General features: G+C 36.6%; 1 protein-coding gene across 2 annotated transcripts; it reads left to right on the forward strand.

Annotated features, from left to right (window-relative positions):
• Positions 1–1,892: 1,892 nt before the first annotated feature.
• On the forward strand, positions 1,893–56,561 carry LOC131058352 (F-box/kelch-repeat protein At1g55270). Of its 2 annotated transcripts, XM_057992222.2 has the most exons (4): positions 2,316–2,451; positions 54,442–54,500; positions 54,576–55,086; positions 55,554–56,561. In XM_057992222.2, exons 3-4 carry the CDS (start codon positions 54,578–54,580, stop codon positions 56,266–56,268), a joined length of 1,224 nt encoding a protein of 407 aa, XP_057848205.2. In that variant the 5' UTR covers positions 2,316–2,451; positions 54,442–54,500; positions 54,576–54,577; the 3' UTR covers positions 56,269–56,561. The 2 variants fall into 2 exon arrangements, with proteins under 2 accessions (XP_057848204.2, XP_057848205.2); XM_057992221.2 differs by lacking the exon at positions 54,442–54,500 and having other exon boundaries at positions 1,893–2,451.
• Positions 56,562–72,089: the final 15,528 nt, after the last annotated feature.

Consider the following 72,089-nt stretch of genomic DNA (forward strand, 5'->3'; position numbering starts at 1 on the left):
TTAAAACATATGCAGAAAGCATTGCTAATGATATTTGATGCTCTATCTACAGATGAAGTGCTTATAAATATCGATTTTGACAGTTTGAATAATAATGATTACTTTTTCTTGGCCAATAAGCCCGATCCTTCCAAAATGAGCTCTATCCAAATGCAAATCACTGTGATCAGCTCTTATTGTTCTTTTTACCAACAATATTCTACCAACATAATGATGATAATAATGATCTCAAGAATAATAATGTTCTACTACCAATACCCCATCCTAAAGGTCAGATTTCCTCCTCATACTGCTCGATTGAGCAATACAAGAAAACATTTTGATCTTGCAACGTTCTTTCTCTTTCAACACCGTGCATTCTTTATTACTTATCAAATACCATTACTACCACCACCAATGGTGGTTATGAAATAAGGCAATGTCTCCTTCAATATGCTTGTCCATTGCTTATACGAGCATGGATACTCGACTATGAAAGTCGTTACCAACATGTCTCCAAAGATTCGAATAGAATTCATAGATAATCAATTACTCTGATACGAATAAATATAATTATGCATGCATATGATTGTATGTGTGTTAAATTGGCTGAGTATTAAATTACTCCCAAACTTAAAAGATCTTTATTCAGTATCATTAAAATTATGTCCATTTCAAAATGTTATAATAGATGCTATAGTAAAGATGATTAACTTAAGGAAGGCAACCTTAACCAAATCAATTAGTTGACAAGGACTTGACAGCTTAATGACATAATACTGATTCGACCCTAGCAACTCTAAGATTGCCAGTCAACCCCTAAAAGGTTACTTAGTTCAAGAATTTGGTAGTGATGGCAACTTTGACCTCTTCCCATGTTTGTGTCCCTCTCCTTGATGATACTTTCCCTCCCTTTTCTGAAGGTGATAGAATCTCTTGCATTCACTTAGACACATGAAGGTAGTTAGATATAACCATTACCATACACAATATCTATATATCAAAACATTAATTGCTCAAATTAACATCATTCATTTCATAAATTCATTAAATAGAAGTTCTCAGTAATCCTCAATCATTCAACATCATAGCTCTAATGATGTAATTAAGCCAAAAATGAAAATGTTCATGAGAGAGGGATGTAACAGTATTTATTTTAATTTTTAATTATAGATGTGAAATGATTATCCTATTAGTGGGGGATTTGACTAAAATTTGAATATTTAGGTTAATTAATCAAATAGTTATATTATTTAATTTATTAGAGCTATGGATGTAAGATGTTAGTTTAATTAAATAAATATGACTAATTTAATTAATTTGACAATTGTAAAAATATTAGAGGATGAATTCAAATTAATAAAAAAAATGCAATTTATCTAATTAATTATTGTTCATATGATGAGAATGTGGCTACAACTAAGATGTTAAATATGCTAAATGTGACAATTTTAAGTGCATTATTAAATATATGATCAGTTTTAGATGTTGATATATCTTCTTCTTATAACTTTTTATACAAAATATTTTTTTTTTCATATAATCTCCTTAACTTATTTAAGTTACTTTTGAACATTAATATATAAATTTTAAATTTCAATTTTTATTCTCATAATAAAATTATTAAATATCTTGAAAGTGACTTCAAACAAATATCATGATTATCAAACATAAAAGTTGTCCTACCTATTTATGAGTAAAAACCAATTTTATTCTGGCAAACACGATACTTTCTTTCCTTTTAAATACTTTCCTAGTGTTTTACAATTTATAACAATGATCGAAAATACTTTTATATGTATAATAATTTTTAGTATCATAACATTTCAAATTATAGTACCTTATAATCCAAAAGGAAGATGATGAAAAAATTTCCAATTTCGATCAGAAGCACACTCAATTATGTAGGTTTTGGGATGAGCACTATCATAGGCGATCCTTACCAAGTTAACACCTAGTCTTTGTCCAGTGCAATTGGAGAACCCAATGCCATTTGTGGAAGCATGCTCTATTCATCGTCAGCATAAGTCACATCTGTTGAGGAACTCAGAATCAAATGCGTCATCACACCCTTTCTTTTCGTTTGTCAGCCGAAAGTGAGGGAGGATAAGTGATGAGATTTTTCAGTAGTTTGGGAAACGACGAACAAGAACCGACATGGCATTCACAGACAATGACGAGCCAGCAGACTCGCTGGCTGTTCTAATTTCCAGTCATCTCACCGAAGCCCCTTAATTGCATTTTCAGAGGCACAGTAGTGCATTTTTCACAATCTGATTGGAAGTCGAAAGGCGGAACCCAACAAATTATTCATTTCTATTAAGATGGGAACCGTACCTTCATGCTGCAGAGCATCTGAGTCCTCGAGGTCTCGGGTACGAACCAGGCAGCTGCGTTTTTTGGCCACAGACCAATTTGTGAAGTCTTTAAGGCGACTACGGCTGCGAAAAAGACTTAAGATCGTAGGAGCAGGTGAGTTAAAGGATGTTGGTTGATTCAAGTTAAATTTCTCTACAGTGTGGAATGGGAATTGCGAATAGAGCTGATAAATTACTAACTGGGAATTGTGTAAAAAGTGTTTCTTTGATTTAAAATGTGACTGTTTTGTGATGTCTATTCGACAATTTCACGCAAAAGAGTTCTGTGATAAATATGTAGTCAAGAAACATCTGAATACTTTGTTCCTGAAAACTAAGAGCCAGCAAAACCAAGATACGAGCCTTTTCTTCTTGAGACAATTATTCAGCATATTGATTGATGGAAGTTTTGCCTGAATGCCTTCAACTTTCCTGAGGCAAGCTAGGCCTCCTTGAAACGTTGACTTACGTTTTGATGTCCATAATTACATAAGCCATCAGTTTCTGGCTATTCTTGATCATCCAAGTTCTTAATGCGTGGAGGAGGACATTACGAAATATGTATCTCCGGCTATGGTATTATTCGAAAATTGATCCAAGAAAAATGGTTCAAGATCGATTCTTTATGCCCAAAAAGCTAGAATAGGTTCTTTTTGTAAGAAAAAGGATTAAAGATTGTATTTTTTGCATGAATTTATGCCTTCGTAAGCCATTTCTTGATTTCATATGCTTCCAAGACTTATGGCCTCTAAAAAGGGTATATAAACAAATGAAGGCAAGGTAGTTTCACAATTGAAATTGGTGTTGGCACAGCTGGTGGCTTTTGTTTAATTTCCTCCTCTTCTGTTCCTTTAATTGTTCTTTATTAGGTTTATTTTTGAGTTCCTGTTTTTCCTTGGTGGGGATGAAGCATCTTGGCTTAGTTGCCAGAAGTGACAACTGTTCACAGTAGCAGCATATTAGAGGTCTATAGACACTAAGTTTAAACCTAGGTTTTTTTTCCAGTGCAACACTTCATCTTAATGACTCAATTATAGCTTATAGACTCTTCTTTCTGAGGTTTATTTTAATGGAAGCTGGTAAAATAAAGGTGGACTCGATCATTGCCAGAAATGTCTGCTAAACTTTGTGCTAAGTATATGCGAGTTCTGTATTGTTTGAGTGATAGTGTAAGAAGAATCGCTAAAGGTGGACTCTTTGGTAAGAAGAACGATCAATGATATGTTCCTTTTTAGGAAATACAGTTAATTATTGGTTTGGATGCATGAATTTACGCCATGTTTGCTAGTTTTGTGAGTTATTTCTTGATTTCATAAGCTGGCAATATGTATGCTACTCTGTTCCTTGAAACTGGATACTGGCTTAGTTGACAACTTTTGTTTAAATTTTTCCAATTCTGTTCTTTCAGTTGGTTACTCTTTTCTATTTCGGTGTATCTGTGACTTAGTTGTCAAATTTTGTGTTATAACTTGTTACACGAGAAATCATGTCTTTGCCAATCCATGTCCTGTATTAATAATTTAATAGTATCTATACGGTGTCATGGCAGTAATGAGGGGAATCAGTACCTAAGTGGGAAATATTTACGAGTATATGGGATTATCTAAAATTCTAAGTAGATCGTAACTGTTATGGGTACAAGAACTTGTAGATTAATCTTCTGTCAAATGGGTAATTCAATGCAGCAAATCAGAATATAGCCCAATACAGAGATATTGAATTGAAAAACGATATAATGAAGCATTATGAATTTGCAATAGCTGATTCTACTATTATAGGCTATAGCAATAGTAAATTTCGTGGATTTAAAATTGTAAATATGATGAGGGCAAAACCCGAGACACAAAAAACTACAACAAAAGAGACACAAAAGATCTATTGTATTATTATCTGAAAACTATTTTCAATACATGCAATTACAAATAAGAGGAATCAATCCTCATAGGCTGCAATACAACAACTTACAGAGTTTTCTAGAAAACCCTTACAATGCAATTTTCCAACCCAAATCTCCACTCCCAAAACTTAAAACAAGTTTCCTCAAATGAGTCCTAAATAGCTTCTCTTTCGTTTGGAGCCAAAATTACAATTTAGAAATTACCATTTGACGGACAAATGCCAAAACATGAAATTGGAAATTCGAAAATTTAGCCAGGTTCGAAAACTGGAAACTTTCCGAAAAATTGTCCAACTTCCGGCAGCCATAACTTTTGATCCGGGAATTAGATTGATGCACCATTTGAACCATCGGAAAGCTCTCTGAGTGAAGAATATGCTAAGAATCCGCTCCGCCGATTCTCGCCGTTTGAAGCCGTTTAATACCTGAAATCTGACTTGAAAGAATTTTTTTTCAGTTTTTTGGGAAACTGAAACTTGAATAACTTTCAAACCATAAATGATTTTAACTTGATTCTTTTTCCAAAGTGCTTATTTTTCCATTCTCCAGCTTCTTGCAAAATTCGGGCTCCATCTGTCTTTAAATAAAAACTTTCTATTTTGGGTAGTTGGCTAGAAAAAGCAACTTGTCAATTCTAAAAGTTGGAATCTATTATTCATCCAAATGGGTATCCAGAAATGCAAAAAAATTAAAAGAAAACTTAAACAAAAAGGAAATATTTTTGGGTGATGCTGGATTGCTCTTACAACATCGGATGCTCCTGCATCAGACACCCGGGGTAGTGTTGACGTGTATTTTGTACACCATCATACACAAAATAAAATACCTAAAGGCATCTTATCCTCTCTTGAGAAAATAGTCTCTAACTGCTGAAGATTCGCGTAAAGGATCAGTTAGGTAGACTCCAAGGTTCTTTGATGTAGGGTCTCTACGTGTGGACAAGCTCCAGTGGTATGATGTGATTTGTTGGGATCACAAGGGGACTTACATGTGATGATTGAACTTCCGATCTGCTTTGCTGGACACAGGGTCTTACTGACTTAGATTTAAAAAAAATGAAAAAAGGATAAGGGCGAAGAGAGGATCTAATCCTAATACTAAGAATGTAGGAGCAATGACTTGATTTTTGATGAAACTCTAACTAGATCTTGTTTTGACATCAATGGAACATCTACACAAGACTAGTGCGATCTTCTAAGGGAATCTTTATGATGTTCAAATCATCACCGCAGGCATAGATACCATCCAAGTTGATGCATATCAATGAAGAGGCAACAAATTGAAATTGAGCTTAGGCTGAATGATCCAGTTGACTACGCAAGGCAAGTCTGCAATCAACAAACTGCTAGTAGTATGGATGTACGAATTCCACCATTAATCAATCACATTTCCTCCATTCATCTAATCATTTACCATCTAGGATTGAAGACTCAACAAGAAACCATGCAAATTGCAAGAAACGACATATTTCACCATTACTTCAATGAAAATGGAGTTTGTTTACAATCAATGGCAACAATTTTTTGCCTTGTCCTCCTATTCTACTCTAATTGCTTCCAACTATTCTCTAACTATTCTAACTATTTACAAACTATCTCTAACAATTGCCAATTATTGCTAAATTAGCCTTTACAAATGAAATGCCTGGGCTTATATAGTGCCCACAATACAATTTGATGGCTTAGATCAATTCGAGATCAATGGCCAAGATTTTACAATGAAAACCCTAATTAGGGTTTGTTACAACCATTACATAACATTTAATGCTTGACCAATGACAAAATTGTATTGCTTGGACACATGTCCCTTCTAGAAAAATCGACCAATGGATAGCCGGGGTAGGTACATCGGAGTTTGTGCCACCTTCCATGAGTTAGGTACATTGAATCTGGACATGCTGAGGTGGACCACACTGACTGGAGGAGTGATGACTGGGATGCCACCTCATCTGACACTCGTAGGTTGCTAGATATTCAATTTGATGTCATTGAGAGGCTATCTTTAATTAACTCTTGTTCTAACTCCTTTTGTCCTTGATGTGCAGGAAGATGATGTACCTCGCCTTGGAACGCTGGATTGAAAGAGGTTGCCCATGTCCTTACTTGATCGTCCTGGCGAAGACCGTCCTGGATCCGGCTTGATTTTCCTTGAAGAGATCTCCATTTGATGCCTACACAACATTTCAAAATTAGTACCATGATTTTGCAATACATAACATAAATTAGAGAGAAAATTTTAGGAAACTTAATGATAAGTCCTTTATTAATCATTTCCTAAAAAAGATTATTGAGCTATGAATTCAAAATTTAAGCTATGACGATCAACGTTCAAAATCAAAACAATAAATCCATATCGCCATACCTCTCTTGAGAGCTAACTCTAGAATGCAAAAACAAGGAAATCGCCTAGGCAAAATCAAAATTAGATGGCTTCAATGTGATCTCCTTTAAATGAACAATCCCTTTATCAATTCATCACCCTTGAGGATATCTTTGACGTGGTCTTTGGCAAGTTCGCCCAACTTGAGACTAAGCTCGCACTCCTTTGATGATGTCTGTGCCCTCCTCTTGGATGACAATTTCGCACCTCCTTGTCTTCTCCAAATCGCATGCTAATGAAGGATGTTAAATGATGATTTGAAATGAATAAACCACCTTCCCTTTATAGGCACTTACCTTCATATTGATCTTAGGCCGACTTTGGTAAATAAGACAAATTTAAAATAAACTTAAAAGGCCGACCCTTGTAAAATGAAACAAATTTTAAATCAAGCGCCCCATTTTTATTTATAATTAATTAATTTAATGCCTATAATTTTAAATAAACTCGATTTTTAAAAGGCAAAAATTAATTAATAAAGGCCCATGCGCTAATTTTAAATGCTATTTTAATTGGATTTTTCAAACCTTATCGATTTTTAGCATTTAAATAAATTCAAAAATGTTTGAGCGCCAAAACTTGAAAACGGAAGATACGTACCTCATCGCCCTGGTCCCTTGGAGAGGGACAGGAGCGATCCATCAACTTTGTCATGATTCTTGCAATTTCGACGTCCAAAGTCCTCATTTCCACGTTCAAATCGACATTTTAGCTGGGTCCTTTGAGTTTGATTGACTTGTTTGTGCGAAGGAATGCCCTTGGATGTAATATCGCCCTGGTCCCTTGGAGAGGGACAGGAGCGATCCTAATGTTTTCACTTGAAATTCTCCATTTGGATATCAACTTTTCCTCGTATGGTGAATAATAACCTTGCTTGTTCATTCCATGCTTGTTCCACTTGATTTTCACAAGGCATTTTGATGTTTAAAGGATCATCGCCCTTGTCCCTTGGAGAGGGACAGGAGCGATTCTTATCTTTTCTCCATTTTAAGCTCAAACTGGTAATATTTAACGTCTATCTCCCTTTGTATCGCCTTCCAAATGATGTTTAAAACCTTGTGCAACCTTATTTCAACGTGATCTTTAAAGGATATCATGTGTTTTGGCAAATATCGCCCTGGTCCCTTGGAGAGGGACAGGAGCGATCCTAATGTTTTGGCTCAAATTTGCAAACATTTGATCTTCGTTCTTCGTTCATTGCCTTCCAAAGGACGTCCTTTACTTCGCCAATCCTTGCATTGTCTTGATTTTGAAGGAGCATAAGTGTTTTTGTAAAAATCGCCTTGGTCCTTGTCCAAAGGACAGGAGCGATATGAGTTCCTTGCACAAATTGGTAACACTTTGACGTTCAAAACTCTTGCATATCATCTTCAAATGACACCTTATACCTTGTGTAATCCCGAAAAACCTTGACTTGGCATGAATTTGAAGAAAAATGAAGGATCCTAAGCAAATCGCCCTGGTCCCTTGGAGAGGGACAGGAGCGATATAGCCTCTGTGTTCACTTTGATGATCATTTTACGTTTGAAGTCTTTGTATATCACCTTCTAATCATGCCTTGGACCTCTTACGACCTTGGAAAACCTTGACCTCACGTGATTTTTGCATGAATTGGCCAATATAATAAACATCGCTCTGGTCCCTTGGAGAGGGACAGGAGCGATCCTCAAGGTTTTGAGTTTGTTCTTGCGTTCTTCAACTTGCCATTACCTTCAATGCGTGAAATGACGTCCCTTGATTCCTCTTGGTGGCTTGATGCTTGTTTAACTTTCGAAATCTATGCCTTTATGCAATTTTCGCTCTGGTCCCTTCCTAAGGGACAGGAGCGAATTAGGATATTTTAGAGAAAATCCCTCAATGTGGCGATCCTTGTAACTTTGTGCTTGATTGAAATGTCTTGAAATGTCCTTGCCACCTTGTTCTCCGTCTTGGAATGATTTGAATTTGAAGAATAGGCAATATAATCATCATATCGCCCTGGTCCCTTGGAGAGGGACAGGAGCGATCCTGATCTTGTGGGCTTCATCTCACTTTATCATCTTCGCAAATTATCTTCAACGGATCCGTTGTACCTCCTTTCATTCATCCATGCCCTGGGATTGATTGTAACTTGGCAAGAAAATCATCTAAAGTAAAAATCGCTCTGGTCCCTTCCTGAGGGACAGGAGCGAACTTAAGCATTTTGGTCCTTTGATGGCATTTGGTAATCTTCAATTTATCTTCAATGAGTTCATTTCACCTCCTTCCTTGCCTTCAAACATAAAGTTGACTTGATCTTTGCCCAGATCGTACCTTATGAAGAATTTCGCTCTGGTCCTTCAGTGAGGGACAGGAGCGAATTTGACCCTCTAGGCAAAAACTTCATCATTTCGTTGTTTTTGATCAAGTCTGGATGCTCTATCAAGCTCATTTCGTCCTTCACCATGCCTTTGATGTCTCGATTCGTCCAAACAAGGTCAGGAATGGCTCAACTAAGCATTTTCGCTCTGGTCCCTTCCTGAGGGACGCGAGCGATTCGCCTTGGACCCTTGGAGAGGGACAGGATCGCTTTTCGCTCTGGACCCTTGGAGTATAAGTGACATTTCCTTCTATGTTTCTTCTTTCTTATACTTTAAGTTATATTCCATATATACTTTCAGGATGTTTGAGAGTGGTTTCAGACCTCCAGGAGTTATATTGCAAAATCTAGTTTTTGGAGGTTTTTTCAGTTTCCAGACTTAGTCAAATTTCAGGATCAGGACATTCCAGACTTAGCCAAAATTCAGGATCAGGACCTCACTCAAGCCGGACTTGCTATCCTATGTGATCACCCCGACAGCACTCAAAATGCAAAGGCTAACCGACAAAACCCTAAAAAACCTAGAAAACAAACCCTAAAAAGCAAAAAACATGGGTCCCCATTTGCAATGGGGCGACGTGTGAAAACGTCACAACAGGTAGATTGAGAAGTGACCCCGTCACATCTCAGCTAGTTGAGGAAAACCCAAACGGTCAACCTGTGCCTTGGACAACCATGAAGAATCTTCCACAGGTCTTCCCCTCCATTTTACGAGATAATCCTAATAATCCCTGTTTCTAGTACTTCTTCCCACATGACTATCTAGGATTGCTTCAATCTCCTCCTTGTCTAAAGTAGGTGCAGGAATTTTGTATTGTACTATTGCTGGCTCCTCCTTTGTGCTATCTTCATATTCTGTTAAGTCTGAAATGTTGAACACATGGGAAATATTAATTCCTTCCGGCAACTCTACCTTATATTTGTTTCCAGAATCATGCTTCTTCAAAATCTTGCAGGGACCAAACTTCTTTATCTTCAGCTTATTGTATGTTCTCACTAGGAACCTTTCTTTTCTTAGATGGACCGTCACTTCTTCTCCATTCTGAAACTCCTTATACCTCCTCTTTTGATCTGCCTTTGCCTTATACTGCAGATTCATCTTATCCTCCCATGGCCTCTCTGGTACAAGTAATGGCTGACATAGCCTTGTATTCTGGCTTACCCTTGGCCATCTGACACACTCTGCAACTCTGCACAAATTTCTTCACATCCTGTGATAACTGAGGCCAATAGTAATGCTCACTATTAATGGCATGTAATGTCCCCTACCTGATCTATTTCAATATATTAAAATTGATTGATATTCTTCAATTAGTTATTAACAAGTGCTTATCTATTTTCCTCATTAGATGATTAATATCATTATTAATATAGATATTAGACCTTGCTACTACTTCAGTTTTAAGGGAGAAGGGTTTACATATGAAAGCGCTTAGAGACCAACTACAATAGGTTCCCTCAAAGTTTACAGATCCAAGCCCTTACCTATCTTGGGTCTATACCCTCAAGGCTTATGGGTCGCTAATCCCCACCCTATCTTGGGACTTAACCTATTGCTTGGATTTAGACTGCCCCTCTTTGGAACATCTCATCCCCATCTTCTTAAATATTGATAGTAGTAACATATTTAGACTATACGTACACTAACTTGTAATGTATTATGAATATATTTGATATTAAGTATGACTGTCATACATATTGCAGTTTATAACAATATTATTACTAGATTCTGCATAACAACTTTATCAGGCTTCATATACTAAGCATACATATTACGCACATCCCCATGCATACCACCAAGAACACAAATGTTACTACCTATAACTTGATAACAATTCTGATCTGATTTGATCAATGGTGGTGTCACTAGATGCTTTTGATTCCTTCCCTTTATATCTCTCAATTTGAGGGAGAGGTCACACCTCTTCATCATGTATGCCCTTTGGCAAACGACATACCCTTTCACCATTAGCACCCTTTGAAAGAGTGCAACTCTTCATTATTTCTGCCCTTTGAAAGGGACACAGCCTTTCATAATCAGATCTGCACTTCTCATTTCCAAATTATCCCCCTTCTCAAATGAGGTCCTCTTCTCCCTTTTATATGGGAGTCACAACTTTTCCTTTCATGTCTTTTGACTTTTCATTAACTTAATTAATCATATTTAATTATATTATTTTATATTTTAATTTAATTTTTAATGTTTTAATTTTATTATTATCATTTATTATTAAATTCTATTTCAAAGTGGGGACATTACAGTCCACCCCTCCCAAATTTACTTGTCCTCAAGCAATGTCGATTTTAACTTTCTCAAATTAAGTCATCTACCAAAATTTAATTATATTATTTTATATTTTAATTTAATTTTTAATGTTGTAATTTTATTATTATCATTTATTATTAAATTCTATTTCAAAGTGGGGACATTACAGTCCACCCCTCCCAAATTTGCATGACCCTTTAGCTTTGTCTTTTCAAACTTGACCCGATTTGGGTCCTCTATCTCCTCATATTCAAAATACTCCTCCAGCTCATTTATCCAATTGATCAGCTCTTCTGGGTTCAAATTTCCAGAAAAATTAGAGAATTCTATTTTGGGTCTCTTCCCAATCTGGGAAATGGCGTTGATCTATTGCTTCTTCTACTTCTTCTTCAGACGTATCTTCAACCTCTTCTTCATCGTCACTTTCTCCTCTCCTCGGATTAAACCCTCTTCTTAGCTCTTCTTGCAACGCATCAATCTGTCTCTGGAGGGCTCTCAAACCCTCGTTTGCCAAAGCATTTCTACCACCAGCATTTCTGCCACCACGCATCACTCTTGGAGGCATCTTTACCACAAGCCCACAATCATAGGTCCTGGTATGAACTGCCTCATGTTCGGCGATCTGTCCACACACTCAAGAACAACCTTGCTCTGATACCACTTGATGAGGGCAAAACCTGAGACATAGAAAAATACAACAAAAGAGACACAAAAGATTTATTTTATTATTATTTCAAAATTATTTTCAATACATGTAATTACAAATAAGAGGAATCAATCCTCACAGGCTGCAATACAACAACTTACAGAGTTTTCTGGAAAAACCTTACAATGTAATTTTCCAACCCAAATCTCCACTTCCAAAAACTCACTCCCAAAACTTAAAACATGTTTCCTCAAAATGAGTCCTAAATAGATTCTCTCTCGTTTGGAGCCAAAATTACAATTTAGAAATTACCATTTGGCGGACAAACGTCAAAACATGAATTTGGAAATTTGAAATTTTAGCCAGATTCGAAAACTGGAAACTTTCCAAAAAATTGTCCAACTTCCGTTAGCCATAACTTTTGATCCGGGAATCGGATTGACGCGCTGTTTGAACCGTCGGAAAGCTCTCCGAGTGAAGAATATGCTTAGAAATTGCTCCACTGATTTCCGCTGTTTTCGGGGCCATTTAATGCCTGAAATCTGACTTGAAAGAATTTTTTTTGGTTTTTCGGGAAACTGAAACTTGAATAAATTTCAAACTGTAAATGATTTTAACTCGATTCTTTTTCCAAAGTGCTTATTTTTCCATTCTCAAGCTTCTCGCAAAATTCGGGCTCCATCTGTCTTTAAATAAAAACTTTCTATTTTGGGCAGTTGGCTAGAAAAAATAGCTTGTCAATTCTAAAAGCTGGAATCTATTATTCATCCAAATGGGTATCCAGAGATGCAAAAACATTAAAAGAAAATAAAAAGGAAATATTTTTGGGTGATGTTGGATTGCCCTTACACCACCGGATGCTCTTGCATCAAAATAGCCATTTGATTAATAAGCAGTGGAAGTAAACTTAGCCAATACTGCTGTTCTAGAAATACAGATTGCTGCATTCGACAATCTTAGAAGTGGAACAGAACATGAAGCAATCTATATATATTCAGAAACTTCCACTTTCAAGTAAACAGTATAGGTGGAAAAACTTCAATAGATTGGTAATGCTCAAAGATCTAATAAGGAAATTAAAGAACATATGAAGGCCAACCTAGGCCGAGATAAAAAAGCACTATGGCTGTTCCGGGCAACCTAGGCCAAGATACAAAAGCACTATGGCCGTTCCGGGCAACCTAGGCCGAGATACAAAAGCACTATGGCCGTTCCACCTGGCCAAGATGGTTCTTTTGCCAACTTTGTCAGGCCCCCGTCCTGATTTCTTCTTAAATCTGATATACATATCTGATTGTCTTATTTACAAGACATCACAATTTTCTAATATCTAGCTTACTCACTTATGTAAGCACTTGAGTTTAATAAAAAAAATAGGTATAAGACTAGTCAACCTTTATGGGAACACAAACAAATGATTAAAGTGACTAAGGGCCAACCTAGCCTTGAGATAAAATATTTGAGGCAAAGTAGTTTGAAAGCAAGAAAAATTCAATTAAATAAGGGCCGACTCATATGCTGGCTGTCTCCATACTCCAACCCTAAACAAAGGCATATATAAGGCTGATGCATAGGATGATTTAGAAACAACAAGCACTATACAAAAGGGCACATTTAATCATTACAGAGCAGCAATGATTCCTAAACCTGCACCAGTATACAGCGATCCATTTACAGATTAACTGGGCAGCGAATAAACTAAGGAAGTTAAGGATTGTGTTTACAGTAATATGTATCATTAATTACCCTTTATGAGGTGTGATCATGTCACCATTATTAGTTAAAAAGGGAAAGGACATATTATCAAGAGTCGCCACTCTCTGCAAGGGTGATGTCTATGGGAAGAGACATAACGAATCGTCCAAATAAAGGGTTATATAAACAGCAAATGAATCACTCCAAAGGGACATTGAATCAGACAGGGAAGTCAGCCGATCAAGGAAGAGATAATCAATTTCAGAATTAATAAGAGTAGTCAGCAGACTTAGATATTTACAAGTACTTGGTATGATGCATGATACATAATACTTGTCTTGCTGATCCACTTAGCATGTCTGCAATTTAATAACATTTAGGAACGATAAGTAATTAATATAATGTCTCTATTGTATATTATCATTCATGGTATTATTCTTAATATATGCATAATTAATTATATTAATTTAGATCCCTTTAATACTTTGATCCAACCAACCATTCCATTATGGGGTGAAGGAAGAAATACATGATATGGATGCAGCGCTGACACCCCCACAAGAACGCCAACCCTTGGGGTGGGGTCAAGAGGCCAAATTACTGGATGTTCATTCCATGCTTTTGGGTTTGATTGGAAAGGACAAGCTCTCAGTGGCTTATGTGATTCTTTGTGGGATTCAATGTGGATTGGTTGGTAGGGAAAGCCTTTGAGTGAAACCCATCATGTTCTCAAGATGATAAATAAGGAAACATGGATAGGGGGTGCATATACAAGCATTCCACTAGGTAGACTATCTCGTGCTGGATGTCCAAGGTGCCTACTACGTGGGGTCAATAGGGTGAGTGTTCACTCTTGGGCTTAGTATGAAGATTCCTTTGGGTCGATCCTTTCATGCCCCTTCATTCAAACTCTATTGTGCTTAGACCTATCTAATGAATTATGTTAATTATATGTATTTGTACTTATATGTGTGATTACTAGATATTTGAGATTTATGAATTAAATAAATATATATATCCAATATTGTTTAATATGATTGCAAGACTTAAATCAGGGTTTATCTTGTTAAAGGCATTTTAAATGGTAAAGTTATACCTCTAACAATCTTACATTTCTTATTTGAATGGAATTTGTGATTTTAGGGCAAGATTTAGGGGAATCCCAAAAGGGGACATTACAAACTCTAAACAAATTGTATCCCTTGCATCTCCGTGTTTGAGAAAACCTTTTTCATATACCCCATGTCATTTCCCTTTATATATGGGACAACTATTTCTATACCAACTCTCATAGCTAACAAGGGGCCCAAGTGAGGTGTATGACCTATATGCAGCAATTTGATGCAAATGATCCAGCACAAGTGAAGTAGTGCCAATCCTATCCCAGATTACCTCAACCGTCCACCAGCCATAATGCCTCACTTGCAGTTATGGCAACAACTCATAGTCACTAATGTATGAGATTTATCCACAATTTGCATCAATCTACGTTTCTTGTTGCACAAATGCACCAGTTGTCAATTTTTTGTAATGTCCCCTATTAGGAGATAGCCTATTTTCCAATAATTAAACACATCTCATCATACTTATTATGTGTTATTATGCATTTGTTAGCTCTAGGGAACAATTAGCATACATCATATAAGGGATAGTCAACATAGCCAAGTCTAATCGCTAATCAATCCTAATAAGCAATCTTGGTAGAGATTGAGAAGTATCTTTGTTAGGGCGTCAGAAAACCATCCTCCACAAGTAGTGCCTTTTTATGATGTAACATACGCCCATTCCACCGCAAGCCTTATCGATTGCCTTTGTATGATGTAGCACATGCCCATTCCACCGCGATCCTTATCCATTGCCTTTGTATGATGTAGTACATGTCCATTCCACCGCAGGTCTTATCTACCTTGCGAGGTATTAATACTGCCTTTCCCTAACAATTCCACATCCAATCCTAATAAAATTAATAATAAATAATTTTATGTAAGCACATCTCCATAATTTTAAGTATTAATTTTATGTATGACTATCATGCATATTGCAATCTATATTAATATTACTATTAAATTCTGCATAAAAACATTATCAGGCTTCATATATTAAGCATATGTCATGAGTCGTTTTGAGGGGAAGGCCTAGTCGGCCTCCTAAGCGGTGTTCCACAACACCTGATATTATTTTTGCTTTGAGTAAATAATAAATAAATAAAATAATGGAAATTTATTATTATAATCTAAATTTCCTAAATTTCTTTATTCAATGTTTTGTTTTGTTCTCACCGTCCTAATGGCGGTTCCTTACCCCGACGCATAATCTATATAAGGTGTGCCTGTTTACGGGGAGGGATATGCTTGATTTTGGATATCTCTGCCTCTGTGCAATTTTGGTGACTGGGACACAAACCCCATAGATGCGCCAGGTAGGACAACAACCCAACCTGAAGGAAATCTGAGTTGTGCCTTGCATTAAGACCATCGCATATCCGTCTCTAATTAATGGCATTTGACCTCTAACAGGGAACAGGCAATTCGAAGTTGCTGTTAAGCCACTAGAAAGAAATATAATAATCGCTGATCTGGATTTGACTGCTTGGAGGACGCTTGAATTGCCTTTGCTTTCGTATTCGATAGGGCAAAGCCAAGGAACAGTTCTAGTATGCAAAATGCAAGGCGGAAGCAAACTCGAAGGCGGAGGGTCAATCGAGGTATATTGAGGAACTGGTTGTCGCCCTGATTAACACAGTCTCAGGTTGGCGACTTCCAATGCCAACCATAACCCAGTTGATCCACATTACAACCAACATATCTGTACAAGGCATGGGCATTTGTAAGTCTGTTCCAGTCTGAGAGACTCACTGGTTTTTCCTTGAATAAAGGGCATGGTATATAATGTATTTCTGCTCTTGAATGATAGCGTATTATCTGAAATGACAAATACATTGTAATCAATTTCTGGAAGCCTCATTTTTTACTAAGGCAATCAGAAGTGTCTAGTATCATTATTGGAAAGTTGTGCATTTGAGTCTCCTCGAATGATTTTATTTTTGGAATATTTTAGTTGTTGAATAAGAAATTCTGTTTTATTTTAAGTTGGCATTTTTCAGGGGTATCAGAGCAGTGTTCTGGCCAGCTGTGGGGGTGTTGATGAGCGATAGGGAACAATGATATTTGTCAAGGGAAAAGAAGAAGGGCTCTACAATGGGGGATATCGATGAAGAAGCAAGAGCTTTCTTCAGGAGATCCAAAGAGCTACATGTCAGTGTGTCAGAGACACTCAAAGAGGTGGCCCAGTTGCGGAAAGGACTTGAACAGAATGATGAGAGTGAGAAGACCAGTGACAAGGGTGAAGGGAGCACTGCCAATAAGGAAACTTCAGCTGGTCATGACGAAGGAAATAATTCCATTAAGGAGAAATCAGCCAGTGGTGGCGAGAAGAGATCAGTCAAAATGTTTAGGGCTAAGTTTTTGGCAAACGAAGTAGCTGAAGAAAACCAACTAGACCATATTGAAGAAATGGACTGCCTGTTAGCAGAATATAATACACTGAGCGAGGCAGTTAGGGATAGTATGACCTTTACTAATTATTGTGGTCTAAAATCAAGGAATGGGCATAAAAGAAAGGGATATGAGGATAGAAAGGACTTTCAACATCGTTTGGGGAAAATTACCATACCTAACTTTGATGGAACAAGTAGTACCTCAGCCAGATGATGGCTGCAAAAACTGGATACTTGTCTTTAAACTCCATGATGGAGGAGGAAGCCATCAAGTGCGCGACTTTACATCTGGAAGGAATAGCCCACGAATGGTGGTATCACGGGCTGGTGACCCAAGGACACGATACAATTTCTACCATAGATTTGATGGAAAGATTTGATAGGACTGACCCGGAAGTGCATTTCAAAGATCTAGCCCAGTTAAGACAAGTTGGCAAGGTGGAGGAATATTTTTCAGAATTCCAAAAACTAGCTGTTATGGTGCCCGACGTGACTGATAGAAGGCTGATAGTGCTCTTCGTAGAAGGTTTAGCAGATCTACTCAAAGGGCTGCTCAAGGCCTTAAACCCTACCACCTTTCAAGAAGCCATCACAACAGCCCTCAACCTAGAAATAGTTTCAGTAGCAAAAGAACAACCCTACCTATGCTAGTCAAAAAACCTTTTCAAAAGAGTACAATGCCTCCAAGGGTTCCGATAACAACATCCAAGCAACCAGACATTAGCGAGAATGAATTAAGAAGAAGAAAATTGTGTTTCACCTGCAAGGAGCCATGGCAGCCTGGGTATCGTTGTTTAGGAAAAGGACAGATACATTATATTGAGGTACTTTCAGATCATGACACACAAACTGAAGAGGCTGATTTGGAAAATGAATCAGAAAAAGTTGTGACACCTGGGGGAGGCACACTTGCTGCCCTCACAGGAGAACCACGTTACAGTGCTTTTCGCATTAAGGGAATTTTAAAGGGGCAGTGGGTAACCATTCTGGTCGATAGTGGAGCTACCTATAATTATATTAGTGAGGAAGTGGTGCATCCTCTTGGGCTAAATTCCACTTCAATTGAGGGGTTTGACGTGAAGGTTGCCAACAGAACTACCCTCTCTTGCACTAAGAAAATACCACAAATGGAAGTAACTATGGGGGAGTATAAATTGAAGGATGATTTCTATGTGATTGATATGGAGATGGAAGTTGTTTTGGGGTGCCAATGGTTGCATTCTTTCGACAAATATGAGATCAGCCACCGCAAGATGGAGATTTTCTTTCAATATAAAAGGAAAAAGGTGGTGCTACATGGATTGACCAGCAAGGGAACCATGGAAATATCAGCTAAAAGAATGGAAAGAGTTTTTTCGTAAAAAGCAAGTGGCCTGGGCAGCAGAATGTCTCATCACAAACACAAGTACAAATAAGAAGGGCAGAGCAATCAATGGGCAAATAAAATCTATCTTGGATAAGTATAACAAGGTATTTCAGGATTTACCTCCGGGTCTGCCCCCTAATAGAGGGTTCCAACATATCATTGAACTGGAGGAAGGAGCAAAACCTGTAATGATCACTCCTTACCACCATCCAAAGGTTTATAAAGAAGGGATCGAAAAGGCTATCAAAGAACTACTTGAAATGGGGCATATAAGGCCTAGTTCTAGTCCATTTGCATCGTCCGTTGTGCTGAAATATCCCCTGTACTATAATGACTGAGAACAAGGAATATTTTCTGCCCAAATTGCATGTTATGCTGTTCTGAGATTTGTGTGTTATGCTGACAGAGTTTTCAGTTTGTAATGAAGATCATCACACATGAATGTCTTATGAATAATCAACTTCTAAATGACTCTCCTTGACCGTTAGTTAACTAGAGATGTATATGCAACTATCTATTGATGATATATATGAGTCTAGGTCCAAAAATCATAACTAACAACAAACTGACATTATGACAAACAATTGTCATACACCCTCAGATAATGAATGTAGATGCAGATCAAAACTCCTTTCTTCTTTATTTCATTTGACTATCAAATAGGGCATTACATTGGCAGCAATAAGATCATATACATGGACTGCTATTAAGGACCACTTGTCTGATTTTCTGAAGACAAATGGCAGCAACTAACCCATACATGCAGTCTGAAATTACAATGAAATAATAATGCCAAAAAAACCTGGAGTTAATCGCCTTGAAGAAGCAATCAATATCTTGGGATAGGGAGCCTCCAATGAATGAATTCAACCTCCTTAGCAAAATCGCCCCTACTGTTGCAAATGTGGTCTGATGTATTTATGTATGATAGCTGCCAGTCCTTCAAACTTCCTCTAAAATGATCACTTTCCCTTCACAATTATAGCGCTATCTTCCTTGATGTGGTTTGATGCTAAAAAGGTGAGATATGAGCAAAATCGAATGTTTTAGGCTGACTGCCACGATTTTGCCTCAGTCTGATATATCACTGTTTCCTCCTAAACAACACCTCCAAATCACCTAATTCCTCAAAAAATATCGCTGACCTTTGTAGGAAGATTTGATGTCTCCTGGATGAGCTCTGATCCAAATCGTGGGTTATGAGGTGAATTTTGTAATGTCCCCTTCTCATTGATGACCTTCCAGTGGTCTATTAGCCTATTCTTGAGACCCATAGGCTAGGTGGAATGAAGAATGAGGGTCCAGCATTGATGAGGTGAGGACTTACTATTTTTAGTAAGTCAGGGAATGGCGATTTTGGTGATACTGTCCTACTGAGCTCTCCATGCTCTGTCACTGGGCACGAAGATCATGCTTTTCGGAGCATTAGTTCTTGACTTACTATTTTTAGTAAGTGGCAGTGTGGCATAATTCTATTTCTGGCAGTGGACAGGGTCTTGATCCTGCAGCAGTTCGGTGGTCTTCTTGGCTCAGTTTCATCATGGTTTTGGCAGTAATCAGTACGGGAGTCATATGTGACACAATTAAATATTATTTCCTTATCCTAAGGTTTAATATTTAATTAATCTGATTAATTGCTACTAATTTATAGAATTTGGGATTAATGCCTATTATCTCCTAAGTATTTGGCGAAATTCATGTTTACTAAGGGATGTCGAAATTATTAAGAGAGATATTATTTTATGTTGCATCTCTAATGTTTGCCAAGTGATTATCGTGGGTCCATGCCTTTTGGCATGAAGTTTGACTAATGGAAATGGCGCCACACTTGGGGTCCACGTGAGGTGAAATGAAATGCAAATGAAGGAAGTGGAGTTTGGAGCAATTTGCATTTGAATTTTGATGGTGGGAAGTTATAAATAAGAGCCTTGGGCTCCCATTTGCATCATCTTGAAAATTTGTAATGTTATGTTGCCGGTTTGGCGACAGAACTTGAGGCTTCGGAGTGCGTCTCCCTAGTGCTTCCCGGTTTCGTACTTGAAATATAGTACCTAGCTATGCACTGTATTCTACTACATTCTCAAAGCTTGCCTTAGTCATTTTTGGTGCTGGAGCGATTTTGGAGACTTGCTGGTTTCCCTGTGGCTGATGTACATTTTCGATCACACCTATCTGCTGAAGCGACTGACGGTTATGGGTGTCAACTCTTTCATCCTTCCCAGCAATGGCGATACACTTTGTGAGTTTGTAGCATTTTAAATTGAGTTTTGAATTTCCTAGACCAAATCAAAATTCTTAGGCTAGACGTGGTTTTCTGTTTTGCATTGGGATGTGTGCAAAATTTATAAGGGGTTTTTGGTATCTTGGTTTTGGTTGGTTGTTGTTGCAATTGGTATAGTGTGGGTTTGGGACTGGTTTGGAGTGATTTGGATGTGTATGGAGAGAGTTATGAGTTTTTTATAGTTTTCATAGGCTTCTGGTTTGTAATTCTAGCCTGCAGATTGGTTTTAGCAGAAATTCATGTTCTTATTGGGATAATCTGCATTACTCTCTTTATCTTATCTCTATTGTTGTAAGGTTAAGTAGTAGTACTACTAACCAGTTCTGCTTTGTAATTCTCATCCTGCTGAAAAGTGGAAGAGACTGGCTTGCCGCCTACTATCAAGCAAAATTGTAATTTCAGTCCTCCCACTGCATAAGTGGTTGAGTGATAGCTATGTGTAATGGTCCTCGTGTTGCATAAGCGGTCGAGTTGAGGTTGTTATGTAATTGCAGTCCTCCCACTGAAATATTGCGGTTGAGTGATTCATATTTTTGTGTATCTTACTTGGCTGGTTCACCGCCAAGTTTCTTTGCTTTTCCGGTGGATAAGCGGAAGGGGCTGGCTTGCCGCCCAAGCATTGCTTTGTTTCAGTTAATTAAGCTAATGATCCCCTCAACACCGTATGCTTTCACCTTCCCACATTGGGCACTTGGTGATCAGAAAGTGGAAGGGTTACTTTCCCAGCATGTTTTAGTTTTATGATTTCTAACCTTAATGGGTTACTTCTTGTTGATGTTCATTGTTGGCCTTAAAAAAAACAAAAAAAACTGAGATATTACAAATTTTGAACTTGTCTCAGACCTGCAAATTTGCTACAGCAACTCACAAATCTTCTTCAAAAATACTCTACAATAGGATCGCCTCATTACTCCAACAAAATCGATGCACTATGGGTCTTCTATCTGAAAATTTGATAATAGTATGAACCCCATCTACCATGAAAAATATAACAAACTCGATAAGCACACTTAGGAAGACTGATTTGTCTCCCTCTCTTAACAGCAACCCCTCGGAAGGTCTTCCATTCCCTCAGTTAAGCTATCTATGGGAGTTTTCGTTCCCAAAGACCAAGTCTACAGACACCTCTCGGTTCTACAAGATCCAATCAAAATTCAAAATCCAAATCCAAGCTGCCTTGAAGCTTCATCTTGATCTCCTTTAATACCTTTTAAACTCAACATCCAGAAGCTTCTAGAAGTGACTTTATGAAATAATATTTAATTAGTCACTTTATTAAATTAATTAAATATAAAGTCATCTTTTAATTTTTAATTTATTTGATAACTTTATAAATAATTAACTTAATATTATTAATTAAAAGAATTAATTAAGCTATCCATGAAAAATAATAATTATTTGGACAACTTAACGAATTAAATTAATTAATCAATTCTTCTCCAAAAATGGGGACATTACATGTGTTGGTTAAGAAGAAAGATGGAACGATGAGGATGTGCATTGACTACCGAGTTCTCAATAAGAGGACTATTAAAAACCTCTATCCTATACCCAAAATTGATGAATTAATTGATGAATGGCATGGAGCTAAGTACTTTTCTAAGATTGATTTGCGTTCCGATTATCACCAAATCAAGGTTTGAGATGAGGATGTAGATAAGACTTCTTTTCGGTGTCATTATGGGCACTATTAATTCTTGGTAATGCCTTTTGGCTTGACAAATGCTCCAACGACTTTCCAATCATGTATGAATCAGGTATTTATTCATCAATTGAGAAAAATCTGTTTTGGTCTTCTTTGATGATATTTTAATCTATAGTAAATCATGGGAAGAGCACTTGAAAGTTGAAACACTTAGACAAAGTTTTGAGTATTCTAGAACAACAATCTTTTTATGCTAAAGCTTTTAAGTGTGAATTTGGATTGCAAGAAGTTTATATTTGGGGTTTAAAATCAGTGAACATGGAGTGAGTGTTGATGAGGGCAAAATTAAAGCAATTCAAGAATGGCCCAGACCAAGTAATTTTACACAATTGAGAGGGTTTGTTGGGTTATGCAGCTATTATAGGAGGTTTGTAAGCGGGTTTTCACAACTTGCTGTACCCTTAACCAATCTCACTAAGAAAGGGGCATTTATATGGACTCCATCAACACAACAAGCCTTTGAAAAACTCAAGGAGGTAATGAGTTCATGCCCAGTTCTAGCAATTCCTAATTTTTCTCTGCCTTTTGTTTTGGAATGTGATGCGTCAAGAGAGGGAATTGGATCTGTCTTGATGCAAAACAAACACCCTCAAGGAGCCTGAACATAAGCTCTCAATCTATGACAAATAAATGTTGGCCATGATGCATGCTTTAACTAAATTCAAACAATATTTAGTTTGTAATAAATTTTTGGTCAAGACTGATCATAATAGTTTGAAGTACTTTTTGAACCAAAGGGATTTAAATGATAGGCAGCAAAAATGGGTGAGTAAAATCCAAGCCTATAATTTCAACATTGAGTATGTTAGAGGAAGCAACAATGTCATGGTTGATGCTTTGTCTAGGAAACCTCAATTGCACTCTATTAGTGAAATATCAGCCGATTAGAGATCATTCATCACCGTTGAGTACGCCTAGAATTCCTTCACCAATGATATATTGGAAGGTAGGGTACAGGATGATCGGTTCGCGACAACAAATGAGTTAATACTTTACAAAGGTCGGGTATTTATTACACCTGAATCCAAGATGAAAGAAAAGATCCTAAGAGTTTGCTATGATACTCCTTTGGCAAGACACCTAGGTTTTTATAAGACATATAAACAGGTTAGGGAACATTTCTCATGGAAAGGCTTAAAAAAAAGATATGATGTAGTATGTGAGGGAGTGCAAAGAATGTCAAATTAACAAGGCAGGGCATGTGTTTCCAGCTGGCTTACTACAGCCTTGTTGACGTGTATTTTGTACACTATCAAACACAGAATAAAATACCCAAGGGTACCTTATCCTCTCTTGAGTAAAGCCTCTGAATGCTGAAGATATCGCGAAAAGGATCAATCAGGGTGACTTCAAGGTTCTTTGCTATAGGATCTCTACGTGTGGATAAGCTCTCTGTGGTATGATGTGATTTGCTAGAATCACAAGGGGACTTACACTTGATGACTGAACTTCTGATTTGCTTTGAATATTTGCTAGAACACAGGATTTTACTAGCTTTGACGTGACTGAACTTCTGATTTGCTTTGAATATTTGCTAGAACACAGGATTTTACTAGCTTTGACTTGAAAAAAGGAAAAAAGATGAGGGCGAGGAAAGGATCTAATCCTAACACTAAGAATGTAAGAGCAATGAATGATCTTTGATGAAATTCTAACTAAGTCTTGTTTTGACATCCCAGGACCATCTCCGCAAGGTTAGTGCGATCTTCGAAGAAAAGCTTTATGATGTTCAAATCATCACTGCAGGCATAAACACCATCAGGTTGATGCATATCAATGAAGAAGCGACAATTGAAGTTAAGCTTAAGCTAAATGATTACAGTTGACTTCGCAAGGCAAGTCTGCAATCAACAAACTGCTAGTAGTATGGATATACGAATTCCACCATCAATCAAGCACATTTCTTCCACTCATCTAATAACACGAAATCAAATATGAGAAGTATAGAGACCATGCAAATTGTCGAATCGACCCATAAATTTCACCATTTCTTCAATGAAGTTACAAGTCTTTTACAACATCTTGGCAACAATCTTTGCCTTCTCTCTCTACTCTACTCTAATTGCTATTCTAATCACCTTCTAACTACTTTCTATTCACTAACTTCTCTCTTCTATTCTAACTCTCTAACTTACTGCCTTTACAAATGAAATGCCAGGGCTTATATAGTGCCCTCAATACAATTCGATGGCTTAGATCAATTCGAGATCAATGGCCAAGATTCAATAATGAAAACCCTAATTAGGGTTTGTTACAACCATTACATAACATTTAATGCTTAACCAATGATAAAATTGCATCTTTAGGACACATGTCTTCTCTGGAAAATTCGACCAATAGATAGCTGGGGTAGGTACATCGAAGTTTGTGCCACCTTCCATGAGTTAGGTACATTGAATCTGGACATGCTGAGGTGGATCACACTGACTGGAGAAGTGATGATTGGGATGCCACCTCATTTGACACTTGGTTGATATTCAATTTGGTAACGTTGAGAAGCTAGCTTTAATTGACTCTTCTAAAACTATCTGCTTCTTCAATGAACCCTTTGCTCTGACTTCCTTTGTCTCTGATGTGCAGGATGAGGATGTACCTCGCCTTGGAATACTGGATTGGAAGAGGTCGCCCTTGTCCTTGCTTGATCGAAGAAAGCCATCCTTGTCGATGCTAGACTGGAGGAGGTCGCCCTTATCTTTGCTTGATCTTCTTGGAGGAGACCGTCCTTGATCTGGCTTGATTTTCCAACTCCGGGATCTCCATTTGATGCCTACACAAAATATTAAAGTTAGTCTTTTGAGCATCAAACCTCAAAGCATGAAATTTAAGACCTTTCAAAGGTAAAACTTAAGATATTAATTTGAAAAAAAGTCATGATAAATCAAGAACTACACATTTTCAAATTAATAATGAATGGAATTTGGATCTTCAAGACTTAGACTTTACAAAATTGCAATGGGATCACAATAAGTCTTGAATAAGAACTTCAAAAAAGTAATTCTTCATACCTTCCTTTGAGTATTAAACTCTAAGAAATGATGCAAAAATAGATGAATTTCACTAGGCAAAGTGTAGATCAAAGCCCTCTCTTGGATGAATCGTGCCTCCTCTAGCTTCAAAAGAATTTCACCTTCCACTAGCTTCTTCAAAATCTGGAAATTTGCCTTCAAATGCCTTCAAAAGTCTGGAAATTATCCTCCCATCTAGCAAGAAATTCGCCTCTCCAATAGCCTCCACACTTTCGCACTTTAGAAAGGATGAATGATTTGAATTGTGAAAAAACACCTCCAATATATAGAGCGCTTTACCTTGATTCTTGTTGAGGCCGACCTAGCAAATAAGCTTTAAAATAAAATAAAATCCCACTAAGAAGGAGGCCGACTTAACAATAAAGGCAAAATAATGACTATTAAGCGCTCAACTTTTAATTTTTTTAATTTATTTAAATTAATTTTAATACCTCTAAGATGTTTATTTTGATTATTTCAAGGTACAAAATTAATTTATTAAATTGAAATGCCTTTAATTTAATGCGAATTTGATTCAATATCTCCAAAGGCCCCAAAGTTAGCAAATTTGGTGAATTCGTTAAGAATTTCAACGCTCAAATATGGTAAAAATAAAGAATGCCACTAACTTCGCCCTGGACCCTTGGAGAGGGACAGGAGCGAACTTTCAATCTTGGCCTTGCATTCCTCATTTTTCCTTGCTCAAAACCTCATCTAGGCATCTAAATGGCATTTTTTAATTGGAGCTTTGAATTTAATTTCACTTGATCTCTAGGAGGAAAGTGCCTTTAGGACCTTTTCGCTCTGGACCCTTGGAGAGGGACAGGAGCGACTTTTCACTTTTGCTCTTAATCTTTCATCCTTTTAATTGCCAACTCTCAATGTGGGGTAAGTGATGATCTCTTTCATCCATTCCATGCATGTTTAATCTTGTTTTTGCAAGGCAAAATAGGTGTCCCAAAACTTTTCGCCCTGGTCCTTCAGTGAAGGACAGGAGCGACTTTTGCATTTTAGCCTAGGATTATCAAGTTTTGAAGTCAAATCTTTGTTCACCATGCCTTAGAAGACTTTTTCATCCTTGCACAATCTTGCCTTAGCGTAACCTTGGAGGGAAGCTATTGGTTTTGTAAAAAATCGCCCTGGTCCTTCAGTGAGGGGCAAGAGCGCTTTTCCCCATTGTCATCAAAATTTGTAATCTTTGCATCTCAATTCCACCTCAAGGCATTTTAAACCTCAATGCAAACTTATGTAAAGGCTTAGATTTGTCCAAACTTGAAGAGAAAGGGTGGATATTAGGTTTTTCGCCCTGGTCCCTTGGAGAGGGACAGGAGCGATTTTGTAATTTCAAGCTTATCCGCCCTTTGTTAGGCTTCCAAATTATCTTCAACGGGCTAAACATGCCTTCTTTCATTCGTTTCAATCACAAAACTGGTTTTGTCCTTGCAACAAAATTGCACTTTTTAGAAAATCGCTCTGGACCTTCAGCAAGGGACAGGAGCGCCTTTTGTCATCTTGGTATATTTCCTTGCCTGTGGACCACTCAAATTATATTCAATGCACAAATCATGTTTTCCTTGATCTCTTCAAATCATAAAATCATTTTGATCTTGCAAAAATAGTGCAAATTTGAAATTCAAGCTCCGGTCCTTCAGTGAGGGACAGGAGCGAATTTTGCCTTCTAGGCCAAAATGCTTCACCTTTCACCATGAAATGTCTTGGCTAGGGAAGATTTCATCTTGTTACACACCATGAATAAGAGTTCAAGTCCAAGAAAGGTCTAAAAATGTGTATATAAAGAAAATCGCTCTGGTCCTTCAGTGAGGGACAGGAGCGAAATTACCCTTCTAGGCAAAAACTCCATCATTTTATTGTCTTTAATCAAATCTGGATGCTCTATCACGTTCATTTCGTCCTCCATCATGCCTTTGATGTTTCAATTTAACCGAACAAGGTCAGGAATGACTCAAATAAGCCTTTTCGCCCTGGACCCTTGGAGAGGGACAGGAGCGATTCGCCTTGGACCCTTGGAGAGGGACAGGAGCGAAATTCGCTCTGGATCCTCAGTAAAGGACAGGGGCGAAATTTGACTTTTTGAACTCTCCGATAGGATAATTTTTATGGAATATAACATTTAAGTATAAGAAAGTTATATTCCATATATACTTTCAGGATGTTTGAGAGTGGTTTCAAACCTCCAGGAGCTATATTGCAAAATCTAATTTTTTGAGGTTTTTCAGTTTCCAGACTTAGTCAAATTTTAGGATCAGGACATTCCAGACTTAGCCAATTTTCAGGATCGGGACTTTCAGACTTAGCCAAATTTTAGGACCAGGACATCACCCAAGCAGGACCTGCTATCCATGTGATCCCCTTGGCGATACTCAAAATGCAAAGGCTAACGGACAAAACCCTAAAAGACCTAAAAAGACAAACCCTAAAAAGCAAAAAGCAGGGGTCCCCATTTGCAATGGGGCGATGTGTGAAAAAGTCACAACAAGCCCCTACCCATTCCCAATAAAAAATGGGAAAGTATCTCTATGGATTTTATTACTCGTTTGCCAAAAGTTCAGGGCAAAGATTGTTTATATGTAGTAGTTGATAGGCTCATGAAGTACGCACACTTTAATGCTATATCACCGATTAATAAAGCCCCTCAAGTGGCTGATTTGTTTTTAATGGAAATTTTCAGACTTCATGGTCTACCTAAAACAATTGTGAGTGAAGGGACCGAAGGTTTTTAAGTTTGTTTTGGCAAGAGCTGTTTTGTTTGACAGGGAGAAAATTAACACCAAGTACCAGCTATCATCCTCAAACAAATGGCCAAACAGAGATAGTAAACAAATGGGTCGAGGGTTATTTGAGGAACTATGTAACTAGCCAGCAATCAGCATGGATTAAATGGCTACATCTAGGGGAATACTACTATAACACAACTCATCACTTGTCAATTGGCATGTCTCCTTTCAAAGCACTCTATGGGTATGATGCTACATCTTTTATGGACTTAATTCTCATGGATAGTAGAGTCCCAAGAGCTAAGGATTTGGTGCAGCAAAGTAAAGATATCATGGAAGCACTCAAGGATAATTTACAACGAGCCCAAAATCAACAAAAATTATATGCGGATAGGCACCGTACTAAATGGACCTTTGAAGTGGGGGATTTGGTGTTCCTACGCTTACAGCCGTACCGACAGTCATCAATCAAGGGTAATGGGGCTGAGAAGTTGAAACCTCGTTTCTATGGACCTTATCCAGTGATCAAGAAGGTAGGGCAGGTGGTTTATGAACTAGAATTACCACCTAACCGCATGATTCACAACACTTTTCATGCTTCATGTCTCAAAAAGGCACTTGGACAGCAGAGTACCCCTGCATCTGAGCTACCTCCCCTTGACTATGAAGGCAAGCTCATCCTCGAACCCGAGACTATGCTTAATGTGAGGGAAAAGAGGTTAAGGAATAAGGTGATTCCCAAATACTTAGTGAAGTGGAAAGGGATGCCAGCGGAGGATGCCACATGGGAAGGTATAGAAATTTTTGAACATCCCAATCTGCAATTGCTTGAGGACAAGCAATTCGAGGATGGGAGGACTGTCGTGAGCCGTTTTGAGGGGAAGGCCTAGTCGGCCTCATAAGCTGTGTTCCACAACACCCAATATTATTTTTGCTTTGAGTAAATAATAAATAACTAAAATAATGGAAATTTATTATAATCTAAATTTCCTAATTCCTTTATTTAATGTTTTGTTTTGTTCTAACCATCCTAAGGGCAATTCCTTACCTCAACGCATAATCTATATAAGGCGTGCTTGTTTACGGGGAGGGATATGCTTGATTTTGGATATCTCTGCCTTTGTGCAACGCTGGTGACTAGGACACAAACCCCATAGTTGAGCCAGGTAGGACGACAACCCAACCTAGAGAAATATGAGTTGAGCCTTGCATTAAGACCATCGCATAGCCGTCTCTAATTAATGGCGTTTGGCCTCTAACAGGGAACAGGCGATTTGAAGTTGTTGTTAAGCCACCGGAAAGAAATCTAATAATCGCTGATCTAGATTTGACTGCTTGGAGGATGCTTGAATTCCCTTTGCCTGTCTTCGATAGGGAAAAGCCAAGGAACAATTCCAGTATACAAAATGCAAGGCGGAAGCAAACGCGAAGGCACAGGGTCAATCAAGGTCTATTGAGGAATTGGTTGTCACCCTAATTAACAAAGTCTCAAGTTGGCGACTTCCAACGCCAACCATCGCCTAGTCGATCCACATTACAACCAGCGTATCGGTACAGGGCACGGGCATTTGTAAGTCTGTTCCAACCAAGTGGAGGATGTGGAAAGCAAATAAGGACCACCAAGTGGAGTAAGAAGGTTGTAGAGAACAACCTCTCTTAGGCTTGGTGTAGAAATGGCTCCGATAGGCTCTCCCTCCCTCCCAAGAAGGGGATGAGAATGGCACAAAGGCTGACCTGAGCCGCCAAGCAGAGCATGTAAGTCTCTTAGGCTTGGTGTAGAAATGGCTCAAGGGAAGTCCCCATTCCTTCCAAGTATAAATAGAGACTAATATAAAGTCAAGTAACGTAAGGGAATGAGAATGGCATAAAGGTTGACCTGAGCCACCAAGCAAAGCAAGTAAGTCTCTTAGGCTTGTTGTAGAAATGGCTCAAGGGAAGCCCCCATTCCTTCCAAGCATAAAGAAAAGTAGAGGAATTATGGCACAAAGAAGGCAGTTTTTCTCAAGATTGGGTTAATTGGCTCAAGGAAGCTTGTTCCTCCCAAGTTGGACAGAGATGGCTCCAGGAAGCCAGTCTCCCTCAAGTAGACAGAATGGCTCAAGGAAGCTAGTCCCTATCGAGTTGGGAGATGGCTCAAGAAAGCCAACCTCCTTCAAATTGGACAGAAATGGCTCAAGGAAGCTAGTCCATCTCAAGTTTGGGCAAAAGGCTCGAGGAAGCCAATCCCTCCAAGTTGCAATATATATAGAAATTGAGTAATAATTTCTCTAACATTTATCATTACATTGATTTATATGATTATATGTTTGGTACTACTAATCTATTTGTAGGTTCATCCAAAACAAGAAGACAAGGAAGAAATTGCTTGAGGGCAAGCAAATTCAAGAGGGGGAGCCTGTAATGGCCCCACTCCTGTCAGCACACGACTGATTTGACACCATTCATGAATTTTGTGAAGTCTTTAAGGAAAGACAAAAATATGAAGGAGACAGCCTTTATGTGCAGATGTATACTTCTTGTAATCGATATTCATGATTCTAAGCACGGGGAGTTCCTATATGCATCGATCATTATCATACCCAATGATATAGAACTAACATATCATCGCCACAATAGAAGACGGAGCAACAGATTAATCAAAGAATGATTACATTGGAAAAGTTCGAAAAGCATCATAAACCAATTGGTATTGATTTAAGAGTGCTACGGCTTAACAATAATTATGGATGACAGCAATTAAGAGATAACACACTGTCAGTAAGAGATACGATTTACATAACAACCGATTTGATGGAACTATGCGATTAAGACATTAATCCCTGTTCATCAAAGGACACGATTAAGTAAGGGGGACATCTTTTCACATCCAAAGGACCTTTCAAGTTTGCAAGATATATAAAGGATATCAAATCCATTCTCTGGGGGAGAGAGCACAGATTTGAACAAGAATTCCATCACCAGTCCAAGCAAATATAGAAGCAAGAAAGATTAGAGAGCCAATATTGAATATATACTTCAGACATTCAAACCTCAAAGATAATTCCAGCAGGGGCCAAGGTTATTGACCGAACTGAAACTCAGTTCTAAGAGATTTCCATAGTATTATAAACTAGACATTGCAGGTTCCTCACTGCTGTAAGGAGACAGAAGTAAGGATTATCAATAGCAAGATCGATTCATACCTCTGTACATATATATTTACTTGCCCATATTGATTTGATATTAACTTTAAGAAACTCAATTGCACAAGATATTATAATTTTGAATTGTCCCAAAACATAGTAGTATAGAAAGGGGACATTACATGTGGTGAGAGCCTTCGAACACCTTGAGATCTTTTCTTCTTTGATGTTTGTTGATGAGGTTCTTTGAAGGCATTTTTTCTTGTATCTTGACCTTGATGTTGAAATTCTCTCCTTGAGATACTTGCTCCGATCCTCCTCCAACCTGGTCTCTCTGATTTCTTTCCTTTCCTGCTGCAAAACAAACAAATGAGCATCAAACACATATGATATACAGCTTATACAATCTCTTAATTTGACCTAATCTCTGATTTTATGTAATTTGCAGATCTGATAGGTGTAGGTTTAGGGGAGGTCGATCCTTTGCTTGAGAAAATTTGTTGTACTTTTGATGAATTCACTCCTTCCTTTGTGAATTTGCTGTTGTTCTGATAGAATTCGCCCCCCTTGATTACTGGATCTGATTCTTTAGTGGCTGAACTCACCCTTGTACTGATTGAATTCACTTTTGGAGAAGAAAATGTTTTGAAGTGATGTCCAAATGATTGTTTTGATGTCTAAGCTGTCCTTATTAGTGGAATTTGCTCCAAATGGAGGACAAATGACATACCTTAGGTGAAATTCGCTCCAAACATGGAGCAAGGTACACAATTCTACAGAGATTCGCTCCAATTTAAGAGCAAGGGACAGGTTTGGTTGAAAATTTGCCCCAAATATGATGTAAGGTTCATGACCCTAGATAAGATTCGCTCCAAATATTATGTAAGGGACGGATCCAAGATAAATTCGCTCCAATCCTAGAACAAGGTACATGATTTTAACAAATTTCGCTCGCCTTTGGACAAGGTACACAATTTTGACAAACTTCGCTCCAAATATGATGCAAGGTACATGGCTTTAAGGAGAAGTTCCCTCTAATTTGTGAGTGAGGTACATGTCCTTTGATGAAAATTCGCTCCAATTAATGAGTAAGGTACATGTCCTTAGCAAGGTACGAGGTTTATGTCCTTAGCAAGGTACGGGGTTTCATGTCCTTAGCAAGGTATGGGGGTCTATGTCCTTAGCAAGGTACGGGGTTTCATGCCCTTAGCAAGGTACGGGGTTTCATAGAAAATTCGCTCAATTTGGGGGCAAGGTACATGATCTTGAACAAATTTTTAACTCAATTCCCCAACTTTCTTTCACTTATTGAATCATAGCCCAAGTCTTTAAATCACCCCAACATGAAACATATCAGATTTTGACCTTTAGGAAGGCTCAAGGAAGAACTTCGCTCAAAGGACGAGATCTTAGGAGAAGTTCACTTGGATTTTGGAGCAAGGTACAACACCTAAATGAAATTCAAGGAGGACACTATTCATTCAATCCTTTTCACCTGACTTGATGAACCCTTTGGCTACTTAAGAAACTCTATCCCTTCAATGCAAAGATTAATAACAAAGACTCTAACACAACTAACAACTAAGCTAAGAGGACTAATCCTAGAAAGCAAAAAGTAGGGGTCCCCATTTGTAATGGGGCGATGTGTGAAAACGTCACAACAGTTTGCAGAAACCTAGACCACACATCTCCAAAATGCCTAAGACACTCACCATTTTCGAATTCAAGCAGGAGTATGTGGATCTGATAATGATGTTGAGCAAGATAATGGGATGTTCACATGCTTTAAGTTTTGAGCCATGGATGTTTTTCTACATTGGCGAAGTCATGAATGCCAATGGGTTGGTAGACTGGGCCAGATTAATCAGCCATTACATGCATGAACAGCTGAAAGATTTGAAAGAAAACAAGTCCCAATCCTTCTATATGAGCTCCTATGTAATTTATATGCTTGCAAGGATGGGTGGCTTCGATGGTTTGTCGGGAAAAGGAGTCATGGGTTGCGAACCGGCACAACTGAAAGTTCATGAATGTTATCCTCAGCTGCACCTCTACAATAGTGATTCTTTCAAGCTGGCGAATGACACTCTTACCATGTACCTGACCAGACTTATGCAGAATGAGCTCCACACAAGACTGTCACCATAGGCTAGGGCTTTGGTTCAAAAATTTGGGGCCACAGTCCTGTAATTTCCAAAGTTCACTTACATCAGGACACATGGATTCAATTTCCAGCCGTATAAACTACCATGGTATCCATCCGACAAACTGATACTGCTAGAACTTATGAGGTAGTTGATAGCATATGATCAAATTCAGAAGACGAAAAAGAAGTTGTCTATTGAATTCCTAGTTGTCCTTGGCGATTATGTGGAAGTGTGCCCGAACCTGGCAGCAGCTTAGAAGGCAACAGAAGAATTGCCATTCTACCATTTGGCATTTTACACCTCGAGGTCACACTATGACCCATATCATAAGATTAGAAAGGTTGCTGGAGTGAGGTTTTTCCACAAGTTTCACCTAGAAGACTATTGGGTAGGTGAAGGATGACCTTGAGGTCAGGAAGAAAATGTTTTCCCGGCTGCCCCTTGACATAATTAGGATAGGTGAAGTAATGCAGGTGCCAGATCAAGTGAAGGAGGATTCGGACTTAGTGCAAACTGAATTTGAAAAGGTGAAAGATTAACCTATTCAGCTTCCAGATTGGTCAGAGCCCGAAATTGATGATTTGGACATTTTGGCCAGACCCATATTGAAATTCACCAAACATTGGGTAGATCGGCATATTAGGAGGTTGAGAGAAGGAAATGTCCACCTGACTTACCAGTTGATGGGAAATTTGGATTCCCACAGTGAAGCTACTAAAGGATCTTCACAGGCGCAGGCTGAGGAAGGAGAAGTTCAACAAAAAGGAGTGGAGCTTGACAAAGGAAAGAGTGCTCCAAAGAGGCCGAGAACAACAAAGAAGAAGGAAGTCCAACAAGAAGTCCAGCAAGAAGCCCAGCAGGAAGCCCAGCAGGAAGCTCAACAGGAAGAACCACCGCAGAAAAGAGCAAGGGTTGAAAGGACGCAATCACTGATTAGCTCTTCCAGTGTGCGGGAGATAGAAATGTTTACGTAAGAAGATCTAGCAAATCCACTTCAAAGCAACATACCTGATAGTGCTCCAACACAGGATGTTCTCAGCATCAGTGCTTCACATAGGCCAAATCGTCCAAGGATGCAAAGACAAGAACTTTCCTCTCATCCCGAAGAGCCATGCCAAGATAGTTTCATAGAAGCCATCCTTGGCGAAATGGAAGAAGTTTCATAGGAGCATGAACAGATGGAAATTCAAAATCAACCAATTTCCGCTCCTGGTTGGCTAAAGGATAGATTGAGGAAGGAACCAGAAAAAGAGGTGGATCCAGCATGAGAGTTGGAAGAAATTCTGAAGAGGATGGATAAACCAATAGAGAAGAAGGAACCTCAGAAGTTCACCAAGGTCTCGAGAGATGATTCTGGATCCCAAACTTTGCATATAGTTGAGCCTACAATAGATAAGGACAGGAATGAAATCATGCCAGATGACTAGGTAATCAGACATGTTGATCTAGGGCATGCTTCCATAGGGCAAGTGATAGAAGACTTTGAAGGATCTTCCCTGGCTATGAGAGAAAAGATGCAGAAAACGAAGGCAAAATGTAAAAGGTTGAAAGAAGAAAACAGGACCTTGTGCAAATATATTAGAGGTCTCAAGCGACAGCTTAGGGAGGCAGATCTATCCTTTATTCATCCTTTCTCTCTCCCTAAGGAAGTTGTTGATGACACGGAGACAATCAGAGAAATGGCTCGGTGTTCCAGGGAATGGGTGGAAGACGTCTTTACTACAGCTGGAAAATTCGTTGAAGATTTGGCTTGTCTTCATTCTAGATTTGTTGCCCTTCTAAACAGATTGGAAGTAGTGGAAGGTCTGTGGGAGGACATTCACATCTATCACGACTTAACCATTCCGCGACTCAGAGCTCTAATGAAAGTTCCAAAGCAAGCATTAATTGATGGGAAAGTGATTCAGGAGAACGAGGTCTATGATTTCCCCTGATGGTTCTGCCCCGGAAAGAATATCTTTGAAAGGTTTAACACAGAGTCTTTGACTTTAAAAGACTCAATTAGAAGTGTACAAGAAGAAATCATCAGCGTGATTGAAGCATTGTTCGCGAAGAAGCTGAATGAAGATGGAGTAACAGTGAACTTCCTGAGAGTCCAATGGCACGAGTTCTTCTTTGTGGGGTCATTTTCTAAGGAACATTTTGAGAATGTTTCTTCGTTTTCCAGCACGATGAAGAAGGCGTAGGAAATGATGGCAGAATGGAAGAGCTTCTTCTCCAAGAGTGAAGAGGAAATCACATTGATGGAATTCAACATTGAGAGTGTGCCAAGTGTTTCCGTAGGAGAGCTGGAAGCCATCATTGCCAAATTCATCACTTATGCAATTAATGAGCGAGACAACAGTCGTCCATTCCTGGACGAGAATCTTTTGACCGGCTAGTGGCGATGCATTTATTGCTGGAATATTTTGACTAAGTGGCGGCCCAGTCAATGCATGTTGAATGCATGAAGAATCTTTTGCATGCAGCTGCCATATTTATGATTTTATGACAGACTCCTTCCGCATGTCGTTGTTGCATGGAGGAATGAATAGCATTTATTTCTGCATGGGGGATATTCATTGTATGCTGGGCAATCTTGATGTAAGTGGTGCATTTAATGCACAAATGGATGCCATTTTGGGCATGTTTGAATTAATTGTATATGGGTTTCATGGGCATTAATTGCTGATTCCTACCTTGTTGCATCATGTGTGGGTAATCTTTTGGGTGAAGCCCTAATTATGGTTTGCATGTTCTCATGGTTTGAGGCCTATATAAAGGGGTGACCCCCCTCATTTCTAAAGGAAGGAGAGATTGATTTGAGAGATTGTTGCTATAAGTTTTGAAGCAAATCACTTAATACATTGTTCAATTGTTGGTGTATTCTTGTGTTGCCTTAAGGCTTGCATGGTCTCACTCTCTTTATTTAGAATAGATTTTATTTGAAGTTATTAGATGAACAGGATTTGATAGGATTGCTTGTTGTAAAATCCGAGCTCATACCTTTTGTTTTCAGCTGATTGTTGCCTACTTTGTCAGGTTAGTTATGTGTGGACTTAACTTCTATTATCGGGTGGATGTTGTTCGAATTGATGGCATTCATTGGTAATCTAAAAAAATTATTTCACAATCCCTGAAGATTTCACCGACTTCGTGTAGTTGTGCTATGCTGGCAAAGCGAAACGTGGTTTGATTTGGCCCAAGTAATCCTATCTCTTTGTTCTTAGGATTAGATTAGACTTAGCGTAGCTCTCTAAACCTTTCCCTTATTTACTTTCAGCATTATTCCAAATCCTAAAAAGTCCCCCCAAAAAAAACATTGTTATTCAAAGCTGCATCATTCGCATTGAATCCTCAAACTTGCATAAATTGTTCAATCTTCTTTGAGTGAATACGTAAGGCCCCTTGGATTACCAGTAAACACATCAGCCAACTGAGTTAGCCGTTTGATTTTGTCGCAATCTTAGCATATGGTATAACTTTGTTCAAGAGAGAGTAAGGTAACCATTGGTAACTTTATTTTGTGTTAGACGCTGTCCGAAAAAACACGTCAACAGTACCTAACTATGCTTCAAACAATACGAAGCATAACCTCTCTTTCAAGAGCACAAGTTCTTCATAGACTTCTCATAAAGGTTGTCAAAGGCATCAATGTAGACTCAAACTAATTGATGTCCTTGTCATAGCTGTTGCCATTGAATATAGTAGTCATCATAGACATCTTTAGGATAGTATTCATCCTTGAAGGCTTCCAAGAATGTTTACCAAGTTGGCTCAGATCTTCTTTCTATTTGGTCCTCCTCCCATAAGGCATGGGATTGCCACAATTTCTTGACAACTGAAGAAACTTTCAAAAGTGCAACCTTAATCTTTTCATCATCACAAAAGTCATTCATAGAGAAATATGACTTTTAACCATTTATTTATTGCATCTGCATATATTTTACCCTTAAACACATGAATATCCAAATTCATTTGGAACTTGGGGAATCGATCACCAAAAGATTTACCTAAAGGTTGAGATGATAAAACCACTCCATCAAGGGCTTGAACAAGCTGGTTGAACATAGATGTCCTTTGTTCTTGAAGATCCTTTGCAATTTCATCTTGATCATCACGTGGACTGCATCTTGCACCTGAACCATCTAAACTCACCTTTCTAGCACGAGTGATAATCTAAGGGATCTCGTGATTTACACTAAGCTTTTGATACTTAGTTGATAGGACATGCAAGATGAACCACTCTAGTACTATGATTTAGATTCCAAGGAAGTCTAGGGAACAATGCTCGAAATGATGATTTAGATTTGTTGTGTGTGTGGAAGAAAATTGAGAAAGGGATTTGAATGGAGAAAATAATAGGATTGGAACAAAAAGTTTTAGTAATCAATGCATTCTACATGGCATGCTCTCGAATATTAAGGGAGATGTATGGTTGTGTATCTTGTCCTATCTTTCTTAACTCTCTTAACTAATTTTACATTTGTCTATCTATAAATTTGCAAAAGGTTCACAATGGAAGTTGAAACAATTGAGACAATTGAAATTTCATGTGGCTCCTCATCTTTTGACATTTTGATCTCTTGATGCTCATGCTGAAAGTTTTTTTTGTCATGGACTGGCCCTAGAAGTTGCTTAGAATTGTAACTTGCTTGAATTGAAGTGTGTTGCATGGTGTCCTTAGATGTTGTAAAGTATCTATGTAAAGTTCTAGAATATATGCACAATGTGTGGCACCTTGCATAGGTGCAAATGTAGCATAGAACTTAGGGAGAGTTGTCTTTGGATTTTTGTGGTGTGATCCTTGGTACTAAATGAGTGACACATAATGCAAAGGCCTACATATGTTCAATACTTTTCATTTTGCCTAGCATGATTCCCACTATTGTGCAATTCGTGCTTGATTCAAGGTGTGTGGCATGGTTCCTAGGACTGGATGGATGGTGCATGATGTAAGAAGTTGTGTGTAGGTTCGTGCATTGGTACATGGTATTGCATGGATAAGTAATATGTCAACACCATTTTCATTATAAAACAAGAACCTTTCCTATCACCAAATTGTTTCATTTCTCTTTGCTTTTCTTCTACTCTTCCTCCCCTTTTGCCTTTTCAACACCTTTTTCCGATTTCTAGGTGTTGAGTTTGGCCATCAATGCTCACTATTATCATTGAAAAAGAAAAAGAAAAAAGAGGAGTGTAGTTTCACTCCACTAGTATCCACAAGCCATGCACAATGCCCTAATGATGCTTGTTACCATTTGAGTCACAATACATCTCTGGTATTATTGATTTCAAAATTAGATACGCTGACTTAAATGCTTTAATTCTTTTCAACCTTAGTAATGCCATAAATGCTTAGTTGTAGGCAAATGGAAATAGTGGTGGCTAGACTACATTCAAGTCATCAAACACCTTGCCAGAGGAGTATGGAGATGGTTATAATTTCCTACCGAAATGCACTCACTAATATCAAGTCCTAATACTTGGATTGATGTGGGAAATCAAGATCCTAATCGATTTAATTGACTGCTGTGATAAGATCTCTTAGATATTGGTTTTGCACTTAGTGCTTATGATAATAGGATTACATTGTTTCTTGTTTGAAGATTATCTTGTAGGTTACACCTCTTCCATCTTCAACCTACTTGCATGACAACAGATGACCCATCAGTAGCATCTAATGATACAATGATAAAACTATCATATATAAGTCCATTTAATAATTTTTGATTTACAGCAATTAATAATTATTAGTTTTAACAATCCATTATAAGCTTATAGTTGAAACATCTCAAATTTCAATGACACAAAGTGATGAGTATCAAACCATGAATGGATCAATGTTAGATAATTCACTCAAAGTTGTCTAGCAATCTAATACAAACTCAAGTGTTTTAGAGGGTCCAAAAACTACTAACTAGAAAACACCACAATTAAACTAAACACTGTAATACTGTAATGTCCACTTTAAAAATAAATAGAGATATTGGGACAATTACTACAACTTCTCACACTTACCCTATCAAAATCAAATACTTGCCCTTAGACCAAGTAATGAAGATTATTCAAAATATCAACTCTTACACAACGTATATAACTAATAGAAATATCTAGTATATTGTTATGGAGTATGCTATGGATGTGGTCTATTCCCTGCCACTTATGGTGATAGCATAACGATGCTTTGTTTGATATAAATAATAAGACTATGCAACCTGTAAGTACTGTTTGCAGTAATATGCTTGCTATTACAGATTTGCATATGAATATCTGTGATGATGCCATTGATATAGTCTATTTGCTTTATTTTCTCTTGTACAATGGTAATGATGCTGTTCCAGACATTGTCCAAGAATATTCCCCTTTTGATGGAATGAACTTGATCTTCCTTACGTACCTCACATGATGAAATGGTTGCATCTCTTGAATGTCTAAAGGACATGTTCCAAATCACACCTCTCAATAACATAGGCAGATTGTTATGTAAATCGCAACTCTTCATGCTTAACATTTATTTGTTACTCTTGTCTAGTCTCTGCCATTAATTACTCAAATCACATCTTCCCAATATTAACCCATATCGCAAATTTTGTGGATTACTGGCTGTAGTAGCCATTTGCTGTCTTCTTGGTCACTGCTTGTACTTGATTATGAATTGACTGAAATTGCATCTCATATTCAATTGCTGACTTCTATATTCTATTTTTGCAATCGGTGTTCGATGGGTAAGGAAGTCAACTATGCTTTAAATCATAGTGTAAATACCAATCGATGTCTATGAAGTTACTGTTATTAATCTATCATAGCCACGTCTCCCAACACATATAATAACTGTATAATCGCTGCCTAATGCATCCCTCGAACCATAGTTATTCTACTACTTTGATGTAGAATCACCGTCATTAATAAGGAAGTCATCAGGTATGAAGTCAGCAACATCAAGAACACTTGTCACAATCTTAAATCACTATCGATGACCATTATATTTGATGCCCTTCTGACAAATTAAGTCGCTGCTCATAAAGAATGTATAAGATTGCTGCACCTTAATGTAATGTTCCTTGGAATGTCGATTGGTAATAACTTGTGGGCACCTGTCATTATTCACAAACTCACGTCTCTTCTATCTATTGATAACTTAATATTATCGCCGGTAACTAATCCTTCCCCTCAACTCGATACTTGCCTCAGTTGATCGATCTTCCCTCGTAACATCAATTGATGTTTCTAGCCTTCATCAATTTCCTTACAAATAGCACTCATTCATGGAGCACCGTTGTCTTAGTAACGAGTTGATGTTTATAATATATTATTAATTTATGTATTTATTTATTTTAAATATTTCAAGAATATTAATTAAATAATAATATTTAATAAATAAATAAATTTCAAATAATCATTCATTGATAATTATTAATAATATAATAATATATATAACGATCAAGGGGGGGACATGACAAATACTACATGAAAAAATGGGGATGTGGCATCATCCTTCCTGGTATTGGATTAACAATATAAATATAGAAATGAAGATGGTAATCTTTAAGATCCAACTTGATGACTGATTTCCAAATTTAATTATTCTTGCGTTGGGCTGTCTGGTCTGGGTGTTGATTGCAATGCAAAAGGATTAGATTCTTGAGCAAAGATTGACGCTATCACACATGATAGGACCCTATCATTGCTACAAACATAAAGGAAATTTCATCCCTTTGGTTTTAGATATTAAAAACAATTTGGAGGCTTTGTTGCTTAGGAAAAACAAATGATTAGAGATCAAGTGGATAATTTGAAGTTCAAAATGGTGCAACTTTTGGATCAGTGGTTGTGCCAAAACCTACAATTATATAGCATCATTTTTCACAAGTCTTATGTTCATCATCAAAATTTAAAACACTTCTCTTTATGGCTTTAGTTTGTGCCAAAGACTAAGTCAACAACATTGGAGTGCCTTTCACCAATCTTGAAGTTAATTGTTCCTATGTCAATCTGTGGGAATACTTTCCATGCAACCATGCACCTAATTTAACCTTAGATGCCTTGTAGCAATCTCAAATTCTGTGCCAAGAATACACCCTTCTACTAATTCTATTGTTGTTGGTACACTGCAAGCAGTCTTACACCAATGGCATTCATTCTGGTTGACCGCTTAACTTCCAATGTTGGTGACTAAAGGCAATGCAGTCAGGATTATCACTGATCAACTGTTGGTCACATGATTGGCAGTGGCACCAATTCTAGCATTATGTGTGCATTGCACAACAAATGTGAGTTTTGTTTTGATCTCTTTAGCACCAATTTGCGCCAAGATAGATCCAAGGAAGATCTCTTCCGTAATTCTATGTACCCAGCAATAGCTACAATTTTGTCAGTGGGTCGGAGTTGAATCATTTCAACTTCCAATTTAATCATATTCTTTGTTGGAATTTATGTACCATGTTATTATCTGTTGGAATATAGCTTAATTTATTTCTTATTAGATCCATTTGAACTAACCACTTATCATGATTTCATTATATGCAAACTCCTTTTATTTTACAATCAAAGGATTACGATTCTCATGTGTTCAATGTGATCTCTTTGTTTATGTTAATGCAGTCAAATGTACCCTCCTAAATACTAGAAGCATAATATAGATGCCAGCAATTCAGCAGCCAGAGCAATGTGTTGAGAGCAGGCACCTACAGTGCTGATTGTACAAGGGTCTGCATAAGGACAAAGACTTTTCTTAGGAGGTGGTGCAAAATGGCATAGATAAGAAAGTTGGCACAAAAGGAAATAAGTGGACAGTGGTTTGGTACAATGGAAGGAAGTTGTAGATAGTCAACAATAGTCTAGGATTTGGTAGAGAATTTACTTTTAGGACTCGGACTTGGACTCAGACTTGACTCGGCAGCCCAAAATTTTGACTTGGACTCAGGACTCGGCAGAAGTAAACCTTATAATTACACACAAAAAAAGAAATTAATGCATATTACAACATTTTACATCTTTCTATTCCCTGGTCTAGTGAAAACTTGAGTAGAGGTTCTAATGTGAATCTTTGTATTGATAGTATGATACTTCACCATTGATCAATGATATTATGATAGTGATAAAATTAGTTGTCTAAGTTCTTGATTTTTGTCTCCACTCCCAAACCCCCTCATTGTAATCAAATTTCTTGTATGACAAGAGATCCCAATAAATAGCGGGGGTTTGGGAGTGGAGACCTTAATGGATTTGAGGGGTGGAAATGATAAGCTGCACAAGGTACTATATGTGAGAAAAACCAAACGATTGATGGGGTGTGGGGTAATGTTTCGTTCCCCATATGCCAGAAGTGGGGGTTCAGGTGTTATGGCCCTGGGAAAAAAATTTCGGATGATTGAAAAGATGAAGTAGAAATGAAAAAAAATACATTTATAGGGCAAAATGATGACTTTTTAAAACTTTTTTTGTCTTTTTTTGGCTTGACGCCCTTTTATTCTTGCACAATCGAGTTTTTTTGAATTAAAAATGAAAAATAAATGAAGTTTTTGAGTTAAAACTCGGCCTGGGCACATCAGTCAAGAAATCAAGAGTCTCAGCTCAAGACTGACAAATCTAAGCTTGAGACTTGGTGAGTTTTTGCCCAAGACTTGGCCGGACTCGGCTCGTGAGTCCTAGGCAAGTTGACTCGGTTGGCCTTAGAACTCATGAGTCTTGTGAGTCCTGACAAGTACTCAACGAGTCCTCAATCTAGGCTAGAGATACAAACATAAGTTCTAGATGCTTGAGTGCAAACATGATAGCAATAGGTCTCATGCACTAGTTGATAGGATTCTTGATAGAGAAATCTTGGAGGTATTTTAACAGGAAGTTGGTTAATGTTTGAAGTGTGATGCATGTAGCAAAAGAGAATGGAACCAACATCATAAGTGGAATAAGTGTGAAGTGAGGTGCATGGAGAAAAGGAAGTGTAAATGATGATCCAAGTAGATGATGTGGCAATAAACCAAAGGCCAAGGATGGAAGAGGAAGCGTTATTCGAGATGGGTCAATATCGCAAAGTGGTCATAAAGATGGGAGACCCACAAGGAAGCCAAAAGAAGATAAGAAGAGAACTTTCAAGCAAGTTGTGGTTCTATGGGGGTGCTTTGGAGAAGTATAGTTTCATGGCAACCTCAGTGGGAAAGGTTTTGTAGTTAATCTCTAGGAAGAAGGCTCCAAGAGAGCCTAGATCTTTCATAGTGATCTAGTAGCAGCCTTGGACCTCCCACACAATGTGATCTTGCAAAGTAAGTCGTGCAATTGGATACGGGTCACCTATACTAATCTAGAAGGTGGTCTTGGATCTCCCACATAACAAGGTCTTGTAGAGTTAGTCATGTGGTTGGATAACGGTCATATGTAGTGGGCTGGAAGATAGCCCTGAATTTCCTACACAATGAGGTCTTGTAAAGGACATGCTAAGAGCAATAGTTCCGAGGTTGGTGTAAATGAGAAGCAAAGAGTCATCTGTTCTGGTCCTTAAAGAGATTCATGCTTGACTGCCACAAAGTTTGATGGGGTCTCTATGAGCAAAGGAAGATACAAACACATTAGTGGAGGTTGCAAATTGGATATCTATCTCAAGTAGAGGAAGAAGCATTGACGGTACCTCTTTGGAGTAGTCTCCTAACAGGTGTTATAGTGCAGATGGAGTAAGTCAGTGTCCTAGAGAGTTTGCAGAGGTCGATGTGGTAGTATGTGGTACAATTGGGGATTCATAACAAGTGAACAAGGAGAGGGATCTTTGTTGTGGTCTTGCAGAGTCAAATAAGAGTGGCTTGCTAAGGTTTTTGATCTCCACAAGAGGTCTTATAGAGGGTAGTCTGTGTGCAACTATTTTGGGTTGGTGAGAACCCAAAACAGAAGTAGGGATAGTGTGTGAGTGAGCTCCATTGAAAAGGGGGGCTGAAGAGAGAAATCTATGATGTGTGAAACACAAGAGTAGTTACTCATGGATGTAGTTATATTATTTTTTGTTAATGAAGAATTGACGACTTTCTGGAAATTCTTGTGTGTGGCTTCCGTTGTGCGACTTTGTTCACCAAGTGATGGCTGCCCTTCACTAGATCCCAACCATTTGTGCGTCATATTCCCACTCTTTCATTTTTATCCATTACATAAATAACCTAAGTTTTCTTCAGCATTCTACCATCATCATTAGAATGATTGTTGCTTCCTAATACATTGTAGAATTCAAATGAACAATTTTAGGGTAATAGATATAACTTTATCACAATATCCTACTGAGTCATATGAGGCTTCAAAATATAACTCAGCTAATTTGCTTGTTACATTTCTGCTAGCTCTAACATTCACGTGTCAGAATATTCATTTTATGGCTATAATCCTTCAGGAGCTGACTTTTTTTCATAGACAAGCATCTTTGGAAGAAAATGTACGCATCAATCCTTGGAGCAGTTCATTTTTAAAGATATTTCAAGTGTTTGCATTGAAGGTGGTTTGTGTGTTTGCACACCTTTCCTTTGCATAGTCTTTTAATACTGTTACTTTGATTATATTAGTTTTCATTTGATTTCAATGAAAATTAACCAATATCAATATGCTGTAGATTTAGTTGAACCTTTTGCATCATGCTTGAAAATCATTTTGTTTACTAGATTTCTCTCTCTGTATTAATGCTTCTACAAGAAGATTCCTAGGATGCTTTGAAGTAAACTTAGTTTTGATTCCTTTTCTTGATTTTGAGATTAGGGCTCAAAATTCAAATGATGACTCATTCTATTAGAATGCTCAAGTTTGTGCTTGGATACAAAGATCTCCAACAAGGAACATACGCCTATTGCCAAAGATAGTCAATCCTAGTGAAACTAGGATTATTCATAATTGAAGGTTGAATCAACCTTGCCCTATGAATGGTAAATGGCCAATAGTCACAATTGCACATGATAGGTAACAGGTTTTTCCCTACCCAATTGGGAATCAGCAGGCGATTGTGTTGCTTCTAGTGGTACTGATTCTAGAGAATAACTTTCCTAGTAAAGGTGTTTCCGTTTACATCATTTGCTACTATCATTGAGTTGAAATTAGGCTTTAGCTATGGCAAATTTTTGTCTTTTATTGCTTTATTTTTCCACCCTTTTAGGATTTGCATTTCTTCATGCAAGTCCTTTTGACAATCACTTCATTTTTTCCTTTGGGAATATTCTTCAATGGTGAAACTTTTAAATTGTTATGGAGTTAGCATGCATGAAAAAATTTCTAAAATGAAGGGTAAATACACAACTCAAGAGACATATGGACAGTACCTATTGACCCCAAACATTCAAAAACTTTAGAAGTATAACATCTCAAATTGCACACCTATGACATTAACGGACAAAACATGAAGCAACATATATTTCGCAATACAAAAGTGTCATTAAGAAAACCACTCAATGCTAAAATATGCACAAGGTGTCATAACAACCTAAGATGACACACTTGGTACACACACCACCATGCAAGGCAGGCAACACAAGCAAAAGACTTTCAATACAATGAGATAGAACACCATTGTTGGCACTAAAAATGAGGCATGGGGTTGAGTCAAGATTCCCAAAACCATTGGAACATCTCCATTTTTCTTTCCCTCCGAGTCCTAATAGGACATGACACAACCCCAAAAAGGTATCAAGATTCTCTTGGGTCCAAACCCTTGCATTGGAACTGCACCTTGGGTATCAAACTTAATGAAAGTCTGATTCCCACAAATTGGTTTGGACTTTGTAAAAGTCCAATACCACTCCATCTGGTACTAGATTTCTTAAAAGTCCAATACCTCGTCAACTTCACAAAGGACTTATCCCAAATTCAAGACTCCAATGTCATGGAATCAAACTTCTCTCAAGTCTAATATCCCTACATCCTGATATCGTAGTGCTCCCAAGTCCAATACCCAATTTCCCAGTATCAGACTTCTCCCAAGTCTAATACCTCGACAAAATAGCATAAAAGATTCTAAGGCACAAAAGAACCAATAGGTTCAACTTCCACACTTAAAGAGGCATAACTTCCTCGATTTACAAGTCACAAAATGACTCAAGGAAAACATTCAATGGATTGTGGACACCATAATGGCCACACAAGAGCATCTCCAAATGACTCAAATCCCAAGAAACGCAACACGAGGCTACATTTGTTCCCTAACATAGGTAAGGAACTACAAGGAAAACATGAGAAAACAGCTATGGAAAGCCAAGCTTGTTCAACACCATGGTCAAGACAGGCTCAAGGTAACAATGGAGAACTCATCCGTTTTGATAATGCAATCTATATTTCCCCACAAACATCCATAAACATAATTACAATATATAATAATTTAATTCAAGCCTACCCAATTATGATGATTCAAGGCTACAAACAAGCCAACACCCTCACAAGAAGACATGTGAAACAAATATCAAACGATTATAATAAACCATTTCCTTTAAAGGGTCTCACTCTAAACATTTCTGAAACATAACCTACTTCATAGAATATATACAAACACAATTGTGCAATTATTACAAAGGTTATACAAACCCTACTTACAAAGATTGCAATCAGCAATTATTGAGTTCATTACATTATGACAAAATGTAGGCTACTTCCCAACATGGAAGGATCACACTACAATACATGAATAATACAAGGAAATATTGTTATAGTTACATGAATAATACAAGAAAATATTGTTATAGTTACATGAGAGAATACAAATGTCCCTAGATATACATTTTACATCATTTTACAAAAATGAGAAACTAAGGAGAGAACCTCCACTTGAATACCAAAGCTCCTCCAAGAACTTTGATTCTTGATAATGTTTTCCATGCCACCCAACCATATGGTGCCCTTAGGTACACCTCATTGTGCTAGGATATAGTCAGTTGGGCACAAGCACATCGCTCACACAAAACAAGGAGCATGGCTCATATGGAATACCAAAGCTCCTCCAAGAACTTTGATTCTCGATAATGTTTTCCATGCCACCCAACCATATGGTGCCCTTAGGTCCACCTCATTGTGCTAGGATATAGTCAATTGGGCACAAGCACATCGCTCACACAAAACAAGGAGCATGGCTCATAACACACTAATCAACATGAACAATCATCATAACACACATTGCATCAAATGAGATAAAAAAAGGTAGACACATCGTCACCAATAATCATGATCAACATCAAATGCATAAAGGGCAACAAGCATGATCAACATCCCATGCATAATAGGCCAATAGAATGATCATCACATCATAAATATACATGTTCAAGGGGATAGCATCATCAACAATAAGCACAAAGAATAGTAGATCTACATCATGGGGCATAGACATGCCAACAAGGATCATATGGCATGGACACGAACACATGCAATCAAGGTCTCTTCCAATCACAATATGGTCAAAGATGGGCCTCTTGTTGGACACTAAATCCAAGGCATCAAGGATGAGGAACCATAGGATCTAAGGAAGAAGTGTTATTGCAACAACTTGAAGGGATGGTTAAGCGGAGTCGGGTATGCATCAACTCGCCCACGATAGGTACCCAACTAGCAAGGATTGATTCTCCCAAGCGGGCATGCCTTCTATGCTCATACTAGGCCTATACGAGTACTTTGACTATGCCATAGGAATCATTATCTTGATTATTTTTAATTACCTAATGTCTTTAGTTATCACTTAATTAGCAAACTCTTCGCCCATCATATCCTTGCCCCCCTTTGTGCCTCTGCCAACTTCCAGAGTCACCCCTTTCCTACACCCTACACCTCAAATCCTAATGTCATCATGCCAAAACACTATTTGGATGTGGCATGGATTTCAATGCAAAATTTCAGGGGATAAAAACAAATATGGTCTCAAAAGATTCTATCCAAAAATAGTAATGAGGCTTCTTTCCCCACATTAAAATTCATTCTAAATCACTCACAATTTCATTTTTTTACTATGAAAATCTCAAATTCATCATTGAAGAAAAATTCAAATTTCAAAATCAAAATTTTGAAAAACAAAAGATACCCTTTGGTTCCTAACATGCACAACACCACACTTTTAACATAAAATTCATGTTTCAAGATTTTGGAAATTCTTTCAATGTAATGTCCCCTTTTTAGCACAACATGATATGGGGTGTCGTTAGCCTATTCTGACATGGTCCCGAAGGCTAACAAGGACATTGGTGGGATCCTGAGGTGTTTTGGCCTAAGTGTTTTCAGTTTCAGGCCAATCAGTGCTGCTCTGACAGGGTTTCTAGACACTTACTATTTATAGTAAGTTAGTCCCCAAGCAGTGACTTGAAATTTTTAGTGTTTCCCTGGTTGGCATAATTATCAGTAAAAATGTTTGAAGGCGACAATGATTTAAAGAGATTATCAACAATGTTTTAATATTTAACGATAAAGTGTAAAGTTAAATTAAATATTTAACTTTATCGTTATATTATAAGGTTGGGAATATAAAGTAATGTTTAAAATATTAAAAGTTCCCTTTAATGTGTACATTGTGGGAAATAATATTTTATTCTAAAATGTATTATCCCACATTGAGGAAATGAAGTGTTTTGCATCCGGGAAGAAGATATAAATGGAGGTTGAGAGCTCTCTTTGGGGTATGCTGGGATGAGATTAATGTTATGCTGTTGGATTTCGTAGAGATCTGATTATTGGGCTTGGAGGATGGAATCCCTCTTTGCTAGCATTCTCTTCGCTATTGAAAGACACAGTCAGGAGGATTAATGGTGTTTTCATTCAGGAAACACATTGCGCTTCATCTGGTGCTCTCGCATGAAGTTTTTACAGGGGTTTGAAAGTGCAGATTTGAAGATAGTGATTTTGCTACAGTACCGTGTGAATAGTGTTTTGCTACAGTGCCGCGTGAATAGTAAAAATGCTACAGTGCCGTGAATAGTGCAGCTACAGTGTGTGAACAGTGTTTCAGCAGGTTCTATACTTGTGGAGTTAAGGTTTGAATTTGTTTATTATCATATGGTCTGTAATGTTCTTCAGATCTGATTTGTATGCTTGAAGTTGGAATTAAATAAATACCATCAACATTAATCTTCTTGTTTTTGGTATTTGATATGTCTAGTTGTTTTTATATTGAATAAACTTTGAAAACTTTACAATAATATATCAGTTTATCCAATTTATCCTATTGCAAATCAAGAACCAAAAAAATCCAATAGTCATCTTGCAAGCCAACTGTTTGACAAAATTACACTAAGTAAAAAGGACATAAATTTAGTGCCGAACAGGGGGTGCCCATTACATTCTATAATATGGCTCAAAAATGGGCACTTTCCAAAACTTCTAAATTATATAAATAACTCAATGGAAATGCATAGAATTGAATCTAACATGGAGGCCTTTGGATTCCTTAAGGGTAAGCTTGGCAACACAATTCCAAATGAGCTCCCTAACAAAGAAAAAAGAGGAAAATTACCTCATGTTGGAGCTTCCAAAATTAGCCACTCTCAAAATTTGAGAGAAAATTCAATTGTATAGCAAACACACCTTCAATTCTCTTTCTTGCAATTTAAACCCAATCCAAGCAATCTTAAAGCGAGCAAATCCGATCATTTCAATCAACATTCAAATTTTGAGGAGAGAGTTTGATGTTTTCTAATTTTCATTTTACTTTATTCAATTTTCACTATATTTTATCTCTTTATGTATTTTATTTTGCCCTATTTCTATCAAGATTCAAAATACAACTTGCCAAGTTAAAATTGCTTGGATCATATTCCTTCCAAGGACAATTAAAATAATATGATTAAATCCTTTTCCAATAGTTGAAATATTTTAATGATTTTTCGAAAGCCCAAAGAGCAATTTTCAAATGATAATTTAACTCATTCTAACAATTACATATTATTTCTAATTCATATTAAATAGCAATTTCCCAATTCCCAATGCATTGGGCACTATTCACATGCAAGATTAAATCTTTAAAAATGCAACTACATACATACAAGAAATAAACATCCATTTTATAAATCAAGAATTTATTAGTCTCCCACAATATCTAGAGTCTAGAATCACCACCGATTTGGATCCAAACTATGAGGAAAAATGTAGGGCTCATCTCACACTTGAGTGTAATAGGGGTTTCCATGCACATTAGCCCAATGCGACATCTTTGATATAACCACTGTTGGAGAATAACCCAGGTGGAGAAATAACCTTGAAAATGTGTACCCTCAACGCACATGTCAAGAGTACTTTCTCATGGGGTTGAACATCACATTCTAGCCAAAGCGCATGAAAATTATCCAACGGGGTTGAACATCACATATATCATATAATCATGAAATTGCGATAATCTTATAAAATACCAGATACAAAGATCATTAAATCACCGCATCTATGATTCTATCACAAGAAGTATAACCCAGGCATCTCAAGGAATACAACAATAATGAAATACATCAAGTCCTCACAAGAAATTTGGCTCAGAATCATACATGCATCACAATGCAACCAAAACACCAACAACCGACTTGTAGAGGGATACCATCTCGAAACATGGGGGTGGTCCAAACACACCATACAATGCAAGCATAAAAGTCAAAACCAAGACTATCAATGAAAATGGTGAAGCTAAGACACTGAAAAGAACAACCTATGCATCCCCCAATACATAGTTGGAAAACAATACCGAGACCAAGGCATCTCAAGGCAACAAATGGGAAATTGGAGAGTCATTCTTAAATATCTCCCAATAGTAGAGCCAGACCAACTACAAGGAATTGTATCACAATTTCTCACATGATCCTATGAAATGGCATGTGTACCCTACCTATAACTTCTAATATTATAATCTTGTGGGTAGGGTAAAGCCTTAACCCACATATTTTACATTTTATGTACATGTTACCAATATATATTTTTACTCACAATGTAAAATTGTTTCAGTATAACTAACCAAGAGTTATGTCCACCACATGCTGGCTACTCCATAAACTCCATACACATCACATTATGATTGATGACCTAAGTATGTCAACATGGTAGCTCCCTTACTACTTTAAGAAATCGATTAATATGATATTATAAATATAAAAGACAACTTGTACCAAGTAGGATCACCCAATCATTACTATGACATCTTTGATGGTGTCACTCGCCATATATTTTCCTCCTGCGATCCCATGAATGCCTATAGCAGTTGCTCCATTGATGTTTTGATCTAAGTTGTAGGCCTTGGTACAAGGATAGGTATAGGTACAAGTTTGAGGTATGAGTATGTCAATATGACATTATTTTTGCTCACAAGTACAGGTATAGTATCATCTATGTATGTATATACATTTTATAATTTTATTCATTAAAATTATAAAAACATTGATGCTCATAATTGCCATTAAAAAGAAATTTAAATACCTCATAATATGCAAAAAAAGGATATACTCAAAAATTCATAATTTAGTGATTTGCCAAATGTCAATAAAAATGGAAACTACAAACAATATTAAATAATATTCATATTGCTATTCATCGAGAGAATCGAAGTCAACATTTTGTTTAATTTCATTTGAACCAAAATCAACTACATCGTCACTTCCACTAGCCATGTTATATGTAGAAGCTACCTCATCTTCAATAAATTGTGCACTAATAGTGTCTAAGTCGGCACACTCAAAAGTTAGATCCAAATCCTTGTCACCACTCATTGTAATCAGACTTCTTATATGACAAGAGATGCAAGTTAGAGTCCATAAAGATCAAATCCTCGGCTTCTTTTGCACTCAATTGGCTACACATATCTAAGTGGATAGAGAAGTATGTGCTCCAATTCTTCTTGAAGAATTCACAACCTGTAGAAATGTTTAACTTTAGGAAAAATAATATATCTACTTAGTCTCAAAATGAGGTGATGGGGGAATCTGAGGATGGATCTCAAAGATGGGGGGACCAAGGGCCTAGATGTGGGGATAGCAACTAGTGGGGGTCTAGAAGTGGAGACCCTAATGGGGTTGTCGGGCAATGCCCATTAAGGGGGTTCGAGGTCCAAACCCCCAGCCAGATGAAGGGGCAACACCCCTAATGAGATCTAGAGGCAGCACCACCAAGCTCCAAATTAAGGCCTTAGAAACCACACGAACCTCAATAGTGCAACCATTCTCATATCACTTTAGGGAAAAACTAGGTATTTTGGCACTTTTTTGCTCATAAAAATATTTTCACCATTTTCTTCGGGTATCTTAAGGGACAAGAGATGCAATTTGGAGTGCAAAAAGACCAAATCCTTAACATCTTTTGCATCTAATCAAGTGCCCATGCACCCAACTAATTTATTCATAATTTAGTTATCTGTCAAATGTCAATACATAACAAAAATTACCACCAATATTCAATAATCTTCACATTGCTATTCTTCAAGAGAATTAAAGTCAACATTTGGCTCACTTTCACTTGAACCACAATCAGCTACAATGCCACTTCCACTAGCATGTCATATGTAGAAGCTACCTCATCTTTAATAAGTTGTGCACTTATAATGTCTTAGTCAACACACTCAAGAGAGTTAGATCCTCATTCTTTGTCACCCCTTATTGTCATCAACTTCTTATGTGACAAATGGTGCAAGTTGGAGTGCACAAAGACCAAATCCTTCTTCTTTTGCACCCAATTGGCTCCACTCAACTAAGTGGATAAAGGAGTCAAAATCTTCCTTGTTTTCTTATTTGGATAAAGATTGTTTTTGCGTTTTTTTTTGGGCAGCCCTTGGGTCTGCCTAGGTCTGGTTGGGCTTCACATAGGGTCTGCCCCAAGCACCCTAGGAAGGACCCACAAGGAACCCAAGGTGCCTAGGGAGGACCCTTGGGAAAACCTGAAGCCATCTTGTTCATAGACCCGGCCCCAAACTAGACCCATATAGGTACAAGGGGGGGTGGGGGCTGGGGGCTGGGAGCTGGGGAGGTTCATATAACATAAGTTCTAAACAATTATAAAATGCTACTTGAACCTGTGTATACTCATAGTTGTTCACTCAACATTCAGTTTCCATGTTTGTTGCCTCTTATGGTGTTGTGGATGCCAATATGCTGCAACCTTTGTAGACTTATCTTCTTGTTCCCTCACTTCGATCTTGTGAGCCTCCTTTATCCAAAATCTTAGTTAAGTGGAGCCAATTGGGTGCAAAAGAAGAAGGATTTGGTCTTTGTGCACTCCTTTATTCAAAATCTACCTTGTTTTCTTATTTGAATTTTTCCTCATGCTTTCTTAGATGCTTTTGCACATCCTTGCCCTCCTTTATCTTGTTGAGTTTCTCATGTTGTGTAATATTTCTCCAAGATTTCTTTTTCCCTACCACAGTTACTTGAACTTCTTTTCCACACAAATACTAATGGTTTCCATAGTTTCTACCAAGGATAGCGGAGAACAATGTCTAAACCATCCATATCTACAGCATGGAAATTGGAATGCATAACAGATATATCCACTGGGACCTTCAAAATGTTTAGAACCTATAAATATTGCTAGCTGGCATGATATGCTTTGTACCTTGTGCTGGAGTGGCTAGAGTTAATGCTGAAACAGTTAGCATAGACCTTCATACACTATTGACACATGTTAAATCTCCATCTATGACAAAAACTTGTCAAGCTCTTGGCCCAACACAGCTTATTTCATAGCATTCATTTCTACTTTGTAAAGATATATAACCATTTTATTGTCACGTTGCAATTTATTTTATTCTTTTCTTTTCTTGCCTTGTTTTGCAAATTATTTACAGTGGATGTGAACTTTGGAGATTCTTTAGACAATTGCTCACTGGATATACACATACCCTTATGCTTTTTAATTCCATTGACTACTTCTCATCTCGCATGATCTTGTATGGAATTTGAAATTCATTTAATGTTTTTGTCTTACCTTTGATAATATGTTTAACTTCGTAACCCTGAAAATTACATCTTACATTCTGCAGATAAAACAATTGAGTTAAATGCCTTTGCTATATTTCTGTTTTGGGTGGAGAATGTACTGCTTATATATAACTATTGACCATGTGCTATTCTAATCTACTCATACTTTCCTCCATAGGGATGCTTGAATGGAAGAAGAATCAAATAAAGTAATTCATATTTTTTTTGGATATTAAGGTGAAAATGATCACTGTTCTCAAGGCTTTCCTGATTTTGTTAAAGTTCTATTACTGATATGATTGTCTGCTGTAGATATGTCTACTAAATTTCTGCGGAGAGGGATTCCAGTGAAGGACAATGTATTACTAAGTAAGTCAGATAGAAAGTTGGAAAGCAATTATTTTGGGATTTTACCTGTATTACCAGATGATGTTGCTTTGCAATGCCTTGCAAGAGTTCCTCGGATGTATCATCCTGTGCTTCGTTGTGTATCCAAATCATGGTGTCAATCAATTGATAGCCGGGAGTTCTTGGAGCAAAGGCAGTTGCTTGGTTGCTCTGAGGATTGGCTTTATCTTCATGTTGGGACTTCACCTCACTTGGACGAAAGGAATGTAGGGAAGAGAAATAGATGGCAACTTGTTGGTGGCTACAGTCAATGGCATGCACTGGATCCTCAGAGATATAAATGGTACACACTTCCACCAATACCGTATGATCAAGCTGTTACTGGGGGGCAAGTAGTCTTGGGAGCTGCTTCAGCTGTTTTGCATGGAAAGCTTTATGTGATTGGAGGTGCTCCTTTTGGGAAAGCAGCAATTAGGTACTTCCTGAACATGTTTATAACTTTCTTAAAATCCATGACAGCATCAGCAATTTCAGCTGTATACCTTCTTGGTGTGTCCACACTGTTCTGCAAACATAATTATGATTGTAAGAACAATATTAGATCCTCTTCGGCATACATGGCTGTAAGCTATTATGTCAATGGCAAGTGGATTGGTGATCAAATGCATGTCTATTATTTGCATTATGCAATTTAAATTTGGCATGCGTGTAGATTCTCAGAGTGTTGTTTGAGTGAGGAATGCGTTCTGAATGAATAGCAAATAGGGAGAAGGAAAACCTTAACTTATTTTAAACTTAAATGTCTAAATAATCTTTTGTATTATTTTATTGAATATTTATGAATCCAATTTAGCCCGCCCTTGTACTTTCTATTGTATATGATACATTTGGTGGTTGTTTTTGTACTTTAATGGTGCCTTATAATTTGAAGGACATTTTCAGGGATGTGTGGACTTATGATCCAAGGAAGAACAAGTGGAGAAAGGGAGCATCAATGTCAACTCCTCGCTTTGCTGGCCTGGTAGGAGTCATCAAAGACAAGTTGTATGTAGTGGGAGGTTCAGGAATGTGTCACCTCACAGGCTATTCCATCCCTTGCTTGGAAGTTTATGATCCCATTACCAATAAATGGCAGCATGCAGCAAGTGCACAAGAGGCAGTTACTGAGCATCCTTTCAATCCGCTTAAACACTCAGCTGTGTTGGAGGGATATTTGTGTGTAACAGGGCCACAGAATGTTAATGGGAGCATGAATGGGGGCATGTATGATCCTCTTACAGACAAATGGTCAGAGATAAAACCTGGCTTACATGGTGGATGGGGTAAGCCGAGCACTGTTATGGATGGTAAGCTCTACATTGTTGATTTTGGTTGTTACAAGCAATACGTTCCAGAAGACGACTGTTGGGTGCCTGTAAAATGCGAGACTGAAGATTTACTCTTGGGGTGGGATCCGAGACTGATTTTGGCAATGTCCAGCAGCATAGAAAAACTCTACGTGGTGGGAACTATGGGATCTGCACTCATAGTGATGGTTGTTCCTGTCAAGAATAGCAAGATCGGTCAGAGTATTAGATGGCATATGATGAAGATTCCTAGTGGTATAGATTTCTTGGGTGACATGGGGTATTGCTCTTGCCAGATACTTGCATATTAACATTGATTGCAGTCCTTTGGAATCTCAAATATGGGTTGTCCTGCAATTTGTATTTTCTTATGATTCTAACCTCCAGTGTAAAAGCTCGCAATTGAAATGTGAGCTTGGAAGTCCTAATACTCTTCTGGCTTCACCTGGAAAAGGTCTTTGCCATGTATAATGTATTTTCCATCTGTGCTAATGCTCTGCTGTGTTGTGAAAAGAATGAACATACATAGCTGCAGTTAGTCCAGATCAACTTTGTAAATATGCGCTGTTCATAATCAAAGTATGTGTTTATTTATGATTAACAAGATTTTGTGTGGTCTACCCTCATCGTTTCTAATTTTGACTTAATTGAAAAGCCTTGTCCCATCAGCTTAATAATTATTTCAATTTTCTCAGTGATATTCCACACTCTTGATGTTTCTATGGCAATTATACTTGAGATGAAATTGTAATTGTAAAATGGGTTGGCGTCAGTGACGCCTGCCCCAGTAATGGTGAAATCTTTAATTTCCGTTCTAGGGTTACCATCGCTGGCCATATAGAGGGAAAATTGGAGGAAAGCATTAGATCAGTGTAAACAAAAGAGGAAGTGGAAAGAATTTGAATTGTTTGAGGAAATCTATTAATGTATTTCTTTACTTCACACTTGTGAGATTCATAAGGACTAGACTTGGCTGATCTACAAAAATCTTTCATTTCTTTTCACTTTGTAGTAATTTGTAAAGTGCAAGAAAAATGTAATAAAAAATCAAGAGTGTAGCCATGAAAAGATAGATTCAAAAATGAGGAGGAAAGAGAAGGTGGTTGCCAAGTTGTTGGGATTCCACTATCATGGGCAAGTGACAATTGGAATATCGCTCAAAAAATGACCACCAACAAGAAACTATTGTGGTACGTCAATGTGCCACATGGGCACGCACATGTTGTGTTATTGTCTAGATAATGACAACTTGAAAACAACGAGACACTAGCAAAACATAAGGAACAAAGCACCTAGAGAAGGAGAATGCTAATGCAAGGGTTAAAATGATTTTCAGAATAGACACCAAAGTGAGCACAAAAAACTGCATGAAATTGTAAGGGTATTCAATTTTCAATGTTACAATATTATTTTTCAAATTTCTCTGAAAATATGAAAATAATTTTATTGTGATCATAAATTAGTTTTATGTAAGTTATTAAACTTAAAAACATTTAATAATGCATCTATTGACTAGTGGAAAATAGGCCATGCTTTGAGGATTTGATTCTATATTGTTTTCTTATCACCTTTTTATTCTATTCATTTTGTATAGAACATTTAATAATGTTGGCATGAATAGGGTATATTACCTAACTAGTCCACCTAGTAGGTCCTATTCAAACTTGTCCACATGTTAAGTTTACTTAGGAGACTAGGAATCTTTTTAGAAGGTACTAGTTGTCATGTGAGGTTATCACTAGTTGTTTGATGTCATAGAATTAAGACACTTGTCATGATCTTGTCTATTCTTACCTCTCAACTTTTCCTGTATAAGCAAGACCCCATATGTAGGAAAAAGGTGCCAATACCTGCGCACCTTAACTTGATAGGTCCATGTTGAGTGTCATGTGGACCCTGAACCTATTACTTTTTGTCATCCACCTCGACATCTAAGTGGACAAACAAAAAAGGTTTTTTTTTAAAAAATCGAACGCATCTGCCACGTGTTCCTAGCCAATTCGTCCAACCTATCAAAAAACCCCAAAATTGTGCGCTGACTAAAACATCGGAGGTCCCACCTCGACAACTTGCCCCTAAAATCTCCTATAGCTGACAGGGTGGTCATGTGGCATCCGAAGGCATGCCCACCTTATATACCAACTTGCCTGCATTTACTACCTACCATCACCCTACATTCCTTCTCCCACTCGCATTAACTATGTGTCGCTTCTCCTTATTGCCATCGCATAGCTCGACTTTTCCAATCACGAAGTCATTGAAAGCACCTATTTTGACGCCTTTTGACGCCAACTTCTCTTCAGTTTTCTCCTGCTTCTTCTCGAGTCTTTGACAAATTACAAACCATAACATGTTCACCTGACATATCAAAATATGCTTGCCTTGCCTTGGCTACAGCTCTGGTTTCAACCTCGGCATTGGCCACTACTCTCCCTGCATGTCCCGCAAAGGGAATGGAATGTGTCTTTAGTGTTTGTTTCCTTATGCTTGGAAGTTTAAAGGTAACCGTCGAAAAGTGCTTTCGTTTAAATGATTGTTGAAGGGTTTTAGTTTGTAAATCTTGTTATTATTTGAGCGTGGTTACTTCCTCTGCTTCCCTCCTTGCAGGTAGTTGCAAAAGGGTTTGAAGGCAGTCGTGGCACTCACAGGGGTGGATTTCAGGTCTTGGTCTTCAATCGAGGTGAAGATTAATCCTCACTAAGCCCTTCCATTGACCATTTAGTGCTTTTGTTTTCTGGTTTGTTTAGATTTTGATGCATTTTGTTAAATCTATGGTTTGTTGTTGTCAAATCTTCATTTCTTTGTTGTATAATTTGTGGTTTCTTCCATAACTTGTTATTCAATTCACATGGTTTAATTTGTAGCAAAAAAAAAACATAATTTTTTTTTATTTTAAATTGTAATGACCTCTATATTTATGGGTTCTTGCTATGTATATAATAATGCTGCATAATCTTCAATGTTTTTTTATTTGCTTTGTCGTGGTTCAATCTTGGTTGATTTTTTTTGTGGGTTTGTGTTTTTTAACACCAAAATATGTGTTCATGAACACAAACATCTCAAAAAGGGAAATGTAGTCTTCGATTCAAGTTTCACTGCTATAACAAAAATGTATAAAATTGTGAATAAATATAGTCTTTAGTTAAATAGCTTTACATGCAGATAAATTTTATTATCTTTTCAAAAATTATCATTTCACTCTCCACAAGGGTTTCATTTGAATATCTTATCAAAAAATATTGTCTTTTACATTTGTTCTATCTATCTGGCATAATTTTCCAACGATCAAATACAACAACAAACCATAGATTCTACATGCTATGGGAAATTTATGTGATATACATTATATAGTTTAATTTCCTGTTTAACACTATAGCATGTACAACAAGTTAAACTGTTATAGTATTCTGGCATCATGGATGACAAGATACTATAACAGTTTACTATAACTATTATAGTGAATTGTTATATTAATATGAAAAAGACTATAACAATATTGTTATAGTATATTGTCATCCATGATGGAAATTTTAAAATAGGAGCATGAAAATATATATTTCTGCATAGAATGTATATGAAGCCAATTATTGATTTTAATATAGGACCACACCGAATTCATATGAACCCAATGATTGATTTTAATATGAAAATGACTATTAACAGTTTAATTCATATTAACCCAATTATAACAATTACCTGTTATATGAAAATGACTATATGTACCCAATTATAACAGGTAACTGTTAAAATTACTATAACAGTAAACCATAATCCTAATTTAACATTAACCTTAACCATATCTTGTCATCCATTATGGCAATTTGAATGCAGGAGCATTAAAATACATATTTTTGCATAGAATGTATATGAACCCAAAAATTGATTATAAATATTTGAAGATACTTCAACAAATTAAACATTACATGCAATGACAATGTATTTAGCCATGTGGTAAGGGTTTAAGGGCCTACATAAACTATTAATATTCCAAGCATAAACATATAACTACCATGTAGTTTAATAGTTTAAAAAGCCATACACTTCAGAGTTTGGAGTTCATAGATAACATACGATTAACCTGAACATATGGGGATTTTAGTGATAGAGGTATTTAATACCCTCCCCTATTTCTTTCACCCTATCAACCATTTCTTCAAGGAGTACATCCTTGTTTGCATCCATAAAAGCTTCAAACTCATCTAGATTGTACTTTTTGCCCACTCCATTCTTTACTAGCTTCCAAGCCTTTGACATTTTTGTCTTTTTCTCTTCAACATTGAGATCAAAATATCCCACCATTACACTTGATTCAGGGACAGTTTCAAAATTCTATAAGGGCATCTTGATGCCCTCAATATTTTCCTATCTAACCATACAATTGATAATGTCATATGCATACAGAGCATATCCCAGAATTTGAACTACGGGATCAAACATACGCTCATACACTTGCCCATCATGGACGTGCCCATTTGACTACAAATTTGGTCCTAGAATCTTGATCACTATCATTTTCTCCTTCTCCTCCCCTTTCTCAAATAGTCTTTCCACATGTTCCTCAGGGGTCTCATTAGTTAGCCCCCGCGATGCACATATGCACTTCACCCCAAATACTTCTGCCATTTTTGTATTATAGACTTTTTCACAATACCCCTAGTTTACCTTTTGTTTGTTTCCTCTACTTGTTTCCTTTGGATTTATAAACATGCTATCACTCCCTTGCCTTTTATGCACATTTACCTAAAGATGATGCAGAACGATAACGTTTTGATCCATTGACCACACAAATCTCGTATCGGATTCAGTCTGGATTTGTTTTCAGATTTTTCATGTTGATTTTTCAGTCTTGTGTTTCATCTTTCTAATCTTAGCCTTTTTCAGGACTTCAACTTTGTCCTTCCATCATACATTATTCTTCTCATTTTCCTAGGTATCCTATATTCTTGTTTTCCCCTAAGGATTTGTGTAGGTTTACATCCTTATCTCTGCTTATTTTTGTTTGATATTGAGGTTCACAGGTTCTGCTTTTTAGTCATCCCACCCCTGTCTAGACTTCAATTTTGGAATTGTAAATGATCACATGTGATTGTTTGTAATTAGTTGATTCTGTGGAATCAGAATTGGAAATCGTCATTTATGATTCTCTGCACATTGTTGATCATCTTCAATTACAATTGGAAATGTCATCATTGCCGATTTTTTGTAAATTGTTGATTCTATTGAATCCAAATTGTAAATGTCATCATTTGTGGGTCACATGTGTGTACACACACACACACACACACACACACACACACACACACACACACACACACACACACACATACATATATGTGCGCATGCACACACACACATATCAGTGTGTGTCAATGTGTGTGTGTGTGTGTGTGTGTGTGTGTGTGTGTGTAAATTCCAATTCAGATTCCATTTCCAATTCTAATTCTAATTCATGTTGGTTATAAAGGTGGCCATGTGTTCGGATACCACACGACCACCCTATCGGCTACAAGAGATTTTAGGGGCAACAAATAATTGTTTAGAGGTATCTTGCTCTCACAATTACCTATGAATCCCTTTCTAGCCGTACATATAAACATATGTTCACACTCTTCCTTGCAGTGGCTAATGTGTGTGTCTATGTGACTTGTGTTATGTACATATACATGTACATGCTTTTGTATTTGTATATGTGTGTGTATATATATCATACATGTACATATATATGTGTACTTGTGAACATATATACATGTGTTTTCATGCTTAAAATCATCATCGTTGAATAGGAAATAAGGACAATCATGAAATCCTTAACTATTAAAGCACTCCTAAACATAAATCAATAGAAAGAATGCATAAACGAAATGAATTAAATAAAAACTCCCTCATTCTGCATTTTAGCTTCCATTGTTCTTCTCATCTTTGTAGTATGGTTGCTCTCAGATATTGCGTTGATAACCTACAATTGGCTAATCAATCGTAAAACTGTCCTTATCAAGTGATCATCTATCTTTGTCTTATACAGGATGTGTCCTCCCTGAAACCAAACTTGATCTTTATCCTATCAATCCCATCAATCTAATCGATCTTATCAATCAATCAATCTCCAAATCATTCCAACCATCTCTTATATCCAATCAAACCCATTCATGTCATCAATTAACCATTCTTCTATTTCTCATAGGGTAAGTGCAAGAAGTTGTGTCCACTTTTTGGCCAAAAAGTGGAAGTTTTTTCCCTTTTTTTTCGATTTCATCCTGTTTGACCTAAATATTTGAGGCACTTAAAAGGATGATTCTTGAAAAAATTCAGTACTAGAAAATGTAGTGCTCGAAGTCTACTTTCCAAATATGTAATTTTTTTCAATACCCAGATCTTAAAAAGGAAGTTTGAATAAGCATTAGTAAAACCTATAGTTTAAAAGTCACTTTCTAGGACCATACCATGCCCGTGTACGACAAGCATAATTTGACCTAAATGAAACTATTTTTCTTTATCCTTTTGGGAAAAGATCTATAACTCACTCATCTTTGATGAGGATATTTTTTTGTAATTTTTTTCCATATATTTTGTTTTTGTTATTTTTTAATTGGGCATAATCACTGTTTTGTAAAATCCGCGTGTACGGAAAGCATAATTTGACCTAAACTTAACATTTTTTAATTTTTTATTTTTTTAAACTGTATAGATTTGTCTGTAGTTTGATGCCATATAATTTTTTTTTCAAAAATCTTAAAGACAAAAAAGTTATTAAAATTTTAAAAAACCATGTTATTTCAAGTTTATGGATCTCTTTCATTAGAAATTATTTTAAAATTAAAAATATTGATCCATTCTCTTAAAAAATTATATACTTGGAATCTAGACAGTGTGTACTATAATGGGTTTTTGTTGTTTAAAAAAATTCTGAAAATTAGGTGTTCAGATATATTTTTGAAGTCATTTTTTTGTATGAAGCTTGATTTAGGCTTGAAGTTGCAGGTCAAACCAGTTCCAAGCCTCAGGTTCGGCTTTCTGAGCCTCAAGTTTGGCTTTCCGAACCATTTACCAAGCCTATTTCCGAACCTAAAAGTGGGCCCCCAAAAAATCTTTTTACAAACGGGATCCCATGTTGAGAATGAGATCCCGTGTTGAAAACGGGATCCCGTTCTTTATTGCAAATTATTTAAAAAAAAAAAAGCAAACGGGATCCCATTTTCAACACGGGATCCCGTTTGCTTTTACCATTAATTTTTTTTTTTGGAATTGTATAACTATATGATCATTTAACATTATAAAACATGTCGATTCAAATGTACGAGTTTTTAAATGATATATTATGATCTAGTTGTCCTTTGGATGCTTTTTGGTTGCAATTTTAGATCCATTTTTTGAAGGTGGCATTTATTGCATAAGTTTTTAGTCATGGGGTCTAAACAACGTCAGAGGAAGAAACAAAGGAGGAAATTGACCGTCGAGGAAATTCAAGAAGAACGAGAGGAGGAGGCCAAATGTCAAAGGGATAGAAGAATGACGATTCGACAAATGAATAACCCTGATGCTTCTGGATCCACAACAATGGAAGAGACAAACATTCAAGATGATGCCTTGGGGGATCAAATGGACGTAGATGATGCAATTATGGATGATGATGATACAAATGAAATAATTATGAAGAATATTCCAAGTACAACATCCTCAAATCCAGGTACATCTTCAAATTATCCAGGTACATCTTTAAATCCTTCTCTACAAGACATGGATAATGTGATTATAGGTGATCTTCATATTGCTGATTTAGTAGAAGCTGGATATACCAATGTTGAGATTGATAGAATTGTCCATGAAAATGAAAACCTTCATGTTGGTAGAGATGAAATTCTTTTGAATGTTGAAACTGAAAATCCTTTTGAACATCGTGAAAATGAAAATCCTCCAATTGTTGAAGATCAGGGAAACTTTTTTATAAAAATTGAAAAAAATGTTTTGGATAATCTTCCTGGTAAGATTTCTTGGAGACAGATAAAAACATATGCCAATAGAATATACAAAGAATTTTTTTATCGAAAAAAACTTGCAATTCAATGTCAACTCATGATGCAATTGATGAGAATGTGGAAAATGAGAAAAGTGATGAAAAAAATAGGCATCTATGTGAAAGCATCAAAAAAAGATGAATCTGTTAAGCATGTTATGTCTACTGTTGCAAGTGCCATTGAATCTATTGGTACAACGAGTCGATCTAAAGATAAGAATGCGGCGCAATGAGCTATAACAACTGCCATAGTGAATAAAGCAACCTTGAATAAAAGGATGGTAAGCAACATTAGTGGAATTTTAAAGATGCATCCTAAAACATTGGTTAGAGAAGCTAACAGAAGAGAAAGTATTGAAAGTGATCCAATCAACCAAAGTTGGAGTTTTAGTGGTAGACTTTGCAGGTCAGATATGAAATTGAATATTGAAGTGAAATCTTTGGTTGAAAAGTTTTGGCATGATAATACAAGGGTATCATCTAATGCTAGAGATGTTCTAAAGTTGAGAGTGGGGTGTAAAATTCGTGACCCTCATCCAAAACACCTATTAGACACAACTCAAACTGAATTTTATAGAAAATTTTTGGATGAAGTTTTGTTACTTGGAAATATCACTATAAGTCAAAGATCATCTGAAAAATGCAAGCCCTGGTATGTGAAAATTAACAAGCAAAGAGTCTCTTCTTGTTGTAAAACGCACGTGCAATTTCATTACTATTATGATGTTTTTCGATACATATGTTGTGTTTTGCATAGTAACATGCTTATCTAGGAATGTGGTATTGATATGCCACCTGAATCAATCAAAGAATTTGTAGCAAATTTATTTTGTCAAAGAACCGATGGACAATTATTTTATTTACATTCATGTATTTCTGGACAATGTTCTAGTTGTGGCAATTTTTCATCACTAGTAGAATGTATGCATGAGAGTAGTGAAACTAATTTTGGACAACAACTAGTGGATGTTAGAAGATTTAAGAATGTTGAGTATCCCTTAAAGGATGGAAAAATAGGAAAGCGTGTCGATTTAATCACAGAGAAGGTTAGTGTACATGCATTCATGTCAGAATTTAGAATTAAGATTGTACCAAAATATGTGACACACTCTCAACATGCTAGATGGCTTGATTCTCAATTTCGCACATGTAGAAATACATTTCCAGTTGGAAGTATACTATCAGTGGTGGACTTTGTAGAAAACTATACTCTTAAGCCACAAGAGGAAATTCAATCTCAATATTACAATTCCACTCAAGTTGCTATTTTTGTTCATATTGTTTATAGACACGCAAATGATAGCACAGAGGATGATAGAAAAATCCTAAGGGAGTATCATTTCTATGTGAGTGATAATAGGATGCACTCGTCAGAGTTTGTTCAATATTGTTTCAGCATATTCTATAGAAATATAAGAGAAAGAGGAATCCCGATGACAGAACATCTTATATGGTCAGATAATTGTACTGGACAATTCAAGAATGCTCGAATGTTTTATTGGTTAAGTAGGGCTCGCAAGGAATACAATATCCAACATATATGGAGTTTTTTTGAAGCTGGACATGGCAAAGGAGAACATGATGGAGCTGGTGCATGTGTTAAAAGAATTCTTGCTAGAGAGCAATTAAAATTTGAAGATAATGTAAAATTTAAAGATGCACGTGCAATTGTAGATTGGTGCAACACAACCTTATCTACTAGATCAAGTGTGAACTCTACAATCCAATGATTCTTTTGGTTAGTTGAAGAGGAAAACATTGTGCCAAAACTTGATTGTGAGACAATTAGCAGATCAGCGAAATGGCATTCATTTAAGAGTTCAAATGCAAGCACATGGACTATATGGATAAGGGAACTTGCATGTTTTTATCAGTTTTGTATTTCAGGTGATTCTGATGTATGTGAGAATACTGAATGGGTTGAAGATTGGAATCAAAGATCGTTGACTCCTACTCAAGCACAAGATCAGATTAACACAATTGAAGATAATGATGAACTATTTGCATCAAATGATTATGATCGTGTTTCAGACCTTGTACAGAAAGGTAATTTCATTTTTTTATTATTTTGTTGGCCATTTAATAAAATTACTTTCAAACATTTTTATATTTGGTGTAAATTAAAAATGGCATTTTTTAAATTCTAAATTGTGATAATTTATTAATTTTTTGTTTGTCTAGGACATGTGTATGTCGTTGTTGCACCTAAGGACAATGAAGAGGAAACAAAATATTGGTTGGCTCGATGTGTTGAGACTAAACACAAACTAGTTAATCCTCGAGAAGATGACGATGGTTTTCATTATCCGACTGGTTCAGTGGTAGTTGTTGGAACTTGGTTAAGGAAATATTTGACAAGGAAGAATGGTTTGCCTGCTTTTGAAGATTATGAAACACATAAGAAGATAATACACTACTCGCATTTGATTGTTGCAACAAATATACAACTAGTGAGATATCGCGACAGACCTAGTAATAAAAAGTTGTGGACAATTTCTATGGAAGATCACGAGACAATTATAGATGCTTTGGAAAAAAGAGAGGATGCAGATGGTACAATGGAATAAGTATTTAAATAAAGAGGTATGTATACATGTTAAATGTATGTATGTATATATTGTGTACATGTATAATTTTTTTTATTACATACCATTTGATCATATATAGATGACCTTTAAATATTATTGTTTGATATATATATATAGGTCCATCCCCTTATTGAGAGCTCTTACACAATTGTGTTACATGTAATGGAATAAGTATTTAATATATAGAGGGACGTGTTTTCAAATTATATTTCAAATGATCCTCTTTTAAGGCACATGTCCTATTTCTAGTTTGATCCCCTTAAGCCACATGTCCCAATTGTACACCCATGCCCTTAAGCCAAGTCATGTCCTAATCAATTTTAATCTCCCCTTAAGCCATGTCCTATAATTTAGTTCAAATGATCCTCTTTTAAGGCACATGTCCTATTTCTAGTTTGATCCCCTTAAGCCACATGTCCCAAATTGTACACCCATCCCCTTAAGCCAAGTCATGTCCTATTTTGGTATTTTAAATTAAATTTGACTTACTTAATATACATGCATTTAACAAATTATTTCTAATTAAGTTCTGATTAATTTTTTTTTTTGTGCATGTAGGTACATCTTGTTGCCAGACTTTTAATTGTGGAGATCTAATTAAAAATCTCTAGATTGCTTTTGAAATTGTGGCGATGAAATTTATCTAGATCACTTTTGAACCTGGTTTTTAAATGTATTAGATTGGATCAAACTTATATAATACTTTAGATTTCAGAATATTGAGTTAGACTTTAATATATATATAGATTTAAGACGTGTGGATCTTGAAAATTTTAAATTTGAGATACATGGATGAAGCTAAATTATTATATATTCAAGAGATGCACTTGGATTAAAATTTTTTATATTTAAGCTTTTAGTATGTATATATGTGTGCATGTACATGGTAATTTTAGAAATTATCAATTGCTTTGAATTAAATTTTTAATGTATACAACATTTGTGTGTGTAAACATGTGTTATTTGGAAAAATATCAAAATTGCAAGTGTTTTATTTTTAATACATGATATATATATGTACATGTGTACAAGTGTGCTATTTTTATAAATATCAATTCCTCATGTGTGTATATGTGTTCAATTTCACTTGCTATTTTGAGATGTGGATCAAAGCTCTAAATTATTATTTTTAATCTATGTGTTCAAAATTGCACTTGCTCATACTACATATATGTGTTCAAAATTGCACTTGCTTCATTTATTTTTAATCTATTTATTTGGTTTTAGTATCATGTAAGTACACATACACATACATATATAGATTTATATTAAAAATAAATGAAATCTACATATAGCTCGAGATGATTAAATAAATAAATAAATATATGTATAAATATAATGTCCATGAAACACATGTATGTATGTGTACTAGAAGTGAACACTCCAACGTAAAACATATATATATATATATATATATATATATATATATATATATATATATATATATATATATATACAGATATATATATATATACAGATATATATATATATATATATATATATACATATATATATATATCTGTATATATATATATATATCTGTATATATATATATATATCTGTATATATATATATATATATATATATATGTATATATATATATATGTATATATATATATATATATATATATGTATATATATATATATATATATCTGTATATATATATATATATATATATATGTATATATATATATATCACATGTACAAGCACTACATATATGTATATCAAGTCTAGATGTGTGATGATCAACAAGTCCACATGTGGTCAACATGAAATATAATCAAAGTATACGTGCAAAATAAACAAGTCCATGGTACGCGCAAAATAAACAAGTCCCAGTGTGTACACATGTATGTATCAAGTCCATGCTCAAAATGAAATATATATATAATCAAAGTGCGCAAAATAAACAAGTCCCATGGGATGGAATGATCAAATGTCAGTAAACTGTGCATGAAACATGTAACAAATCTAGCCCCTAAAATGAAGTCGGATGTAAGCCCTAAATATGATCTAGATTCCTCTTCAAGCCACGCAGACGAAGAGGAGAAGATCCACTCTGCAAGACAAATATATATATATATATATATATTTAAAAACAATTTAAAAATTTCAATTATTTAAGTTCAGTAGCACATACGTGTACATGAGTAGGCTCATCTCCTCTAGACTCTACTGAGGGCTCTGCATCTCTAGGTGCTATAGGGGCAGTCGATGGCACTGGTATCTCATGCTATATATAGTACATGAACACACACACACACACACACACACACACACACACATATAGATCAAGATCAATTGATGATTTAAAATAGAAATATAGACCTAATTTATATTTAAAATGTTCATTTTGAAGTAGAGATAATTTAATGTTCATACGCATACATACCTGACTCAGATCATCTCCTCTAGGCATTACAGCATCTGGGGCGACATCAAAAAAAACTGAGCCACTATCAACAAGATCCTACAAGGTATTTAAAAAAGAGTTGCACGTGTCAATTATATGTATCAATTAATTTAATTTTTAAATAAAATATGATTCTGAAACTTGTATCAATTTTTTTAAATTTAAATCAACATTAAATACTTGAAGTGATGATGATGTCTGTAGAAAACTATCAAGTGGATCAGGATGATCATATGGCCCATCTGGATGTAAACTCATCCTGATGGTCGTGTCCACCTGTACAACAAAATTAATTAAATCTAGATATTAAATCAAATGTACATGATGTTTATTTATTTATTTAAAATATTGAATGTAAGTTTGATGAACAAAATTAATTAAATCTCTAAATATATATATAAATTAAGATATAAAGTGTCAACGTACTGAATCTCTCTGCTCATCCACAACAACTGATGTTGGAGGAGCTGCACTCACCACAGTGGCAAATGGGTAATCCGACGTGGAAGTCGGTGTCGTAGTGGCCCCAAACATGGGCTAGAGACATGCAAATGTGTAAATAGTGAAGACATATAGATAGAGAGATCTATATAAATTATGTAAATATATATATATATATATATATATATATATATATATATATATAAAGTGTCAACGTACCGAATCTCTCTGCTCATCCACAACAACTGATGTTGGAGGAGCTGCACTCACCACAGTGGCAAATGGGTAATCCGACGTGGAAGTCGGTGTCGTAGTGGCCCCAAACATGGGCTAGAGACATGCAAATGTGTAAATAGTGAAGACATATAGATAGAGAGATCTATATAAATTATGTAAATATATATATATATATATATAACTGCAAACTGTACATGTATGTACTAGATCTCCCCATACCTATTTACCACGTAAATCATGATCTATGGGATTATCATCAGCACAAAGAAAATCAACATATGAACCAATATTATCATGATCAGTGGATGCTCCCCGTGCAGCTGAAGAGGATGGGTCACCATGATGTGAACTCGAAGCAAGGTGTGGACCATCACAAAGCCCATAGCACAGTCGATGGCAACTCATACAAAAATGAGGTGTCGATGTACGTGGAATGGATATACTCATGTCAACATCATCCTCACCAGTCTCAATGTCGCCACGGTCCAACAAATCGGTTGTTTGCTGACTAAGGCTACTAGTGAGTGTGGTCAATGAGTCCAATGTGAAGATAATAGAATGCTGATGAACAGTCATAGGTATAACAGGCATAGGAGCCACAATGGCCTGGCGACGAGCAGGTCTATTGGGGTCAATACTTGCCCCCAACCTATCCTGTGGCATGCCACCACCAACACCCTGGAATGCTCTTATATCAAAATAATTGGGCTTTAAACCCAAAACAAACTCTGCATATACTTTTCTCAAGAAGTATAAAGGGCACTCTAAGTTGGCATGTGGTGGAGTATCAAATACCATCTGCCATCGATCCCAAAAATTATCGGCCATGCCTCGATGTGTACACCACCCCATGGATATGCGGGATTTGTTTGGTGGAATGGGTTCACCTGTGACGGGGTTTGAAAAATATGGAACAAGGTGAGATTTGTCTATTCTTAGGTTCAAAATATCCTTATAGGAGAGGCCATCAGAATAAAATCAGCGTCTCTCCTCTCTCCATGCTCGATGTGAATCGAGCTCTACATCTATAGACCTAACTGCATCAATAATGTTTTGCATCTTCGATGCAAAATGGTGCATGTGTGGGGATATATGTGGTGCTCTAAGGATCTCATTAACTTTCCCCTGTATGAAAATAACATTCTCATCAATAATGGCTCAAAATCGACCCTCAGCAGAATCAGGAGGTGGAGGATGATGATCGGGTGGGGGTGGGGGTGGAGGAGGTGGTGGGGGTGGAGGTGGTGCACCATGGGCAGGGTCATCTGGGGGGGGGTTGCTTAGGCCCTGTTTCATTAAGAAAATCTTCTATATCAAACAAATCCATGTGATGATGTGTATGTAATATGAGCTCTGCATATATATATATACACACACGTACACATTCAATACATTTAATTAAAAATCAAATAAGAATTTTTAAATTCTAACTTTTCAAACTAAAACATGAATTTAAATTACAAATAATTTTAAATCATGTACAATCTACAGATATATACATTGTAAACGTATATATATATATATATATATATATATATATATATATATATATATATATATATATATATATATACAAATTTTACAAACAAATAAATGATAAAAAATTACATGTGTACATATGAAATCAAGAACATGCACGATTTTACATATAATATATATGATCACGTACATAAGAATTTAAAATTTAACATCTACATGAAAATGTTTATAATTAATCATCAAGTGACACACATGACTTAAGGGGATTGGCCTACAGAACTAGGACACATGGCTTAAGGGGATCAAACTAGAAATAGGATAATTTTGGCTTAAGGGGATAGGCCTAAATAGGTCGTAATTAAATTTTGTAATTAATCATTTAAGACAGATGACTTAAATGGATTGTGGACTAACTAGGACAATTGGTTTAAGGGGGCAGGCCTGATTAGGATGTATGTTAATAGATTGGCTTAAGGGGATTGGCTTAAGGGGATAGATTGAATGTATGTTAATAGGGGAATTGTCGTAATAGTATGTTAAGAATAGTAATTTGATGTAAATATAGTTGATTTAATGTACTTAGAATAGGAATTTCAAATTTAGCAACTACAAATTATAGGATGTATGTGGCTTAAGGGGAGGAGCCTAAATTATAGGATGTACGTGCATTTCCTAATTACATGTGTCTTAAGGGGACATGGTCGAAATTAAATTAAATTTGATCATAATTAAGTTTAATAAATTGAATATATAGTTAATAGGACCTATTTCATGCTATTTAATATATATGGCATTTAATAATATATATAGTTAATAGGTCCTAGTATGTTAAAAGGGGAATTGTCATAATAGTATGTTAAGAGGCCCGTATGGCTGTAAATATAGTTGATTTAATGTACTTAGAATAGGAATTTAAAATTTAGCATCTACAAATTATAGGATGTATGTGGCTTAAGGGGAG

Source organism: Cryptomeria japonica, chromosome 3 (assembly GCF_030272615.1).
Source record: "Cryptomeria japonica chromosome 3, Sugi_1.0, whole genome shotgun sequence".
Lineage (NCBI taxonomy): Eukaryota > Viridiplantae > Streptophyta > Pinopsida > Cupressales > Cupressaceae > Cryptomeria > Cryptomeria japonica.

Coding starts and splice junctions, on each gene's coding strand:
- LOC131058352 (XM_057992221.2), top strand. CDS start 2,304: ATGGGAACCGTACCTTCATGCTGCAGAGCATCTGAGTCCTCGAGGTCT. Junction 2,452..54,575: donor ACTTAAGATCGTAGGAGCAG/GTGAGTTAAAGG, acceptor TGTCTGCTGTAG/ATATGTCTACTAAATTTCTG. Junction 55,087..55,553: donor TTTGGGAAAGCAGCAATTAG/GTACTTCCTGAA, acceptor GGACATTTTCAG/GGATGTGTGGACTTATGATC.